General features: G+C 44.7%; 1 protein-coding gene across 1 annotated transcript; it reads left to right on the top strand.

Moving 5' to 3' along the window:
• The first annotated feature begins 210 nt into the window (after positions 1–210).
• Positions 211–57,203, top strand: PGCKA1 (PDCD10 and GCKIII kinases associated 1). The gene is made up of 4 exons (XM_082238277.1): positions 211–401; positions 45,911–45,968; positions 51,492–51,546; positions 52,449–57,203. The coding sequence occupies exons 3-4, from the start codon at positions 51,515–51,517 to the stop codon at positions 53,362–53,364; spliced, it is 948 nt and encodes a 315-aa protein (XP_082094403.1). The 5' UTR covers positions 211–401; positions 45,911–45,968; positions 51,492–51,514; the 3' UTR covers positions 53,365–57,203.
• The last annotated feature ends 3,745 nt before the right edge of the window (positions 57,204–60,948 follow it).

Genomic DNA, 60,948 nt, shown 5'->3' with positions numbered 1-60,948 from the left:
ACAAGAACCTTGCTCGGATTGCTACAGAAATAGCCATTGTGTAGTAAAGCCATCACGTGGGCTGCAGGAGGTTTGTTTGCCCTCCCCCACCCACCACCCACCCCATCCTGCAGGAGCAATGAAGTTTGGCAGGTTTCCTAGCTTGCAGGTAAAGGGTTACAGAGTCTAGGAAGTATTAAATGCAAACTTTAAAGGCTTTTATTTTCATCTTCCGTCACATGACTCCTGGGTGCCCAATGACACTCGCGACAGTGTCTCCCATTAGGAGGTCATGCAAACTCCCGCCTGCTAAAGGAGGCATTTGTTACATACTTAGCATTCAAATGCAGAAGCCGGGCTTAAGCTATGGGAGATCCTAATCAGGAGCCAGCTTCGTTTCCCCAACAGCGCAGAAGTTGCAGGTAAGAGAAGCTCTTCTCCCTTTCAAAACTTTTGCCACTTTCCCTGCGAGGCTTTGAAACTGAGACACCTGGCAGAATGTTCTGTGTCGTAGCAGAAGGACTGTGATGCTGCCTTCGGATAGAAACCTATTAAGAGTTTCACCTGTTGCTGCAAGAAGCACTGTTGGGTTCTCCTTTAAAACGAGCAAGTACATTCCTCTAGCCATCAGTGGCTCCAGACTTCCGAAAACTTCTCATTTGCGCATTTCTTCAACAGATGGGTTGAGGTTGAATGGTGCTGCGACAGGTGTTTATCGTGGGAACAGGGCTACACGTGCATGAAAGGCTTTTTGAAGCACCCACACAATGTTGAAAGCATCAGGTGCCAGCCTATATTTCCTCTCCCCAATTCCCTGGCAATTTAATCCAGATTTACCCTTGGGGTGGGATCTCGTAAAGTGGGGAGACCGTCTGTTGTCAGAGACCTCTTTGTGATACTACCGGTTTGCAAATTAAGCCCCAGATCTGGAGCTGAATATCAGGTTAATAGACTCCTGACTTTAAATTGTAACATGCATGGGGATGGGTAGCAATTGGTGGAAATTGCTTGGGGGGGAATAATATATATTTGGCACATGTCTCTCAAAAGTTTGTGATATGTTTTGTGTGAAAAGTGGCTTTGCCTATTGATTTCAAATTCCATTAAATTCAAAAGAATTCTTACAATTGGAAGAAAAGTGAATGCATTAAATGCACATTTGCAAACTTGTGTGTGATAACAGATACACACTCTCTGGTGTGTGAATGTTTGGCAGGGAACATGGGCAAAAACATCTCGCATAAGAAGCTGGTGGCTGGGGTGTAAATGGAATTGGAAGGAAGAAAAGTGTATAATTATAGAGTCTGAAAAAATAGCATGCTTCTGATTCTAAATCAGGTGGATGTACAAATGTGAACTTAGGCAATGATTGTCTTGAGTTGCTACTGTCAAGTTCTACATGTCCGATGAAAGAAGGACAATGGTGGGAGATTCTCCCACCTCCTCCACCGGTGCTTTCCATTTGATGTAACTTGGTGTCTTTTGGGAGATTGTTTTTGTTACGACCACTTTGGGAATGGAAAAAATGACACCTAACAGCACACAACCCATAGCCAAGATCTGCTGGGATGATCAAGCCTGGAACAGAGAGAGATTGCGGGCTGAGCTCAGCTGAGGCCACATTGGCAGAACTCCCTCAACCCAGCTGAACCAGGTCTATCCTGCCTCAGCCAGCTTAAGCCACTGAAACTTACAGTGGAGTAAGTCCCCCAAAAGTGTGGTTTGGGGTATAGCAGGGGCAGGATGGGCAAGGAGAGACTTACAATTACAGTCATACCTTGGTTTTTCAACAGCTTAGTTCTTGAACGTTTTGGCTCCTGAACGCCACAAACCCGGAAGTGACTGTTCTGGTTTGCAAACTATTTTTCGAACGTCCAATGGGGCTTCCGCGGCTTCCGATTGGCTGCAGGAGCTTGCTGCAGCCAGTCGGAAGCCGCGCTTCGGTTTCTGAACATTTTGGAAGTCAAACGGATTTCCGGAACGGATTCCGTTCGACTTCCAAGGTACGACTGTATTCCAAAACTCTTTTAGCTCAGTCATGTGACACGGCAACCATGAGTAGACTTCGGTAATCTTTTGTGATATGGCGCCCTGTGTGAGGCCAAAATTTGGCGCCCCCAAATGGATCTTCTCAATTATGGATCTTCTCAATTTGGTACCCTCTTGGCTCAGTGCACTTTAGGGGCGAATCACCCACAGCACCTGTCATAAATCAGACACGACTGGCAAATTAGTCGAACTTAACTGGCAAACAGAGTGCTCCTAAGTCAAGTTCTATTGTAACGGCTTGTTTTCTTTCTGCCAGACATGGGCCACCTCAGCCGTCAGTTGTCTCAATCCTGAATAGAGTGTGGAATAGAATGAATTTATGGTAGCATAAATTCCACTGGCTTCCTATACAGTACTTAGGATTGCTCTGAAACACACTTATAATGGCATAAGCTTTCACGAACTAACATTGTCCTTTAGACATAAGCCAATGAACGCATGTGGTATATACTGTACCGTATTTGTCGTCCCATAGGACACACCGGCCCATAGGACGCACCTAGTTTTTTTTGGGGAGGGAATAAAGGGGGGAAATTTCCTTTATTTCCCCCCCAAAAAAAACCAGGTCGGGGAACAGCGGGATGATGGCACTGCGCCTCCCCGCTGTCCCCCTAGCTTGTGGGGCTGCCCAATGTCTTCCCGAAGCGTGGGGCGCTCTGCTTTCAGCGCGCCCCGCACTCCGGGAAGCAGGCTGCTATCCGCAGCGAGGGAGCCCTGCGGGACCTCCCGCGGGGCTCCCTCGCTGTGGATATCTGCCCGGCGGCGAGGCGCTCTGCTTCAGGGCGCCCCGCGCGCCCGGCAGCAGTCTGCGCACCGACCCCTCTCGCTCTCCAAGCTTCAGCGAAAGCCTGCATTCGCCCCATAGGATGCACCCAGATTTCCCCTTCATTTTTGGAGGGGAAAAAGTGCGTCCTATAGGGCGAAAAATACGGTAATAAAAGTATTAGCATTTAAGATGTTGCCAGACTCTTAGTTCTGTTGCAGGAAATACAACAGTCACCTCTCCCCTTCGGGACAGTTCTACTTTGGGAGTGAGCGGCCTATAAATCTAATGCTCCGATTGTTCTAGAACACAATGGTGTTTTGCTGTACTCCACTCACTGATCTTGTTAGTTGTTGCGTCTGCGTCCTGGTATCTATTTTTCTATCCCTTATTTCCATTGGGGATTTAAAGACACTTTGTGCACTGTACAGCCTTGTATATGTTTGCATAAAAATTAGCTACAGTGTGTTACATACTGTAGCTCATGCATTTGTACTGGCTTTGGTGTGCATCTTAGAGAAGTTCGCAAAAATCTAAAAAGAAAGTGTTGCTGTCTGAGTTTAATAAACAATATGGGCATGCTGGCTGCAGACCAGTTAATGTCCTGGATCACTGATCTGAATCAGAAACCCTAGTAATACTGATTATTTTTATTTTTAAAATTAAAAATTTAAAAATTATTATTATTATTATTATTAAAGGGAGGTGTATCCAGTCATGAACCTCCTGCCATTTTTTCTAGTTATGCCCGAGATTATGGTGATTGGTGGCTTCTGATTCAGGAGTAGAGGTCTTGACCATTCTAGATGAAGTCATTCTTCTTCCAAAGGTGAGGTAACTGTACCCTGAAATGAGTTTCAGGATCCATCTTGGTACTCATGGGTCCCCTTGTGGCGGCCAAGTGAGTGTTTTACATTTTGTTAACTACATTAGGAGGGATGCGGGTGGCACTGTGGGTTAAACCACAGAACCTAGGACTTGCTGATCAGAAGGTTGGCGGTTCGAATCCCCGTGACGGAGTGAGCTCCCGTTGCTCGGTCCCTGCTCCTGCCAACCTAGCAGTTCGAAAGCATGTCAAAGTGCAAGTAGATAAATAGGTACCGCTCCGGCGGGAAGGTTAACAGCATTTCCGTGCGCTGCTCTGGTTCTCCAGAAGCGGCTTAGTCATGCTGGCCACATGACCCGGAAGCTGTACGCCCGCTCCCTCAGCCAATAAAGCAAGATGAGCGCCGCAACCCCAGAGTCGGTCATGACTGGACCTAATGGTCAGGAGTCCCTTTACCTAACTACATTAGAAATTTGCTTGGAACTTGCAGCTGTTTCAGAGTCATTAATTAATGCCAGTGTTAGTGAGCTTATTTCACTAGTGCTGAAGGAACTGAGTTTCAAAGCGCTGGTCTTGTCCGTCAAAGCCCTATATTGCCTGGGCTCTGTATATCTTGTGAGATGTCTACTCCAACCTTCAGAGGTCTACAGGGGAAGCCCCTGATGTAAAGCAGAGCCTTCTCAATGGTGACACCACTTTTTGGTACTAAGGAAAGAGAACAGGAGAGGAAGCTGGCAATCTACTCAAATCTAGGGCATGCTATGGATGAAGCCTTGACTTTGGAGTGATCTTGACTCTGCAGTTGTTGCCAGAACTGATGGTGTATCGTGGGATCAGTTTCAGCTTAGACTGGAACTATTAACCGGTATCAAATACAGTCATACCTCAGGTTACAGATGCCTCAGGTTGCGTTTTTTCGGGTTATGGACACGCAGAAACCTGGAAGTACCGGAACGGGTTATTCTGGTTTTCAGCAGTCGTGCATGTGCATAAGCGCTAAATCGCACTTTGCGCATGCACAGAAGCACCAAATCGCAACCCGCACGTGCACAGATCACGTTCACAACCCAAACGTCCACTGTATGCACTTTGAGGGAAGGTGCAGGTTGTGACAGAAGAACAGATCTATCAAAATCTGTTTTGCATGATATTGAAGTGGTATCTCTGTTTTCATAGTCTCCGAACACCAGATACAGGGAATAAATATCAAAAGTGGGTTGTTGTCTTTTCTATGGCCTATTTGTAAGGTATTTGGAACCATGTGGCTAGCCACTGAATGCCAGGCTAAATGAACTCTCAGTCAGTTCTTACGTTTAGAAACTTTAAATGTTTCCCACTGAAAAGTAAGGGACAAGAAGTGCTTAGCTGGATGTATATACAGTATATCTATTTAAGGAAATACAGACGATTGCTGCTACTGTTTGCTTGCTACGTCGCCAGTATGGGGAGGGAGTGGCCACCAAGCTCTTTTATTGTGCCTTCACTTTTATTTTAAATAACGATTGTACATAGTGGCTGGGTGGGTCCTGAACATCCAGCATTGTAAGATACTCAAAGGTAAATGTGAGAGAGATGTTTTAGTGACGTCATATGTTCCTGGAACACTTTAAAAGAGAATAGCAAATATTTGATCAGGGAGGTAAATACAACTGTTCAGTGTCTTTGGCACAACACCGATAAACCATTCCTAAACGAATCTTGTCTTAGTCTGGATTTCATACCCACATTATTCAGAGGCAGCAGACAGGGCTTAGTATAAACTGGTTTTTTATAAACCGTCTCCAACATATACTGGAATACAGTGGTACCTCGGGTTATAGACGCTTCAGGTTACAGATGCTTCAAGTTACAGACTCTGCTAACCCAGAAATAGTACCTCGGGTTAAGAACTTTGCTTCAAGATGAGAACAGATATCGTGCTCCGGCGGCTAAAGTGGTACCTCAGGTTAAGAACAGTTTCAGGTTAAGAACAGGCCTCCAGAACAAATTAAGTTCTTAACCCGAGGTACCACTGTAGTCCTTTTGGACACTATCTCTAAAGCGTTATGAAAATATTAAATGCATATTATCCAGCAGTGCTCTTCCTGTAGTTGTAACTCTCCTTTTCTCCCTGCCTGAGGGCTTCCTTGCACATTGCAGAAATCGCTTTTCTACTTCTTATGCATTTACAGTCATTTTCTCTGTACCAGCGAAACTTTTTTGAGTCCCTGCTGAAGGCATTCTTCTTTGAACATGCCTACCCAGATGTTAAGAAAGTTTGTAGGAGTTTTAATTCGTTTTAGTCTATTTTATTGCCATGTTAACCTTCTGTATGTTATCAATTATGGTTGTCAATTTTTTAGCGGTTATTTTTATTTTGTAAACTGCTCTGAGGTTTTTCTAAAAGCAAGCGGTACATAAATCTTGTGAAATTAATGAATAGCATCTCCTGCTCTGGCTTTCGGAGCAAAGTGTGTTGGTAAACTGACCATAATGGTGTGTGGGTGCTGCTTTTAACTTACCAACATTTAATAAAATGCCTAATCCCATAATGAAATTGCTTGTGCTTATTATAGCACAGGGGTGGCCAACTCCCAAGAGACTATGATCTACTCGCAGAGTTAAGAGCCAGTGATCTACCTGTGATCTACCACAGACGTCCACTGATCTACCAGTAGATCATGATCTACTTGTTGTACGTGCCTGTTATAGCACAATTGCAATTCAAACACGTTTTACTGTCTGTTGTGGAAAGTAGCCAGTGTGCTGTCTTTCTGTGGCCATTGAATGTTGTTCATTGCATTATTTATTGTGGTTCACCTGCCCTTAGGATTTTATCCTTAGAAATAAAAGGTGTGTACGCCTCCAAACCTCAGAGTAACCCTGAGTCTGCTAATACCTTCCTCCTAGAAAAAGGTGATACTGGTGACTTGGTTACACTTGCATGAGTGAAGGAATGCTTAGAACTGGAACTACAGCGAATTACAGTGATAAATTTGGCACTTTGGCGCCAACAAATGCCGGTCCAAAATCTCTTCCCTGAGGCAGCCCCTTCACACTGCCTATTTACACAGGAATTTCCTTGATCTCTCAACCTGAGCCTCCTGGTCCACTCGCTGTGTTGTTCGAAGTGGCTTGCCTTTTGATCTGTTTCACTGATGGACGTTTTTATTTTGATGTTCGCATAACTGGTTTATACTACATAGACTACTTAACAAGGCTATTTTGGCATTCAAGTGGTAAAGGGTTAAAGTAAAGGGGACCCAAGACCATTAGGTCCAGTCGTGACCGACTCTGGGGTTGTGGCACTCATCTCGCTTTATTGGCCGAGGGAGCCAGCGTACAGCTTCTGGGTCATGCGGCCAGCATGACTAAGCCGCTTCTGGCGAACCAGAGCAGCGCACGGAAACGCCGTTTACCTTCCCACCGGAGCGGTACCTGTTTATCTACTTGCACTTTGACGTGCTTTCGAACTGAGAGGTTGGCAGGAGCAAGGACCGAGCAACGGGAGCTCACCCCATCGTGGATATTCGAACCACCAACCTTCTGATCGGCAAGCCCTAGGCTCTGTGGCTTAATCCACAGCGATACCCGCATCCCTATTCAAGTGGTACATATGTACAAAAAGGGTTCCTTGGAGTTGGCTGTGCTATGAATATTTTGCAGATTGTCTAATTCAGGGGTCAGCAAACTTTTTCAGCAGGGGGCCGGTCCACTGTCCCTCAGACCTTGTGGGGGGCCGAACTACCGGTATATTTTGAAGAAATATACCTATGCCCCACAAATAACCCAGAGATGCATTTTAAATAAAAGGACACATTCTACTCATGTAAAAACACACTGATTCCCAGACCGTCCGCAGGCCAGATTTAGAAGACGATTGGGCTGGATCCAGCCCCCGGGCCTTAGTTTGCCTACCCATGATCTAATTTTCCACTTTCATCGCAACTGTGATTTTCACATTAGTCTGACTATCTTTGATTGTTATTCTCCTACAGACTGTGGTAAGCCAAGAAGCAGCCTTTTCACAGAATCATAGAGTTGGAAGGGACCACGAGGGTCATCTAGTCCAACCCCCTGCAATGCGGGTATCTTTTGGCCAGTGTCAGCCTCGAACCCACTACCCTGAGATTAAAAGGCTCATGCTCTACTGACTGAGCTCTCTCTTTTAACGAGTTAATTTTCCCACTACCATAATATATGGCAGGAGGGAAATCTAAATGATCTCTTGCTGTCATCGCTAGCAATTGTTTCCATTGTGACTCACGCATCACCCGTTCCATTTCACACGGTCATAAATTCCAGAAGCGTTCATCTGTGTGCAAAATCAAAGAAGGGTTTAAAAAGTTCTAGATAGGCCAAGTAGGTGCTACGGAAAAATTAGTGTTCGATCTTAAATACAGTCAAGGGGCAATTCTCTCTTGCCCCAGAGCACGGGACTGGATCTAATGGGCTTAAGTTACAGGAGGGTCTGTTCAGGTTGAATACGCAGAGAAAAATGCTGTTAGCAATAAAAAATTGTGTGATAGGAACCTGCTACCCAGAGGTCACACAGGTACGTGTACACAAGCAATCTTCCTTTTCAGGCTTTCTACTTTACAGTGGTGCCCCGCAAGACGAATGCCTCGCAAGATGGAAAACTCGCTAGACGAAAGAGTTTTCCGTTTTGGAGGTGCTTCGCAAAACGATTTTCCTATGGGCTTGCTTCGCAAGACGACAATATCTTGCGAGTTCCTGCTGGGTTTTTTTCCTTCCCCCCCTTTTCTAAGCCGCTAAGCCGCTTATCAGCTGATCCGATCAGCAGATAAGCCGCTAAAAGCCGCTAATAGCGCTAATCCGCTAATTCGTCAATGGGCTTGCTTCGCAAGACGAAAAAACCGCTAGACGAAGAGAATCACAGAACGGATTCTTTTCGTCTTGCGAGGCACCACTGTATATACAAAAGGTAGAGCTCAATGATGTCACCTGTATGAGGAAAGGAGGAACTTGTCACATGCTATCTTCAGTTAATTATTTCTATAAATATGAATCTACTGCCCAAAATCATTGGACTCTGGTTGACTTTTAAACAAGTTTTAATCGATTAGCCTAGCCTTTTAAACATTGCAATCTTAATGTTTCTAAGTCTGAATCATCCGAGGGTGCCTTTCATCTGCCACTGTTTTTTTTCTGGGCGAAGACTCCGTACATTTAGCACTCCTGGCAGATGTACAACAGGGGCAGCATTTTCCTATTGCTGTGTGCTGAGGGAACCCTACAACCACTGATGGCGGAAGTTATTGTGCAGTAGTTAAAGGAACGAGGCTTGGAGGAAAAATTGCATGGCCATACCCTCCAGCATTTATCTGATGAAAATTTTGTTGTCGTTTAGTCGTGTCCGACTCTTCGTGACCCCATGGACCAGAGCACACCAGGCACTCCTGTCTTCCACTGCCTCCCACAGTTTGGTCAAACTTATGCTGGTAGCTTCGAGAACACTGTCCAACCATCTTGTCCTCTGTCGTCCCCTTCTCCTTGCGCCCTCCATCTTTCCCAACACCAGGGTCTTTTCCAGGGAGTCTTCTCTTCTCATGAGGTGGCCAAAGTATTGGAGCCTCAGCTTCAGGATCTGTCCTTCCAGTGAGCACTCAGGGCTGATTTCCTTCAGAATGGATAGGTTGGATCTTCTTGCAGTCCATGGGACTCTCAAGAGTCTCCTCCAGCACCATAATTCAAAAGCATCAGTTCTTCGGCGATCAGCCTTCTTTATGGTCCAGCTCTCACTTCCATACATCACTACTGGGAAAACCATAGCTTTTACTTTGTTGGCAAGGTGATGTCTCTGCTTTTTAAGATGCTGTCTAGGTTTCTCATTGCTTTTCTCCCAAGAAGCAGGCATCTTTTAATTTCATGGCTGCTGTCACCATCTGCAGTGATCATGGAGCCCAAGAAAGTAAAATCTCTCACTGCCTCCATTTCTTCCCCTTCTATTTGCCAGGAGGTGATGGGCCCAGTGGCCATGATCTTAGTTTTTTTGATGTTGAGCTTCAGACCATATTTTGCACTCTCCTACAACAACAACAACAACTTTATTATTTATACCCCATCCATCTGACTGGGTTATCTCAGCCACTCTGGGCAGCTTCCAACATAATAAAAACATAGCAAAACATTTTAAAAAATTAAAATTAAAATCCTTCCCTATACAGAGCTGCCTTCAGATGTCTTCTAAAGGTGGTATAGTTATTTATCTCCTTGGCTCAGGGGGTCACATAACTCTATTCCCTCCAACATTTTTTTGATGAAAATAGAAACGCCCTAAGGAAAAATGAGACATTCTGGAATCAAATCAGAAACTGGGATGGCTTCTTTAAGTCCGGGACCGTCCTGGGAAAATAGGGACACTAGGAGAGTCTGCATGACAAGCTGGCTAATGGTGTAACTGGTTTTAAATGGTTGAAGCAAGTTAATACAGTCATACCTCGGGTTGAAATAGCTTCGGGTTGAGCGTTTGTGGGTTGCGCTCCACGGCGACCTGGAAGTAATGGAACATGTTACTTCCGGGTTTCGCCATTTGCGCATGCGCAGACGCTAAAAATGATGTCACACACATGTGCAGAAGTGGTGAATCGCAACCCGTAGACGTGGGTTGCGTTCGCTTCAGGATGCGAACGGGCCTCCGGAACGGATCCCATTCACATCCAGAGGTACCACTGTAAAAGGAATTAATTAAAATGAGGCAGACTCTACACACTGAGTGACTGCAGTCGTAAGCAATTAAATGGATTAGGAATGTCTGCCAAAGCCCAAAATCCCTTGGCTTAAAGAGATGTTTGTGGTACCTGTGGCTGGTAAGAAGGATTTTGTGTTCTTTTCTTGACCTGCTATATGCCCTTAGCGGTTCTTATTTCCTCCCTGCTCAGTGACATCAGCTTAATGCCCACCTAGCAATGGTTTTCTCCCGTAACACCACACACCTGTCAAATTTTAAAAGCCAAACAACAAATGTAACACCGTACACCCCTGCAAGTGAACTGCATGGTCGCAGACAATGTGATAATTAACAGAGAATAGCTTCTTACTGCCGGAATACCAAAGCAGAAAACAAAAGCTGAGCACATTACCCAGCCGTACTTTTTCCTGGTTGCAAGTTGATGATTAAGAGCAAAGCAAGCACTTTGTTTTCGTCCTGGCAGAGTTCCTTTAACAGTTTCCTGACAGGTAGAAATTCAGTAAGGCGATTCTTTACCTGTCATTGTATTCCCACGCCAGGTAAGACTGCACCTGTAGTGTGTGTCTTTTGTGTTTTGCTTGCCATTCAGCTATTCAAGGCATAGGAGTCCGGCAGGAGAAAAAGCTGGCGACCATTCAGAGCTAGCAGCATTCGAAACTCCCATTGTTCAACACAGGTTTTGTGACAGGGAATTTGATGAATGCGAGCAGTTTCTGAGCTCTGGGAGCAGTACGACGCACCTAAGATTTCAGATTAAAACTGCCACTGCTGGAACGAAAGGAAGACATTTTTCTGCCTCTCCACTTCCAGCCACTCTCTGAGGACTGGCGAAGAGACCCTCATAAGAATATTAGGGGGACGGGCAGGGGAAGTATGGCTTTGTCTTTTGCAGTCTTCAGATGAGGACTAAACCATGGAAAAAATGAATATAAGCCTTTCGCTGCAGTTCATTCATTTTCAGCTTTGTATTCTTGTTACTAAAAAGCGCGCCAAGACATTCTGTTGTTGCGCCCATAACCTAGGCTGAAGGTGCCATTTAGCTCCTAGCTTTCATATCTCAGTTTCTAACACTGAGGGCTAGTATATTTAGAGTGGTTTTACTTCCTTTTTTCCTCACCTGCTTTCGGCATTACATCTCCTATTTTAATATTAAATTAATTTAGGAAGCATTTCCATACTACTAGTTTAGCACTGTTATATGACTGTGAATCGCGTTCCTGCAAATTACAGTTCAGTTTTAGTTCCATATTCAAACTTTTGACAGGATGCTGAACCAAATGGGGCCTTCCAGCAGGCTCCTCTTACGTAATTCTACAAAAGAGTACAGTGGTACAGTGGCGTAGCGTGGGTTGTCAGCACCCGGGGCAAGGCAAGTAATTTGCGCCCCCTAACCCGTGGATTTGCGCCCCCTAACCCTAACCCCCAGATGTTGCGCCCGATGCGGCCGGCCCCCCCTGCACCCCCCACGCTACGCCACTGCAGTGGTGCCTCTAGTTAAGAACTTAATTCAAGAAGGCTACCATATTTAATCGCCCATAAAGCCATTTCCAGTTGTTGTTGTTGTTTAGTCATTTAGTTGTGTCCGACTCTTTGTGACCCCATGGACCAAAGCACGCCAGGCACTCCTGTCTTCCACTGCCTCCCACAGTTTGGTCAAATTCATGTTGGTAGCTTTGAGAACACTGTCCGACCATCTCGTTCTCTGTCATCCCCTTCTCCTTGTGCCCTCCATCTTTCCCAGCATCAGGGTCTTTTCCAGGGAGTCTTCTCTTCTCATGAGGTGGCCAAAGTATTGGAGTCTCAGCTTCAGGATCTGTCCTTCCAGTGAGCACTCAGGGCTGATTTCCTTCAGAATGGAGAGGTTTGATCTTCTTGCAGTCCATGGGACTCTCAAGACTCTCCTCCAGCGCCATAATTCAAAAGCATCAATTCTTCGGCGATCAGCCTTCTTTATGGTCCAGCTCTCACTTCCATACATCACTACATTTCCAGTTACCACCTGCTAATGTCAGGTGGTGGGAGAATCTCAGTGAGAGCATCCTTCATCCTTCTCTGGGTTTGGGCAGACAGTCATGTTTTTCTACAAGGGCGCTCTGCCTTTAAAGCAAGTGCGTAACAAGCTGAAACTGAACAGGCAAAGCTGTTGCATCCTGGGGAAGCCCTTTCCTCCATGAGACGGTAGGTCATCGTGCCATCTTTTTGCCCCTTGGTCTGCTGTACTTTTTAGGTTCCTAAGAAAACCAAAGAAGGTGTGAAGTCAATGCTGTTTCCATTTCTAGAGTTCTTTTCTGGAAAACTGGATTAGGGCCTAATCGTCCTTCATGATTATAGCACTGATTACAGAATTCAGTGCTACAATACATCTATAAAGGAGAAGCCAAATAAGGTGCCCTGGATTTCAAAGTTTTGCTGGATAAATAAACTTCACTTCTACTGTCTGAAAGAGGTTATTGTCTCTTTAAAACTTAAAAAAGATCCGTGCTATCAGCATGTATTTTTGGTTTGCCTCCTCTGGGTGGGGCATGGAAAAGACAATATTTGCCTGCCTTGTGGTTCTATTCTTTTCACGCTTGTATATAGTATTCTCTTGCCCCACACCCCCAAATTTACCAGATGGATTTATGTCAGGCTTTTGTTTCAGTTGTCAGAATACAGTGGTACGCTTCAGGTTACAACTCCGCTAACCCAGAAATAGTACCTCGGGTTAAGAACTTTGCTTCAGGATGAGAACAGAAATCGTGCTCTGGCAGCACGGCAGCAGCAGGAGGCCCCATTAGCTAAAGTGGTGCTTCAGGTTAAGAACAGTTTCAGGTTAAGAATGGACCTCTGGAACGAATTAAGTACTTAACCCGAGGTACCACTGTACATGGAACTGTATATATATACATTGTAAAGTTTTGTAATTATTAATAAATTTATGTCTATCCAAATAAATTAGCATATGCAAATTTTATGCAAAACTGGGTTCCCTCCCCCCCCCTTTTATGTTGCGTTTCCTCTCTTTTTCAGTAACGCAGAATTGGGTACCACTTTTTTTTTTCAGGCTTATCCACACAGGAGTTTGGTGTGGTTTTAAAACTGCAGGTGCCTTGTTAAGGTGGAACATTCTCCACCTGGGCATTCATCCCCATCCACAGTGGGAAATTTAAAAATATGTGCTCTTTTTCTTTTTCTCTCTCTGGGTTGCAACCCTGTTTCAACACAGGAATTATCTGAATGAATGACCATTCAACAAAATAATCATTTTTAAAAACAGAATCTATCGCCTCTTTGCGCTTGTGTCACACATTTCGGAGCAAGAAATGGCAGGCTTGTAAACCTGTAATGCATCGTGTTGTGACAAGGAAGAAACATCACAGTGAAGACTGGGTTTATTCCCTCCCCATTTGCTATAAAATAAGCTTCCAACAAAGAAACATAAAACAATATAATCCTGAGACTAAAGTTACAGTCGCTTCACTTCAAGAATGAAACCTCTTCCCAACCTTTGGCCTAGCACAGCATACCATAGATCATTTGTTTGCATGTCCTGGAAAATGTCATTAAGGCACATAATTATCATATGCACCTTAAAGTGAAATAAGTGAAGCTATTACAGACAGTGATGGAAGTGCAGAGGAGCTTCCATACCTTGGAAGTCGAACGGAATCCGTTCCGGAAGTCCATTTGACTTCCAAAACGTTCGGAAACTAAAGCATGGCTTCTGATTGGCTGCAGGAAGCTCCTGCAGCCAATCGGAAGCTGCGGAAGCCCCATCAGACTTCCAAAAATAGTTCACAAACTGGAACAGTCACTTCCAGGTTTGCGGCGTTCGGAAACCAAAACGTTTGAGAACCAAACTGTTCGCAAACCAAGGTATGACTGTATAGCTGAATGTCTTGAAAGGGTAGCGAATTCTTTGTTGCTTACTAATTGTGGTTGCCTTCTTAACAGCAGGTAGTGGGGAGAAGTATTTGAGTTATTTTTCTGCCTCAGAAGCCAAAATAACCCTGTTGACCTTGGGTAATATGCGCCTTGACTTGGCACCATTTTGTCCTTTGCCTCAGGCAGCAAAATGTCTTGAGCCAACCCTCCTCATTGTTTTGAGGCAACCTGCTGTTAAAGGCTCAGCTGGGAGAAAAACAAGAGGAGTGGAATAAAGAATAAGGAAGAGTATTTCCCTGTGTATACAAGCCACTCATGTTCATTGGCACCGTGAAGTTAAAAAACAAGATCTCATTGGAAAAGTTTACATACTACTTCTGAACATGTGGCATCACAAGCTGCTGGAGCCTCACTTTTTGCTGGTAACTTTAGGTGAACAGAGAGCCTATTCTTCTTGAGAGGGAAAAATGGATTAAATGGCTAGTTGGCCGGACTCCAGACAATGCTAAATCTCTTAAAGGAACAAATGTTTTCTTCAGCTTTTAAGCATTGTTCCACTGCAGGACTGCAAAAGACTGTAAATAACATTAAGATAAAGAAATCAAACACCTTTCCATTCAATAGCAGGATGGAAATAGAAACTGCGCTTCACAGAGGCCTCACCGTTATACTCTTTCCCCTGTATATATGGATTGCAACCCACCCCTTGGGTCAATTAAGTGGCTTGGCAATTCACTAAGACATAATTGCTTGGATTTGAACATTTTACTCCAAATGGTTGTGGCTTTATAAGAATGCAAGTCCTCCTGTCGCATCTCTCATAAATGTGTCAAGGAAATTCTTTTTGAGAGAGAAATCAATTGGGGGAAAGTATCTTAGGTGTGAGATACAGATTAAATTATATGTTCTACACAGTTGTTGAACCCTGTCTTTTTTATATAAAAAAGACAAAATTGAACATGACGTTGGACTGGGAAATAGACCAATTTGAAACAATTTTCGTGAAAAGTATTGAGAGACCACAATCTCATACCTTCCAACATTTATCCAATGAAAATTACCTCACAGGATTGTTGTAAATAAAAAATGTACATGGAAAGGGATTGTGTGCAACACCTTCCACAGATAAATGGAATGAAATAAAGTTTTTACCTGTATGCTGACTTGAGTCCCTGTCATGGAAAATGGCAGGAAATAACAACAACAACAACAACAACAACAACAACAACAACAACAACAAACAACAACAACAAACAACAGTGGAAACTGTGAGAATAATCAGGAACATATCAGAAAGTAAATCCTATTGAACTCAGTGGGACTTAGTTCTGAGGGAAAAAATGCTTAGGATTGCAATGTAAGACTGCACAGTCTTTACCCAGTTACCTGGGAGTAAGCTCCATTGAATACAGTGGGACTTACTTCTCAGTAGTCAGTGTAAGCCTCCATTTACAATAAAGGAATAAACACTCCACATGTTTCCTTAAAAATGGCTGGCAGCTGAAGCATTGCAGTGACATTTTCCTTCAAAATTATAGGAAGGGCTTTGTACGCCTTCATTTGGTGCAGGAATTTTCTTTTCAATATAAACAGAACTCAGTTTCTTGCACCTACACACACACACCACTTTTAATTGTTCTGCAAGATGTGGAAAAAGGGAAGCCGGGACGTTCCAGGATCAAATCAGAAACCAGGGTGGCTTCTGTAATTCCGGGACCGTTCCTGGAAAATAGGGACATCTGGAGGGTATGCAGTCTTTCTTTTCATGCTGAACAGTTGCTGGTGTGTAGCCGGACTGGATGCATAGGGATTGTGCCAAATGGAGAAGGAACTGGAAAGTTTTGTGTGTATCCCAAAGCACCAGTCTGTAACGTCCCCTAGGCCAGAGTGATCCTTTGTGAGCTCTTCTTGGCCTTTGTGTTAGATGGTAAGGTAAAAAGGTAAAGGACCCTGGATGGTTAAGTCCAGTCAAAGGTGACTATGGGGTTGCGGCGCTCATCTGGCTTTCAGGCCAAGAGTGTTTGTCCATAGACAGCTTTCCGGGTCATGTAGCCAGCAGGACTAAACTGCTTCTGGTGCAATGGGGCACAGTAACGGAAACCAGAGCACACAGAAATGCTGTTTACCTTCCCGCCGCAGCGGTACCTATTTATCTACTTGCACTGGCATGCTTTTGAACTGGTAGGTTGGCAGGAGCTGGGACAGAGCAATGAGAGCTCACTTCATTGCAGGGATTCGAACCGACAATCTTCCAATTGGCAAGCCCAAGAGGCTCAGTGGTTTAGATCACAGCGCCACCCACATCCCTAGATGGTAGGCTCAGTGGATCATGACCTCATCTTGGATATTCACATTGCAAAGCGCTTGTACACTGTGTAAATAGAATTTAATTGCAGAGTGTGAGCAAGAACCAGGATTTGTTAACAATGCAACACTTGGACATGTCTTCAGTGCTTGTCTTTATCTTACCTGATAGCCAATAACTCTGTGACTATTTTCCTGCTCTGCAGAGGAATGGCCTAAAGCAGCAATTTGCCTAAGGCCCTCCAACAGGAAAATAGCTAAGTCACGGATCTGAACCCAAGTTGAGGGTGAATGTTCTGTCCTCAGGGCCATTACTGGTTCCATGCCTTGTGCCCGTTAGTGGAAAGATACAGCTGAAGTTATCCTGCTGTTGTTGCCATTGTTTTAAACTATCTTGTCCATTTTTCCCTTAGCCTAAGAAGCGATAAGTTTAGTGCAGGTGGAACAAAGTGTTTGCAGTGCGTTCCAATGAACCCCAGAAATATTTTCATTTCTGTTTACCTTCCAGCTTTGAGAGTTGATAGTAAATGACAGTACTCTCTAAAGTTTTGCAATCTGTCACACTGAAAATGCAATCTCAGCTGTTATCTCTGTCTCCTTAGGAAACAACAACAAAAAGTACTGTTTTCTTCTCTAACACTCACTGCCTCCATCTATATATCCTATTTAGTTTTTAGGGAGTTAGGATTATTTCTCCCCTTTCAAAATCCTGTTTAAGTCTCTTAAAGCATGTCTCATGATGTTTGGGCCTGCAAATCATTAGTTCTGCAAACTTCATGGCAAATCCCTTCCCCCCAAATTTGTTCCAGTCTGATGTGGAGAAGATGCTGAAAAATTGAAAATACTCATTTCATGTTCCTAACACAAGTTAAAACAGAATTATTCCAAACCTTCAATTTGCAATAGGTGCAGATAATCTCCTAGCAGTTGAGAGCTAAACCAAGGACAGTGGTGCCTCTGGTTACGAACTTAATTCGTTCCGGAGGTGCGTTCTTAACCTGAAACCGTTCTTAACCTGAGGTACCACTTTGGCTAATGGGGCCTCCTGGCCGTGTGATTTCTGTTCTCATCCTGAGGTAAAGTTCTTAACCCGAGGTACTACTTCTGGGTTAGCAGAGTCTGTAACCCGAAATGTTTGTATCACTGTAAAGAGCTAGTATGGTTGCATTCTGTTCTATAAAGACCCTAGACGCATGAATCTTTGCTCTCAAAATACAATGATGTTCATCACAGAGATTTCTTTGACTAAAGCAGTTTTATTTAGTCTCTCTTTCTGTTAAGTTAAGCTTTCGTGGCATACCGCTTTGCTATAAGAGCAAAAGAGGGAATAAATAAAATTAAATGTCAATTTAACAAATTGCAACTTATCTCACTGAATTGAGTTGTTATGTATTCAGTGGTCTGTGTTTGCCTGAGCTTGAGTCTGGAGCCTCTGGACTAAGGAATCTGAGCCCCTGTGTTCAGATTTATGATATCCAATCACAGAACATTTCAGGATTTGGGCCTCTGCCATTGGCCCTTAAACTCTGACTTATGATTCGCAGCTTGGAAGTTTGGACAGCCAATCACGTTGGGAGTGGGAGTGGCCCAGGCCTTCAGAAATGTATATAAGCAGTTGCTTTGCCCCTGTTTTCCAGTTCTGTTTGTTCAATAAAGTTTCTTGCTGTTATCACTGTGTCTTGCCTTATGGGAACCCACCTACACTTCATAAATAATCAACAAAAGGAGGCCTTATTTACTCTGCTGCTGAGGGTATAAAAAAGGCCCGGTTCACTATCCTGCTGACCAAGGAACTCTCTTGAACACTGGCCCATTTTTATTCTAACAACCTAATGAGATGGGCTACATTGAGATGGATTTGATGATGTACAGCTGAATGTGTGGAACCAGCTCCACTGAAAAGCATTACTTTGGAGATGATGTGAGATGCAGGCTCTGTTCTGTGACCTTTCACCATTCGCACATGCAATCCATCGCATTAAGTCGCAGTGATCAAATAATGTATACGCACATGTGAACAAGACCTTGGTCTTATTAAGAGGTCTTTTGGTTGGCTCACCCATTGCAGATCATGTGCAGTTTTGTAATATCGGAAGAATCAGGAAACATACAATATCTGTTAACTAAATGCACCCTCTGATAGGCCTGAGGCACAGTGTGTGTTAATCAGTGTTTTACTCAAGAGCCACAGCCAAAGCAGTAATAATTATGCAGTGAAATGCGGGATTACTATCACAAATTCTTTCATTCCTAATTATTGCTATTATATTCATGAGTCGGAAACTGAGGCGACTTCTAGGGAAGCAGCACACACAAGGTTACATGGGAATCTATGCAGAGAATTAAGCTACACACTACCACCTCTCCCACAATGCACTATGTGTGCTATACTTTTCCTACTACAGTGGAACCTTGGTTCCCAAACAGCTTAGATGCCGAATAAATCGGCTCCCGAATGTAATTGTTCCGGTTTGTGAACGTTTTTCGGAAGCCAAACATCCGGCACATCTTCCGCGGCTTCCGTGCCTTGGTTCTTGAACCATTTTGGGAATCAAACAGACTCCCGGAATGGATAAAGTTCTGGAACCAAGGTTCCTCTGTAGTGGTAAATGAAGCTTGCGTTCTGCAGACATAGATATATTTCTTGCAGTCTCTAGAAGGGTCTGTTCTCCCAAAGCCAAGTCTGAAGAGGCAGCTGCATTCCAACATTCTCTTCCACTTGCAATGGATTGACTTGCTCTATATTCAAAAGACCACTTGCTGTTAGCATCAGTCTGTCTCAGAACGTGTCTTCAGAGGTAAAATCAAACCATTGTGGGGTTGCAGTGCCTGCTGTGGCTGTAGAGACTGATAACAGGAGAGACATGTTTTGTTGCAGCTGGGGCAGATGAAGACGTTTCTTCTCTCTGTGCTCCTTCCAGTTCTTCCTTCCTTCCATTCCTCCTCTGATCATTGCTGCGGATGCACAATCTGACTGTCTGTCTCCAGGTGTTGTGATCATCTGCAAGGGCTACACGGTTGATGTTGCCAGCCTTCGTGTAATGTTTGCAGACATCTTTATAACACAGAGTTGGTCTGCCAGGGGGACTAGTGCCCGTAGAGCATGTCCTTAAGCATCCTGCCATCTCCCATTCTGCAGACAGGACCAAGCTAGCATAGACATCTCTGACACAGGAGTGCGAAGCTGCTGCAAATGCAGGGGATGTTTAGACGTTTAATCGTGTCTGACTCTTCGTGACCTCCTGGACCAGAGCACGTCAGGCACTTCTGTCTTCCACTGCCTCCTGCAGTTTGGGCAAACTCATGTTGGTAGCTTTGAGAACACTGTCCAATCATCTCGTCCTCTGTCGTCCCCTTCTCCTTGTGCCCTCAATCTTTCCCAACATCAGGGTCTTTTCCAGGGAGTCTTCTCTTCTCATGAGGTGGCCAAAGTATTGGAGCCTCAGCTTCACGATCTGTCCTTCCAGGGAGCACTCAGGGCTGATTTCCTTCAGAATGGATAGGTTTGATCTTCTTGCAGTCCGTGGGACTCTCAAGAGTCTCCTCCAGCACCATAATTCAAAAGCATCAATTCTTCGGCGATCAGCCTTCTTTATGGTCCAGCTCTCACTTCCATACATCACTACTGGGAAAACCATAGCTTTTACTATACGGACCTTTGTTGGCAAGGTGATATCTCTACTTTTAAGATGCTGTCTAGGTTTGTCATTGCTTTCCTCCCAAGAAGAAGGTGTCTTTTAATTTCGGGGCTGTTGTTACCATCTGCAGTGATCATGGAGCCCAAGAAAGTAAAATCTCTCACTGCCTCCATTTCTTCCCCTTCTATTTGCCAGGAGGTGATGTTGAGCTTCAGACCATATTAATGCAAATGCAGTGCAGAGTCTCAAATCTTTGTTTGAGACTCTTCCCTTCAATGTATGTTCACCACACTACCTGTCCTTGTAAAAAGGCAGGTTGTGGCATTAACAAATCCGTATAGTAATATCCTTTTGGTTACTGTAATGTCCTCTGCTGAAGCAAACAGTAGCTTGCTAAAACTGAAATCGATTGTCCCAACAATGTGTGATAATTATAGAGGGCGAGAAAAGTTTCTAGTGTAGGTGGTTGCCACATGTCACAGCACTGACATTTCCTCCTGGTGTAGTTTCACAAACCTATTTATCACTTGCAACGTCAAATGATGGCTTGCACTTCTGAATGGGATACATCAGGTGCAGCTCACAAGATGGTGTGTCTGTGTTGCTTCACATCACCTGAAATCCAAAACTTTTGAGCAGGAACATTCCACACATACATTTTTTAAAAAAAAATGAGTCTACAGCTTTCAATCTACACTCTATGTAGAGAAACTGAGTGGTGTACCTAGATGTGTGAACCTATTTGGCTTGATTCAACTTCTTCTTTCTTCTTTGCCAATCACTCGTAGCCGAGTAAGATTGCCTTCCATAAACACGGTTTTAACAGTGAGTCCGTAAGTGACTGTGGAGGCCAATTCTGGATCCACACATCCTTCCACAGTGGGGACATAAGTTTCCGGGCGAGAGCTGATCACAGTGAGGGTTTGCCAAGCGTGTCTTTCTCTTAGCACGTTTCTCCCTTTCCTCCTCAGTTTGAGCGCCTTTAAAGCCCATGACACCTTTTGTAAAGACTGTGGTGTTTGCCTCCTAGGTGTGTCATAAGGAAAGGGTTAAAATGAGTGGGATGTGATTGGCCAGTGGAAACTGATAGGAGGAGTTAGGGTTAGAGTGGGTGTTGTTTTGGAAGTCAGTTGAAAGTTGGGAGTTGGAGAAGGAAGAGGGAGGAATAGTCTGTGGGTTGAGTGAGTTGTGTGGTGAGAGTCAGATACATAGATAGTTGGGATAATCAGTTTGAAGTTGTTAAGAAACCTTAAACTTGTTCGTGCTTATAAAAAATAAACTTGATTATTTGTTAATGTTAACAACTGTCTGGACTCCGTGTGTACCCGTGAGAAACGGGTTGGTGGCAGCGAAGAAAGCAATTACAGTGGCGGTACAGGGTCAATAGACCGTTGAACGTCTGGGGACCCTGTGTGATCGCCACAAAGGCTGTTCTCCAATTGGAGCGCTCGCAGGCCAGTGTTTCCCAGTTGTCGGTACTACATTTTTAAAGATTTGCCTTGAGAGAGTCTTTCAACTACCTTGTTCCCAGCACTAGTGCAATAGAGCTTCCATCACACACACCCTTTGACTCCTCCAGATGTGCTCAGGGGGTCAGAAGAAGCCCCAAAACAGCATGCAGGGGCAAGAGAGGGGAATTTGTTCCAATCGAGCAAGCAGAAATGCTTCTGCTGAAAGCACAATCTCCTTAGAGCTACTCTGAATTGCACCCTTAATCTCCAGAATATTCACGGAAGGTGGAGACAGGAAGTTCTTCCAACAGAGGAACTTCAAAGAGATGATACGAAACCAAATACCAAATACCTCGCCCCTGCTGAAGTATTAATTATGATTGATATGACTTTATTTAATTGTGAGCTCTTAATAATACAGGAGCAGCGACAAAACGAGAATCCGATCCAAGCACAAGTTGCCCACGCCCCAAATAACTCTCCACTTTAGGATAATGACAAGGTACAAAGAGCGACTTGAGACAAACAGGTGAGAATCACATGGAAGGAGGTTAAAGGAATGATAATTTATTCTCTGCTGTTTACACAATGAGGACACCACCTTCGTCAGTTGGGCCTGCAGCTGTTTCCTTCAGATTGCATCTCCAGGAGAGTGGAGACAGAGAGAGAGAGAGAGAGAGAGAGAGAGAGAGAGAGAGACTTCACCCTTGGAATGCAGCCGGACTTGCTAAGCAATTGAGACAATTAGAGAGGGAAAACACTTGCCTGTCATGAACAGCAGCTCTGACTCCAGTAACCACGAAACTTCAGACTAATGTACACAGCTTTTCCCAAGCCCCTATGAGCTAGCATACCATGCCCGCCAACATTTCTCCAGTGAAAAGAGGGACAGCCTATTTCATAATCCTAATCCTATTAATTTCATTATTTGTACCCCATCCGTCTGAATGGGTTACCTCAGCCACTCTGGGTGGCTTCCAACATATATAAAAACATAATAAAACACTAAACTTTAAAAAAACAAAACACCCTTCCCTATACAATGGTACCTCGGGTTACATACACTTCAGATTACATACGCTTCAGGTTACAGCCTCCGCTAACCCAGAAATAGTACCTCAGGTTAAGAACTTTGCTTCAGGATGAGACTAGAAATTGTGCCCCTGCGGCGCAGCGGCAGCGGGAGGCCCCATTAGCTAAAGTGGTGTCTCAGGTTAAGAACAGTTTCAGGTTAAGAACGGACCTCCAGTACGAATTAAGTACTTAACCTGAGGTACCACTGTACAGGGCTGCCTTCAGATGTCTTCTAAAGGCTGCATAGTTACTTATCTCCTTGGCTCAGGGGTTGCATAACTCCATGTCCTGCAATATTCCTCCAGTGAAAATAGGGATGTCATAAGGAAAGGCGGGACATTCTGGGATCAAATCAGAAACCAAGGCAGCTTCTGTAAATCCAGGACTGTCCCTGGAAAATAGGGACACTTGGAGGGTCTGGCATACTTTTCGGAGTTAAAACTTTGAAGCACACTTGTTTTGAAAGACTTGTTTTGGGGAGTATAAACACACTCAGAAGAGCTGTCCCCATGTTTCTGCAGGAATCCCTGTTCGGGGTGTGCCTGCTGACTAGGTGAAGCCTAAAACTTTCAGGTAAAGATGGGCAGGCATTCTGCTTTGACGTCGGGTCATCTCTACACTGGAAGTGATCGAATGATTCACTGTCACGTTCAGAGATGCAGCAGGGTTTCAGAGCCAGACTGGAAGGAGAGGAAGGGGTGTAGATCAGCAGCAGAGTTCAGGGTATGCCATCTCCACCAGTACATGGTCCAATAAGCAGTATAAGGCTGCTTCCTATTTTCCAAGGAAGCAAAGACAGAGAATTCATTTGTGCAAAGGTGTAGCTGACAAGTGTCTCTGTAGGTCAGTAACTTGGGCTAAGAGAAGCCCTGGCATTGTTTACCATATTTTTTGTTCTATAAGACTCACTTTTTCCCTCCTAAAAAATAAGGGGAAATGTGTGTGCGTCTTATGGAGCGATTGCAGGCTGCGCAGCTATCCCAGAAGCCAGAACAGCGAGAGGGATTGCTGCTTTCACTGCACACCGATCCCCCTTGCTGTTCTGGCTTCTGAGATTCAGGATATTTTTTTTCTTGTTCTCCTCCTCCAAAAACTAGGTGCATCTTGTGGTGGTGCGTCTTATAGAGTGAAAAATACAGTATTTATTTCCCTGACAGAGCCAGCTCAGCCATTAGGGAGACTGAGGAGGCTGTTCAGGCCCCATCGCGAATGCAGACGTGGTGCCAATATTGGCCAAAATCGCATGAGATCTTGCAAAGTGGGCAAGACCTTGCGAGATGTAATAATAATAATAATATATTTATTTATACCCCGCCCATCTGGTTGGTCTCCCCAGCAACTCTGGGCAGCTCCTCACAGAATATTAAAAATACAATAAAACATCAAACATTAAAAACTTCCCTAAACAGGGCTGCCTTCAGATTTCTTCTAAAAGTCAGGTGGTTGTTTATTTCCTTGACATCTGATGGGAGGGCGTTCCACAGGGCAGGCACCACTACCGAGAAGGCCCTCTGCCTGGTTCTCTGTCGCCTCACTTGTCACACTGAGGGAATCGCCAGAAGGCCCTCGGAGCTGGACCTCAGTGAACGATGGGGGTGGAGACGCTCCTTCAGGTATACTGCGCTGAGGCTGTTTAGGGCTTGAAAGGTCAGCACCAGCACTTTGAATTGTGCTCGGAAACGTACAGGGAGCCAATGTGGGTCTTTCACGACTGGTGTTATATGGTCTCGAGCAAGATCTCGGCCAAAATTAGCGTGCTTCTCCACCAATGGTGGAGGTGGCATGGCAGGCAGGGAAGTGGGGACAAGCAGCAGCAGGTGAGCCAGAACAGGACAAGGGACACTTACCATTTCACCTGGTGGCAAAACAGGATGCTCTGACCCTGATTCCTGATTTGACCCTGCCCCAACTTAGCATGTATAATTGAGAGTTACTATCAATGGAAAGAACCCTTTTGGTAGTTGATGACACACCTCTTTCCTTTCCTTTCCTTTCCTTTCCTTTCCTTTCCTTTCCTTTCCTTTCCTTTCCCTTCCCTTTCCCTTTCCCTTTTCCCTTTTCCCTTTTCCCTTTTCCCTTTTCCCTTTCCTTTTCCTTTTCCCTTTCCCTTTTCTTTCCTTTCTTTTTCTATATATATATATATTTGTTAAATTTTCTAAATTACATTTCAAAATATTCACTTAAACAACCTTAAATCAATGACTTCCCTTCTTTTCTTTCCATGGTTCGTTTTGCATACCATACATCCCTGCATATTTTACATGAACTAAACCATTCATTAATCCATTGTTGTTACATCCATCAAAACTTATTTACACTGCTGAATTTATCTTAATGCTGCCAGCGTTTTTAAATGAACGCAATATTCACCCATATGTTCAGTAAACATTTCCCAGTCTTCTTTAAGCATGCATTCTGTTCGCTTATTCTATAAGTTAGGTCCGCAAGCTGCGCGTATTCCATCAGTTTAAGTTTGCCACTCTTCTTTGGTTGGGACCTCACTTGTTTTCCATTTTTGAGCTAACAAAACATGGGCCACAGTTGTAGCGTACATAAATGGTCTTTTTTGACACCTGGGAATTTCCCTCTGAATTATCCCCAACGAAAAGGATTCCGGTTTCTTTGGAAAGGTACTTTTAAACATTTTTTTCCCAATTCATTATATATCATTTCCCGATACTCTTTTACCCTTTTACAAGTCCACCACATATAATAAAAGGTACCCTCAACCTTGTTACATCTCCAGCACAACACACCTCTTTCCCCTGAATTTTGATGTCTGCAGTGTATAGTTTTAAGATCCACTCTGTTTTTGTGATTGTAAGTTAGAATCATAGAATTGTAGATCATACTAGTCCAACCCTTTGGAATGCAGGAAATGTGTTTTGATTGTTGTAACCTGCCCTATGACTTTAGTGTGAAGGCTGGGTAATAAATTAAAACAGCAGCCACAACAGCTTGTAGATCCATAGCCCAGCACTTAATGCAAAGCAACTGTGCATAATTTTTTTAATAAAAATGTGAAAATGTTTATTTTAAGCTCTACTTGATAAGCCAGCGTGGGAAAAACCACATTGCCTTGGTGCCCTTTTAAGCCCTCTAAGCTAGAAGTTTTCCGGATGCTTGACAACACTAATGAGGAGAACTTTGATCAAACACTCTTAAACTAAGCAACATAGAGAAGCTTCTTTAATGGCAATATTTTGTGCGGTGGGCTTTTTTTAAAAAACAACAACAACAACAACAACCCCTGAAGTTTACACACAGCCATACTTGTTTCAGAGTGAAAGCAAACATTTAAACTTCAATAGCTTTGGTCTAGGATACCTTAGGGATTAAGGGATGTGGGTGGCGCTGTGGGTTAAACCACAGAGCCTAGGACTTGCCAATCAGAAGGTTGGTGGTTCAACTCCCCGCGACGGGGTGAGCTCCCGTTGCTCAGTCCCTGCTCCTCCCAACCTAGCAGTTCGGAAGCACGTCAAAGTGCAAGTAGATAAATAGGTACTGCTCCGGTGGGAAGGTAAACAGCGTTTCCGTGTGCTGCTCTGGTTCACCAGAAGCGGCTTAGTCATGCTGGCCACCTGACCGGGAGCTGTACGCCGGCTCCCTCGGCCAATAAAGCAAGATGAGCACCGCAACCCCAGAGTCAGCCACGACTGGACTTAACTTCAGTGGCGTAGCGTGGGTTGTCAGCACCCGGGGCAAGGCAAGTAATTTGCGCCCCCTAACCCGTGGATTTTCGCCCCCTAACCCTATCCCCCAGATGTTGCGCTCGGTGCAGCCGGCCCCCCCTGCACCCCCACGCTATGCCACTGCTTAACTGTCAGGGGTTAATGGTCAGGGGCCCCTTTACCTTCACCTTAGGGATTCCCCCACGGCCCCAATACTATCCTGTTTCCTAAGATCAGAAGGAGAAATCTGCCTCCATGTTCTTCCTAGAGTGAAAATGACTGGGTGCGCAAGAGTCTGAGACCTTTCTCTGTGACTTTACCCATGTTATAGGACCTCTTGTCACATGAAATGTGGTTGGGCCCCCCAGCTCACACTGTTTTACGCGTCACTGAAGACCTTTCCATTCCAGCAGGCTTTTACTTTATGAGGCAGATAGTATTTTACGAGCTTTATTTTAACTGTTGAACTTTATCTTTTCTGTGCAATTGTTTCATATATTTTTAAAAAGAAATGTTAATGTTTGATGTTGCAAGCTGCCCTGAGTGGTCCTTTTACACCAGCAGGGCAGGAAAGAAATGGTTCCAAAGCTGTTGCTTTAGCCACAGTGCAGAAAAAACTACCTACATGCATATATTAATTTATTCATCCACAACGGGGGGTTATTTTAAATGTATGTTGACTAATACTGAAATGGAAACATTTTTTTTGAAAGCACCTCAAATAGTAAAACAAAGAGCAACATTTGTCCACACTATGCTGGTGGTTTGTTTGTTTGTTTAACAAAATCAGTAATTATTATTATTATTATTATTATTATTATTATTATTATTATTATTACAGTGGCGTAGCATGGGGGGTGCCAGGGGGGCCGGCCGCACCGGGCGCAACATCTGGGGGGGGCGCGCTCGCTGCCTCCGGAGTCGCCGAAGAGCCTCCGGCACAGGCTGTAGCAGAGCCCCATGTCTCGGGGAACCGACGAGCTGTGCGCGCGCCCGGGCTGAAGGCGTCCAGCAGGCAGCGGCTCTCAGCCCCGCGCGTCAGGGCCGCGGAGGACACGCCAGGCAGCCCCTCCTCACAGCCCCGCCTCCGCCGCTGCTGCTGCAGCTGCTGGGCCATGTTGCATTTTCCTCGCCTCTCTGCCCCCTCCTCCTCCGGGCAAGCGGCATGGTTTGGGCGGCAGCACCAGCGGCAACTCGCCTCAGATCGGCAGGTTAGGGGTTGGGGGGGCGCAAATTACTTGCCTTGCCCCGGGTGCTGACAACTCACGCTACGCCGCTGTATTATTATTATTATTTAAAGTTTCTGCAAACAATGCAGAAAAAGCATGGAATTCCCATGCAGAAACGAGGAACTTGTTTTTTATTATAATAAAAAGCCAGTGTGATATCTTTGCAAAGGAATGCTAAAGCTCCAAGTCTCCAATCAGTCACCCTGGCAATGATATTTTTTAAGAGAACAGAAATTAGACTTTTTGTCCTTCCCTGTATGTTGCTCTATTCAAACCCATGGTGCTTCCTCCTTTTATAACTGGGCCAATTCATTTTTTCACACACAGGAAAAAATTTCACTATAGGGGGGACGATTATATATTTAGAGGGCTGCTGCAAGAATTACTAAATCAATTGACGTAAAGCACTTCAGGATTTGAAGATTGCTACATAAAATCTGAGCATTTTATGATCAGTGTTAAAACATACCTAGCAAGTATTCAAGACCATGAGACAACACAGTGTATTAACAGTCATTTGTCTTTTTTAGTTAGAATCTGTTATGGGAGTGGGAGATAGCGGCTTCTTCAGCAGAGGAATTCAAAACTATTATATTTTTTCTGCATTGCACTTCCAAAAGAAATAACTATCCCCACAGCTGCGAGATGTATTGTGGATTGTTTAATAAAATCTCCATGGAACACATGTGCAAGCTCCGATCTTGCAACATCTTGGTGCCCAAAATAAATTTCCTTACCATGGCAAGCAAACTTTCAACACTTATGTATGCTGGTGTTTTGTTTTGTTTTGTTTTTCCTTTTGAAATGCAGCTGCAATAGAAACTACCAAAGGAGACATTATGCCTTTCTACTAGTCAGCATAGTGCACCCTCCCCCAAAAATTCATTGCAAAATTCTGACCTTACATTCTGAAAGGTGAACTGTTCCCATGCTGAACCAAAATAGAGTACCGTATTTTTCACTCTATAAGACACACCAGACCACAAGATGCGCCTAGTTTTTGGAGGAGGAGAACAAGAAAAAATATATTCTGAAACTCAGAAGCCAGAACAGCAAGAGGGATCGCTAAGCAGTGAAAGCAGCAATCCCTCTTGCTGTTGTGGCTTCTGGGATAGCTGCGCAGCCTGCATTCACTCCATAAGACGCACACACATTTCCCCTTACTTTTTAGGAGGGAAAAAGTGAGTCTCATAGAGCAAAAAATACGGTACATCTTAGGGTCCTTCATTAATACAGTTTCCTCACCCACAGAAGCAAACCAATTTGATTATGCTTTCTTGTAATTTCTTGGGAATTACATAAATATCAGCAGAACCTCATTTACAACTCGCCCTGCTGCTGTCAGAAACTAATATGACCTTATCTCAAAAAGGAGACACATAAAAGGTAGACAGATGGTACTATAATGGTAAAGACTTTGAGCCCCACTTTGGGTGAAAGATGCCTGCGTTTTAGGGGGTTGGACTAGATGACTCATGTGGTCCCTTCCAACTCTACAATTCTGTGATCCTGTACATGGAGGAGCTAATCCATAGCATGTAGCAATTATTGCATTCTATTGTCTTATACAGTCAAACCTTGGTTGTTGAACGTAATCCATTCCAGAAGCCTGTCCGGCTTCCGAAATGTTCAGCAACCGAAGCATGGCTTCTGATTGGCTTCAGGAACTTCCTGCACTCAAGCGGAAGTCGCGTTGGATGTTCGGCTTCCAAAAAATGTTTAAAAAGCGGAACACCTACTTTCGGGTTTTTGGTGTTCGGGAGCCAAGCCGAAACATTCCAAAATGGAGGCGTTTGGGAACTGAGGTTTGACTGTACCTGGTTCATGACAAAGTAGACTTTTGAACCAAGGACACTAATATGTAGCTTAGACACAACTGGTGGCACTTGTCACCTCAAGTGATATCTCATTGTTTCAGTGCTTAGGAAATTCAGGAATGGCAATCGTAGATGGGCGATCCATCACTTTCTAGATCCAAACTGGAATTTATTGAACTGATTCAACAGGGAGAATTCTACACTGCTATCAACCACAAGTCACTCAGTTGGAGGTGCTCTACACTATGTTATTAGGAGTGGAGTTGTCCTTCCTCCTGTACTTTGCTCATGTAAACCTGCATGCATGCAACCTGTCCACATCTTTAGAGAATGCCTTTGCCGAAGTCATATGCCTTTTCACAACTTATGCAGAACACATATACGGAGCAGGAATAAGAACAGGTATATCTGAACAATTCAAAGTGTTGGTGCTGACCTTTAAAGCCCTAAATGGCCTCAGCCCAGTATACCTGAAGGAGTGTCTCCACCCCTATCATTCTACCCAGACACTGAGGTCCAGCTCTGAGGGCCTTCTGTCGGTTCCCTCGCTGTGAGAAGTGAGGTTACAGGGAACCAGGCAGAGGGCCTTCTCGGTAGTGGCGCCCGCCCTGTGGAACGCCCTCCCACCAGATGTCAAGGAAATAAACAAATAGCCGACTTTTAGAAGACATCTGAAGGCAGCCCTGTTTAGGGAAGTTTTTAATGTTTGAAGTTTTATTCTGTTTTCAGTCCTCTGTTGGGAGCCACCCAGAGTGGCTGGAGAAACACCCCAGCCAGGTGGGCGGGGTATAAATAATAAAGTAGTAGTAGTATTAGTAGTATAATTCCATTCCTATGAATACGTGTGAAGTTGCCTCTGGCTGCTTTGCTGGAAAAGGGAATTTCATCTGCTGTAATGAGGCATTTCCTGCCAACCTAGCAGTTCGAAAGCACGTCAAAGTGCAAGTAGATAAATAGGTACCGCTCCAGCGGGAAGGTAAACGGCGTTTCCATGCACTGCTCTGGTTCGCCAGAAGCGGTTTAGTCATGCTGGCCACATGACCCGGAAGCTGTACGCCAGCTCCCTCTGCCAATAAAGCAAGATGAGCGTCGCAACCCCAGAGTCGGTCACGACTGGACCTAATGGTCAGGGGTCCCTTTACCTAATGAGGCATTAGTCTCCTGTTCTTTCCAACATTGAAACATAAATTATCAACGCTGCAATGTGATTTAGATACCCAAGATTGTCCTCTGGTCACACTAAGCCCCTCGAAGACAAATATTCTCTCCTCGATTCTCTAAATGCTGCTCTTATTTCTGTGCCACTATTACACAGACTGTTTCCGCAACTAGCTGTGGGGTTCTTTTCCTCACCAACAGCAGTAGAGACTGATCGCTGAGGAGAAAAGTGGAGCAAAGACCAAGTGTAACGTCCTGTTCCTTGCAATCCGCAGGAGTACAGCCTAGTCTCTGTGACCTGCTCTCTGCCTGCATCTTCAGCAACTATCAGGAGGCCCCTGTCTGTGTCCACAGCTATTATAGCTGCTTTGCGAGAGACAAGTATTCATCCAGTTCTGAAAGGGGATGGAACTGGGCCAGGCAGCAACTATCCCTGTCAGGCAGGAGGAGCCAAATGGTGAAAGCAGTCTGACCAGCTTGGCGTTCTTTTTTTTGCTTTTAGCTCCGGGGGATAAGTTCCAACTGCGCCTGTTCCTGCCTCTATCTGGATGTCACATGTGGGGACAAGATGCATTCTGGAGGTCCGTTCTTAACCTGAAACTGTTCTTAACCTGAGGTTCCACTTTAGCTAATGGGGCCTCCCGCTGCCACCGCACGATTTCTGTTCTCATCCTGAAGCAAAGTTCTTAACCCGAGGTACTATTTCTGGGTTAGAGGAGTCTGTAACCTGAAGCGTCTGTAACGCGAGGTACCACTGTACAGCAGGCTTGGGTTAATAGTCCTTGGCTGCAAATTGGTCTGGCATATTCTTCTCACAGTCTTGTCGTTAATCTTCAGGAAATACTCTGTGTGTTTTATGACAAAGCAATTCCTGTCCTGCTGCCCCCCTCATCTCCAGTTCTTCAGCTCCAGCTTTTCTGGTTTGATGAGAGCTATCTGGGAGAGCTTTTTAAAAATGTTAACAAACTAAAGAGAGGACTCTGTTTCTGAAATATACTCGGAGTCGAGAGTGGATTTCATGCTCTTTATTCAGCTCATAGTTGTGAGGAGGAATGGAAGTTCCCCCAGAATGTCTGCTTTATATACATGATTTACACAACAAGCCCCACGTGATTGGCTAATTCCAGGATTCTCCTGTAGGCCAATCAGGTTGCGGATTCACTACCATCTGGAGCTGGATTGGGTGGTTCCTGTGGACCAATCAGACTGCTGCATTCTGGGTCCTATTGTTCTAGGACCAATCAGATTGCTGTATTCTGAATCCTATTGTTCTAGGACCAACCAGACTGCTGCATTTTGGATCCTATTCAACTCAGTACATAACAGTTTCTCATTTATTTACCTCAGGAGACACCAGCAGTATGGTTCACATGTGTCTCCAGAGGTCTTCTCCAGAAACCACAAACCTTCCTTTCCCTGATGAAATTAGGCAACAAATGCTTGTTGTAGCCATTTAACATGATATTTTAAGATAATATGCAATAATGACAGTGTTACAAATACGTATTATATGCAGATATGCTGATCAGAGGGCTAGTTTGGTTCTGGCTGACTGTCAGGTGTTTACCTAGTGGCATACCTGGGATGCAGGTGGCGCTGTGGTCTAAACCACTGAGCCTCTTGGGCTTGCCAATCAGAAGGTTGGCGGTTCGAATCTCCGATTTGGGGTGAGCTCCCATTGCTCTGCCCCAGCTTCTGCCAACCTAGCAGTTCAAAAGCACACCAGTGCAAGTAGATAAATAGGTACCACTCTGGCAGGAAGGTAAATGGCATTTCCGAACGCTCTGGCTTCCATCACGTGTTCCGTTGCGCCATAAGCGGTTTAGTCATGCTGGCCACATGACCCAGAAAGCTGTCTGCGGATAAACACCGGCTCCCTTTGCCTGAAAGTGAGATGAGCGCCACAACCCCATAGTCGCCTTTGACTGGACTTAACCGTCCAGGGGTCCTTTACCTTTACCTTTTACCTGTGCCTGGGGTTCCTACCACGTTATGTGTGAAACGTATTTGGAGGAATCAGAGAATTGTAGACCCATGAGGGCATTTATTGCAACCCCCAGCAACGCAGTAATCTTTTACCCTTTGAACCCATGACCCTGACATTGAGTTCCTTGCTCTCAGGACTGAGCTATAAAAGCTGATGTATAACTAACCCTCCCACAATGTGAGCAATTAAAATGCAATACTGCAAGCAAAGTGTAAATAGAAAATGGATCGTTGCCACAATTGGTTAAAGTACAGCCCCTCTGCTTTTATGCAGAATTGTTTTATTCATGCTTTTGGTTTCAATGTATGATGCTGATATTAGATAGGGATGCGGGTGGCGCTGTGGCCTAAACCACTGAGCCTCTTGGGCTTGCTGATCAGAAGGTTGGCGGTTCGAATCCCCGTAACAGAGTGAGCTCCCGTTGCTCTGTCCCAGCTTCTGCCAACCTAGCAGTTCGAAAGCACACCAGTACAAGTAGATAAATAGGTACCACTACAGCGGGAAGGTAAACGGTGTTTCCGTGCACTCTGGTTTCTGTCACGGTGCCCCATTGCGCCAGAAACGGTTTAGTCATGCTGGTCACATGACACGGAAAGCTGTCTGCGGACAAACGCTGGCTCCCTTGGCCTGAAAGCGAGATGAGTGCCACAACCCCATAGTCGCCTTTGACTGGACTTAACCGTCCAGGGGTCCTTGACCTTTCCTTTACCTTTTTACCTTATGATGCTGATTTTAGTAATTTGAATGGTACTTGCTATATTTTATTTCTTTTTGTAAGCTGCTTTGAGTTTTATTTTAAAAGTGGGGTATAAATTTTTGAAGCGCGCGCGCAAACACACATAACATAGGGATGAAAAGGTTAAGCTCTGTATTATTATTCCTCCTTGATCCTTACCTCAAAGGGATTCTGGTATGTTACTTGGTTGCAGAAAAGCGCAAGCTGGTTTCATGTAACTGTGCAGAACAAAGGAGCCCCAGTTTGGGGTCAGACTTCCTTAAGAAAAGCATTCCTTTAGGAAAGCAGGGAAATCGTTCTATAGCCTGCAAGAGAAGAGAGACCAACTTGAGCAATCCAAAACACTGGGATTTGATCCCAGGTGAAAATTGAACACATCAGTGTACATCCAAGTCTTCGCTGCCCCAGAGACTGCAAAAGGTCAAACGTCAAGTCAACTGCGGCTTGGATGACAACAATTTTAGTTCATTCCTATGCTTTGAGGGGAGGCTGGGACATGAGCTTTAGTGCAGTGCAGCTCAGGAAAGTGCCAAAGCTGGCTTAGCATTTTTCATTGAGATTTTAACCATGTGACATAGAGAGAACATATTATTCAGGAACAAAATGGAAGATTATAGCAAGTGCTAGGAACTGCCATCAACTAGAATTCCGTTTTTTTTTTTTTTTTTAATATATATAATCCTCATGGAAAGGTGCAGAGAAATCTCGGCAGTTTACAACACACACGCCATACATCTTCTCAAACCATTGACAGTTCCCACCAATGATCTAGAGCAGGGTTTCTTCAGCTGTTTTGGGACTACACTTCTCATCATCCCTGACCACTGGTCCTGCTAGCTGGGGGTAATGGGAGTTGTAGTCCGAAAACAGCTGGAGTCCCAAGTTTAAGAAACCCTGATCTAGAGCATGTGCTCATAATACATAGTATACCATATTTTTTGCTCCAAAAGACGCACTTTTTCCCTCCTATAAAGTAAGGGGAAATGTGAGTGCGTCTTATGGAATGGATGGCGCTACGCAGCACCCCTTCAGCAAAGCGGGAGGAGGAACGGAGCCCCTTCTGTTCCTCCTCCCGCTTCGCAGGAGAGGCGCTGCGCAGAGAGGGAGAACTGTGCAGCGCCCCTTCAGCGAGGCGCCTGTCCTGGAAGCCGGAGGAGGAACAGAAGGATCTCTTTTTGTTCATTCTCCAGCTTCGCTTGAAGGGGTGCTGCACAGTTCTCCCTCTCTGCGCAGCGCCCCTTCAGCGATGTGCCTGTCCTGGCTTCTGCGCATCCTCTTCGGGCAGGGGGAGCCTTCATCCCACTGCCCGAGAGAGGCTGCATGCGGCTATCCTATAAGCCAGGACAGCAAGAGGGATTGCTACGCAGTGATCCTGCTTGCTGTCCTGGCTTCTGCCTTAGCCCCGCACAGCCTCTTCCGGGCAGGGGGAGCCTTCATCCCGCTGCTCTGAAGAGGCTTGGCGCAGTTATCCCAGAAGCCAGAACAGCCACACAGTATCCCAGAAGCCAGATCCCTCTTGCTGTTCTGGCTTCTGGGATTCAAAATATTTTTTTTTCTTGTTTTCCTCCCCCCAAAACTAGGTGCGTCTTATCGTCTGGTGCGTCCTATAGAGTGAAAAATACAGTAATCTACCTGCCCATCACACACCACATGCTCCCTAGGCCCTTCTCCACACGGCTTTGCATGCACAATTTTTTTTCTCCCAGGAACTCTGTAAACCTTAGGTTTTCTGCCTGTCACTTCCAGAGCATGTGTCTGGCATGCTGTTTGCTGGGTCAACACATTGCACAGGCCTGCCTTGCAGCATTCTAGCAAGGTAAATCAGGATCATCATTGCTTCAATGCAGATATGAGGCTGAGATAATAGTGGCTGGTGCAAGGCTACCTGGTCCAATATGGCTGAATTGAGATCTGAGCAGGGGTGTATTTGGGTAATATTTTGTCATATGGTGCCCTGTGTGAGGCCAAAATCTGGCGTCCCCAAATGGATCTTCTCAGTGCTATTTTTTTAGAAAAAGAGGTGCTGGAACTCGCCATGAATGCCTCCCTTGTTCTCTTATAATGGAAATGGTGCCCACCTGAGAGGTGAGTTCCACTGTGTTCCAGCTGGAGGAAAAATCTGGATCTTCTCAATTATTGATCTTCTCAATTTTGCATCTCCTTGGCTTGGCACACTGTGCAGGGGAACGGCCCACACTGCCTGAAATCCAACGCTGATCTGAACTTTAAATTTCCCTGGTCACGTGCTCTTAACATCAAGTCAGCAGCAGCACTACTGATTTCGGCCAAGACAATGGACATCAAACATCTGTCAAAGGTCTTGGGCCTCTGCATGTCGGCCGCTCATGTCACGCCTTGGTCAAGACGCCGTACCAGAGTTCTTCAGTGGTTTCTGCTGCCCCACCAGTAGGCAATTACTCACAACCAGCGAAGACTGCTCAAAATACATTGTGAGTGTCTCTGGGACTTTTGCCATTCGCAGTGGTTGTAGGAAAAATAATCCCACCCATGCAGTGATCAAATGATGGAAAAGGCTTTCGACATGGTAACATAGGCAGATCCATGGTCCATGCAGCAGCAGCCAACATGGTGCTCGTCTAGGGCTTGTTGAACGCCCATAATTCCTGGTCGCTGGCTATGCAGAGTGGGGAGATGTAGTCCACAAACAACTGGAGGAGCCCATGTCGGCTACTCCATAGTCCTCAGACTCTTCAGAGTTGTAAAAAGTGAAGATGGAAAGGGTCTGTTCTGCATAAAGTCAGCTGGCCTCTATTCTGAAAGTCATTCCATTTTAAACCTAAGCATGAGGGGGTCTAGTGACTATTAAACGATGATGCTTGAAAGGCTTGCCTGCATTACTCAGATAAAAAATGTTCTGTTATTACTTTATATATTGCAGATATAGATCTTTACATTCATGCCAGGAGTAAGCTATGGTTCAAATTAAGCTGCAGTGAAACCTGTCAACATATAATCTAAAGAACAAGCAGTGAGAGAGAAGGGGCAGAAATTTCCTCAAATGTGAACTTGAGGCCAATGTGACCCCCCCCCCCAAAAAAAGGATGCATAATTTCTGAGCATGTTTATTCTACTCAAATGTTTGTTGTCCCAACTCTGCCCTGTTGTCTAGCACCAGCGCTTTTGCCAGTCAGCAAATGATCTGGTGAGCTTCCTGTTTTTCAGACGTGTAACTTCCACATAGTGCAATATTTAGGACAAGCGATCGTGACTCAACAATTTTCAGTGGCTGGCGTATAGTATTTGCTGTGACTCTGTGTCATTTGCCAACAAGTGATGAATGGAAAGTCTTCTGTTGTGTAGCACCAGCTACGAAAGAACATTTCTGCCAATGAAAATGATTCACCTTAAGGCAGAGATGGAGGGCAATCCTGTTACCTTCCAGATGTTGCAGAACTCCAACTCCCATCACCTATAGGCCATACTGACTAAGAGTAATGGGAGTTGGAGTCGAACAACACCTACATTTTCCCATTCTTTCTATAAGGAAAAGTCTTCTAGGAAGCTGTTATGTACTGAGTTAAATAGGATCCAAAATGCAGCAGCCTGATTGGTCCTAGAACAATAGGACCCAGAATGCAGCAATCTAATTGGTCCACAGGAGCCACCCAATCCAGCTCCAGGTGGAAGTGAATCCACAACCTGATTGGCCTACAGGAGAATCCTGGAATTAACCAATCACATGCAGCCCATTGTGTAAATAATGTATATAAAGCAGACATTCTGGGGGAACTTCCTTTCCTCCTCACCACTATGAGCTGAATAAAGAGCATGAAATCTACTCTCGACTCCGAGTATATTTCAGAGGCTTTCAGACTTATAAATATTTTTCTCTTTCATTGACAATGTGGGGCGGGTTTTATGTATTATAATGTGTTGTGCCTCACCTTTCTGGCTCATACAGGGCCTCCAGGGCTCATAAGCATGTCAGAATAAAATAATGAGGATCGGATGGTGGAAACAAATTTCCAACACAGTATCACAACAAGGCAACACACCTACACATTCTCAGGACACCTGTTTAATTGAGAGATTGATCAACACTGTTTCCCCGTTACCTGAAGATTATTCTTTACACCCTGAGTAATCCTAAATGTTCTTATATCTGTAGGGGGCAGAGAACTCTTGTGTTAGGCCTTCAGCAGACTCTCCAAGTTTCCCTCTTTTCCAGGGACAGTCCCGGATTTACAGAAGCCATCCCAGTTTCTGATTTGATCCTGGAATATCCCGCTTTTCATTAGGACGTCCCTATTTTCATCGGAAAAATGTTGGAGGATATGAAGCTAATCTGACCCCCCAGCCACCTGAAGGCAGCCTTGTATAGGAAAGCTTTTTTAATGTTTAATGTTTTATTATTTTTTTTATATGTTGGAAGCTGCCCAGAGTGGCTGAGGCAACCCAGTCAGATGGGTGGGATGTAAATAATAATAATAATATGTCCTTTTTCATCAGAGAAAAGTTGGAGGGGATGCTTCAGTTCTCTGACATGAACAATTGAGTTCCCGGTCAGTCACTTGTCTGTGGAATATTTGCTTGAAGGAAGGAAGAGCACTGGGCTGTAATGAAACTGAAAGAACATATTTCATATTTTATCTTTTATTTTATCAGCAGGGAAAGTTTGTGTCTATAACTTGCAGGAAGCAATATTCAACATAATGGGTATGCCTTAAGACAACAATAGCTTTTCTAGATAACTCTGAACTTCTCAAAATGGCCCAGGGCTATTCTTATCAGCTTCCTGGAAGAACTTCAAGGAGTACTGGCAAGATTAGGACTTTGGGAGATATTGTAGATAGTCGCCTTTTAATCAAAACTGGTTGTGCAGTTGCATATTACGGACCTAGCTTAGTTATAATCTTTTAAAGCTCTTAGAACCATCTCCTCCATATGATCCTACCAGGCCCCATCACACATAATTGATCACAAGATGTGGTGCACACAAACCATTTGAATGGCAATGCCCATCAACTTTGGGGGGACCTGGCACCCTCAGATATTTGGGGGCTGAAGGGACCTCAGCCCCTAGGAGCTCGCTTCAATCCACACTGCCCAGGCTTGTGCGTGAGGTGGCAGTTATGAGTTAATCGGGTCCTCCTTAAAAAGGGCATGTGTTGTGGTGAGACCTGGCAACCTAACCCTGTGTTGTGGGTGGGCACGTTTGGATAGCCACAACGCCCGATTGGTAGGTCCCTTGATGCTGGGCTTAATCAGGCCAATGGGATGGATCAAGAGACCTATATATACCCATGCATGTGACCCAGAGCTTCCTCTTTCGGTGTGTGCATCGGAACACCCGCCTACCTCTCCCTGCTTTTAGGGCTTGTTGCACTTGACCTTGCCATGCCGTCGTGTGTCATCTGTCGTTGGGACAGGGGCATGGCAGGAATTTTCCCCACTTGGTTGATTGGCTGGTGCCATTTGGGTTTCGCCTGCCGCGTAGCAAATCATCACAACTTGTAAGGTTGCGGATAGGCTCTGGTTCAGGTGATAGGGATGGGAGAACGCTCTCGCCATCCCTATGTGAAGGGTATTCCATTAGAGGAATCCAGGGACTCGATAGTTTGGTCAACTCCTGTGAGGGGGTTGTGCCCGTTCCTAAGTCCAGGGGGACATTTGGGTGGCGGAGATAGCCCATTCCTGGCTTCCCGCTTATCCAGGTGTTCACCCTAGGCTGACCTATGCTGGTGCCCTGGGTCAGCGCTACCTGTATGGCAGGGAGCTAGTCGAACCAGAGCCTATGCAACCAGTCACTTTCTGTAATCAATGAAGTTGTGGCCTAAATTCTACCAAAAACCAAAACCAAAATTTGAGTCTTGTGTGAATTTACCGTATTTTTTGCACCATAACACTCACTTTTTTCCTCCTAAAAAGTAAGGGGAAATGTCTGTGCGTGTTATGGAGGGAATGCCTACGGGTGGCATGCCTACGGATTTTCCTCCTCTAAAAACTATGTGCGTGTTATGGTCGGGTGTGTGTTATAGAGCAAAAAATACGGTATTTAGGGGGGAGGTTTCTGGGTCTAAACACGCCAAAAAAAAAAGATTTATTTTTTAAAACCAGCGAACCAAAATATTTACAATGTCGGCAAACTGGTATTAGCTTCCAAGGTGTAGCGCGGGTTGTTTTTGTTTTTAACTCAAAACCACCACCAGATAACAGAGCCTTGAAAGCCCTCCTGGTGTCCTCTAGTTGATTATACTACAACTCCTATAAGACCAAGCCGACATGTGATGGCAGAAGGCAGTTCAGAACATCTACATTTCCGCCATGACTTACACCAAACTCCTGTGCTGGGACACTTGTTCTTTGATGGATTTTCTGCCACATTTCCAGTACTGGAGCTCCCATTTGGCTGCCATCTGAAAGCACCACGGCTTTGTACCAAAGGCCAATCACTGTCAGGATTTCCAAGCAACAACTCTCACCACACACAAACACACAGGAAGCATTGTTCTGAACCTGTTGGGTCAGCCTCACTACTTCTGGCTTCATATCGTCCTTTAAAAAGAATAATTCAGGATAAAGGTAGCAAAATAATCAGATGATTATTACGCTTGTCGCCTTCTGACAACATAATTTCAGACGTAAGGAATCTCAGTGATGCCTACACAAGAAGATCCTTGTGTGACAAAGGATTGGTTGTTGTTATTGTTGGCATGAGTCTGTCTCCAAAGACAATGGAGTGTGCCTCTGGGGGTGAAGTCAAACCTCTGGAAAATCACAGCACCTGCTGTAGCTGCAGAGACCGTTTGCGTGTTGAGACCTTTAAACCTAGCATCATTCTGGGGCATTATGGGAAATTAAGAGATCAGCTAGACCTGAGTACCAAACATTGCTTGGTACACTGTCACTGCAAGCTAATTTATCCTGCCGGGGCCCACTAACAGCAGGGGCCCGTCACTGGGTCCTTCGTATCTGCCGTTTCCTCCATTGAAACAGTTCAAAAGCACGTAAAGTGCAAGTAGATAAACAGGTACCACTGTGGTGGGAAGGGAAACAGCATTTCCGTGTGCTCTGGTTTCCATCACAGTGTCCCGTTGCTCCAGAAGTGGTTTAGCTTTGCTGGCCACATGACCTGGAAAGCTATCTGTGGACAAATGCTGGCTCCCTCAGCCTGAAAGCGAAATGAGTGCTACAACCCCATAGTCGCCTTTGACTGGACTTCACCATCCAGGGGTCCTTTTTTTTTACCTTTACATTGTCAGGGGGGTTGATTCAGCCTGCCAAGGGAAAATATAATAATTAAGCCATCTAATAAGCTGCCCAGCCAGGGGACCAATATTGTGGGGAAGCGTCAATTAATCTCACACGGTCCAAGAGGTGTGCCCCAGGAACCCTTGGGGTTAAGCGGAGGTTGCTGAACCCTAATTTCCAGGGTAACTGTTTGCAACTGTTGGACTAGATCTGAATATGCCTGTCATTTCCTGTAACTCTGTAGTTGCTGGAAGAAGCACCCTAAGTAGTCAGCAGTACAAAATCCTCTCATTAGTTGATGAAGATGGTTGTTGTGTGCTTATGAGTCCAGGAAGTGGAATACGTGATTATATATATTTCCCACCACTGGAACCTCAGACTAATTATTTGTCTGAGTGGGAGAGAACAATAGCACCTGAAGGTCAATTCTCTCCTTCTGCTGGAAAAAAAAAATCCATTCCTGACACCCTTCTATTTCTAAACAAAATCAGATACTGTGGCTGAGCAGAAGGTTGGCGGTTCGAATTCCCACAACGGGGTGAACTCCCGTTGCTCGGTCCCTGCTCCTGCCAACCTAGCAGTTCAAAAGCATGTCACAGTGCAAGTAGATAAATAGGTACCACTTTGGCGGGAAGGTAAACGGCATTTCCGTGTGCTGCTCTGGTTCGCCAGAAGCGGTTTAGTCATGCTGGCCACATGACCTGGAAGCTGTACGCCAGCTCCCTCGGGCAATAAAGCGAGATGAGCGCCGCAACCCCAGAGTCGGTCACGACTGGACCTAGTGGTCAGGGGTCCCTTTACCTTATATTAATTCTTTATCCATGAGCTAAAAACTGACCCTGTTGCATGCTGAACATCACGCTGCATTTGCTTCTGTTCAGTAACCTCTAGGACAGTCTGTATTTCTCTGTTACAGTTCCATGGTGCTTCAAAAATGCAAATAAAGACAGTGTTCTGTTGATAATACAAACAGCAGAGTCCAAATAGAATCCATCTCATTTGCCTATTTACAGCAGGATTAGAAAGCTGGAAAGAGCAGGGGTACCTCAGACCAGAGCCTTTAGCAGGGAGGCTGTGTAGTGTAGCCAAGGAAGTCTGAGCTACGAAACCTGGGTTCAAATCCTGCTCCATTATGAACTTCACTGAGATCATCTCTCAGGATTGTTGTGGGATACATAGGGGTTTTATCCCCATTTACACTGGCCTGAGGAGGTTGGAGGAGAAATGGGATGTATATGTAATAAATAAAACAGTTGCTAGAACTGGAGGGTGAAGAATCAAGGCATATTTTATTCATCTAAGACGGTGGGATGGAAAATTGGATGGGCCAGACCATCCACCACTGCTGAAATAAGAACCATGTCCTATTTCATGCTGTTGAGCCTAGTATGGCCATAGCCACACACCATCTAATATCTGAGATACTATGGCCACCTCTGTCATACAAAGAGCTGGTATTAACATTCATATTTTTTATTTTTTGAAGTCATGTTGTTAGTGGAACCATTCTTTGCAAGAATAATTACAGTGGTACCTCAGGTTAAGTACTTAATTCGTTCCGGAGGTCTGTACTTAACCTGAAACTGTTCTTAACCTGAAGCACCACTTTAGCTAATGGGGCCTCCTGCTGCCACCGCGCCGCCGGAGCACGATTTCTGTTCTCATCCTGAAGCAAAGTTCTTAAACTGAAGCACTATTTCTGGTTTAGCGGAGTCTGTAACCTGAAGCGTATGTAACCTGAGGTACCACTGTATTATTATTTCAGAACCTACAGTGAAATCCTAACCATGTCTACTCAGATGTAAATCCTACTGAATTCAGTGGGGCTTACTCCCAGGTTAAGTGGGGTTAGGAGTGTCGCTGTAGCCGTTTAAAGGAAAACACCAACAGTAGTAAGCAACACTAGTTCCCAAAGTGGGGTGGGGAGACAGGCATAGGCAAACTCGGCCCTTCAGATGTTTTGGGACTACAATTCCCATCATCCCTGACCACTGGTCCTGTTAGCTAGGGATGATGGGAGTTGTAGTCCCAAAACGTCTGGAGGGCCACGTTTGCCTATACCTGATATAGGGATATAAACTTATAAGGAGTAGCAGAAGTAGCTTATTTTGGTTTCCTCTGTCACTTAAAGTTGCGGGGTGGTATGTGTCTGTGTGTTGATGTTCCCATGTTCTTATTTTTTTTAGCTACCCTGGGCAACCTTTCTCAAGTGTTCTGTGTATGTGTGTGTATGTGTTAAATTTTCTCTTTTACAATTTAAAATACTCATTTTATATCCTTAAGATATCAGTGACTTCCCTTCTTTTCTTTCCATGGTTCATTTTACATATCATAAATCCCTGCATATTTTACAAAAACGATACCATCCAGTATTCCATTATTGCATCCATCAAAACTTGTTTACACTGTTGACTTTATCTTAATGCTACCAGCGTTTTCTGCTGTACACAATTATTTCCCATATATTCAATAAACGTTTTCCAATCTTCTTTAAACTATGTTCTTCTTGCTCTCTTATTCTATATGTTAAGTCTGAAAGTTGTGTATGTAAGTTGCCATTCTTCTTTAGTTGGGACCTTGCTCTTTTTCCATTTCTGGGCTAACAAAACGTGGGCCGCAGAAGTAGCATACATAAATAACCTTTTCTGACACTCTGGGAATTTCAGTCTGAAGTGTTTAAAGCTAGGGTTGCAGCTTTAAAGTGATAAGACTTCCTCAAGCTGAATGTTGAACTGCCCTGTATGGGAATCCTGTGCAAATCAAGCAGATCACGAAATCTATGTTCTTTCCTGCACCTTTGAGAGATTCCTTCTGCTGCATATTTCTGCAAGAGATGGAGCGTTCGCTACCCGGAGGCGGGAAAGTCACCAATCAGCTGCTAACACTCAGGTTGCAACATGGCAGCCCAATGCTCTATTGCCCTGCCACTGGCTTCAGATGGCGTCAAGCTGAGCTAGCAGAGGAAGAAGTTATTCATATAGACAGGTTGTCCTGAACCCTTAACCAAGCTGTCATTCTCATGGACCCAAGTCATCTGACAGCCTGTTCTAGGACCTCCTGAATATTGCAAAGGCTTTTGAACGAGGAGAGGAAATGCAGAAAAGGCTTTAAGACTGTACTCCAGTTACCTGGGAGTAAGCCCAACTGGACTGCTTAGTCGAACTACACAAGATTGCACTGCAAGCGTTCTGGGCAGTATTGACCGTGTTAACCATATTAACAGCATGAGGTGCATGCATTTTTTATTTCGGGATCTGTGATTATTTGAGGCCGAGTAGTTATTGAAGCCATCATCAGGCTTCTTGTGTAGGATGGCTGTTTGTGAGAAGCATCACTAAATGTGTTGCCCCTATGTGCTTTGCTGAGGGGGTTGGGGCACCTGTAAGTAGGCTGTCCACGTTGTAATGGCAAATGCAGTTGATAATAGTGCATTAATGGAGTTGCTAGTTCTCACAGCCGCCCTTTGGCCATATATACTGTAATGTGGATATTTTTGCACTTTTACCCAAGCCACACCATTGCCCCAAACACCATGGTTAAAAACACACATATTAAAAACGCTGTGAAAAGGGCTTGCCGATCAGAAGGTCAGCCGTTCGAATCCCCGCGACGGGGTGAGCTCCCGTTGCTCAGTCCCTGCTCCTGCCAACCTAGCAGTTCAAAAGCACGTCAAAAGTGCAAGTAGATAAATAGGTACCACTCCAGCGGGAAGGTAAACGGCGTTTCCGTGCACTGCTCTGGTTCGCCAGAAGTGGCTTAGTCATGCTGGCCACATGACCCGGAAGCTGTACGCCGGCTCCCTTGGCCAGTAAAGCAAGATGAGCGCCGCAACCCCAGAGTTGGCCACGACTGGACCTAATGGTCAGGGGTCCTTTTACCTTTTACAGTCATACCTCAGAAGTTAAACAGAATCCGTTCCGGAAGTCCGTTCGACTTCTGAAACGTTTGAAAACCAAAGTGCGGTTTCCGACTGACTGCAGGATACTCCTGCAGCCAATCGGAAGCCATGGAAGCCCTGTCAGACGTTTGGCTTCCGAAAGAACGTGCGAAAACCAGAACACTCACTTCTGGTTTTCCATCGCTCGGGAGCTGGAACGTTTGACTCCCAAGGCGTTCAGGAGCCCGAGGTATTTATTCAGAAAAACGCCACCCTTACTCTGATAAATGCTCATAAGGCCTGCAAGTGCTCCCATTTTTATTTCGCAGTTCCTGAGATGAGGCTCTCCAATGAACAAAATAGCGATGAAAAACAGGTTAGCTGAACAAAAAAGCAGCGCATGAGTCCATTAGCACTTGCAGTTCTGAGGTGAAACGATACGACAGCAGTATATTGGTGCTGTCAGCCCCTAGGAATGCTAGTCAAACCGGCTGTGCTGCTGGCACAGCTATGGTTCACCTCCAAACTGGCTCTGTGTTGCACGGTCCGGTCATATATTTTTGGAGCTTTGATGCAATGTTGATGACCACCCTTGGTCTACATAGACCACATGCCTGAGCTTCCAGCAGTCACAGTGACTTTTGAGTGACTACTGTTGTTTTTTCCAAACTGCGTTTGAGGCGACCCTGAGGCCCATAGGAGCTCATCGCTGAGAAGATTGTTCATGGCAGAAAAAGCTTCCTCTCCAAAGACCAGTAGAAAAAAGACAGTCACGGAACCGGGAAATTGCACAAAACAAATGAAATACCGTGAAAATCCCTGAAACGAGAAGTAATCAACTAGAACTATTATCTTATGAAAATAAACTAAATAATAAAAATCAAAGAGTTTAAGGGAAAAGTAAGAGAACAAAGCCTTAACGGGATGCCGGCTACAAACCTCGTTTCACTGAACTATTCAGTTTCCCCAGAAGGAAATAGGAAAATCATAAACCTTAAATGACCAAAATTCACAAGAAGGGGATAGAACTCCCAGAAATTCTGAAGTATTTATAATCCTAGATCGACCTAGGTGAAGCAAAGCGCAGCAATAAAGGATTGAGGGCTCAAAGGTAGAATTTCTAATACTGAATTTACAAACCTTTTTGTTGACCCAGGATTATAAATGCTTCAGAATTTTTGGGAGTTCTACTCCCTTCTTGTATGATTTTTCTATTTCCTTCTGAGGAAACTGAATAGTTCAGTGAAACGAGGTTTGTAGCCAGCATCCCGTTAAGGGATATTAAGCTAATATTTTTATCTGAAGGTTTATAGGAGGGAGATCTCCATTAAGATGGTTTTATTTTGCACTAACTATCCAAAGGCCTACGACCAGCACTATGTGGAAGGGAAGGAGATGCTTAGAATTTTATTTATTTATTTTTTAACCCTGGTGTTCCTTTGAGACTTCAATAGACATAGAATAACTTCGTTTTTGTGACTTGCTACTGTGCCCTGGCACGTAGTTTGGGATCTTGCATGAGGGTGACCGTATGCCTACAGCAGATGGGTATCTACTAATCAAATCACATCACTGTCATTTCAGATGCCTCTGCTCAGCCAGAAGTTAAAATCATGGTCCTTCAACTCTCACTGATTTATTGGTAAGTAGGATATTAAATTACATCTCCCGGTGGCCCTGCACAAAGTGTGTGTTTTGTGTACAATTCCAGCTGTCCCTCTGGTTTGATGCCTTGCTGAAATAATATTTGTCCCCTCTTCTGAGGCACTAGTCTTGAGCTCTTCCCAAATTCCTGCTATTTTGGAGGCGGAGGGAGAGAATTAAATCACATACCAGGAAATTGAAGTGGTGCAGCTACAGCTGTTTCTGTCTGATGCTGTTGTGCAGCAAACCTACTTCCCCTAAAAATCAGGGCAATGTGGCAGGAAAATGCAGAGGAAAGTGATGAATAGCAATTGTCCGATGTAACGGTGTCTAACCTCTATGCAAACTAATCAGAATGAATGCTCAAAAAAGAGCTGCCGTCATCTAACCTTCCCGCAACGTTTTGTGCAAACAAATTGGGGTGAATGCTCAATAAAGGGGTTGTCTTAAAAGTGAACTATGTCTGGTTGAAGGAGATCCCTTACAAGGAAACTGTAAAGGAACTGGCCTCTAAGACCCTCAGATTAGAGCGATTGTTGTTGAGCGTTTTTTAGGGCAGCCGCTGATTTCAGGGAGAAAAATTTGAGAAGTACAGTGGTGCCCCGCAAGACGAATACCTCGCAAGACGGAAAACTCGCTAGACGAAAGAGTTTTCCGTTTTGGAGGTGCTTCGCAAAACGAATCTCCTATGGGCTTGCTTTGCAAGACGAAAATGTCTTGCGAGTTCCTGCGGGTTTTTTCCCCTCCCCCCTTTTTCTAAGCCGCTAAGCCGCTTATCAGCTGATCCGATAAGCCGCTAAAAGCCGCTAATAGCGCTAATCCGCTAATCCGTCAATGGGCTTGCTTCGTAAGACGAAAAAACCGCTAGACGAAGAGAATCACAGAACGGATTCTTTTCGTCTTGCGAGGCACCACTGTAACAGGAAAAGTCAAAACCAGGCACTTCCTCAAAGCCCAAAGCTAGCTGACTAAAGAGAAAATGTATGAAGATTTCCCCAGAAAGCAGTTCTGTGGATCAAAAACCACTTCTCAACCTACCTAGGTGCAGAGAAAAGTAGACTCCAGGGCGGTGAAAACTCTCTACCTTTCACATTCTTTCCCTCAAAAAAACCCCCAAGTGCCATGGTTTACCTCTCACCGAGTTAAAATTCTCAGCGACAGTGTCCAGAATGCTTTGAGGGCAAGAATGTGCCTCCGAGGCATAGTGTGTATATAGCTGAAGTGTAAAATAATAACGATAGCTTCTTCCCTGAGCAGAGGAAATAGCTATTAAGTCTGTGGTGTAAATATGTCCATAGATTTTCAGTCTCCATGGTAGACACTGTAGCCCCACTGGCTAGAGACAGGTCACCTCTCCCCAAATGAGTGGAATGAGGAATAAAGCAAATGTATGTTTGGGAACAACACAGAGCTTATCTGGGATTTTTTTGGTCAGTCAAAGGGTCGAAGCAGTAGGCCAAAGGTGGTCCAGGGATGGCCATGTCACCTAGACACATCTTTGATGCAAAGATGATCTGGCCTTTGTTAGCTTTACGGTGGGAATAAAAGTGGGTCAACCAGCCGCTCTGTGAAAGATTAACTTATATGCAAACATGGTGTTGGTTACTCAGAAGTCCGAGTATTCAAGGAAAAGGCTTACGAAAATATAAAAAAGAAAAATCTAGCTCCTTTAAAAAATCCAAAAAAAAATAAACCCTTAGTTCTGAACACCTGACAGAATTACATGTTTTCAAAATGTTCTCGGGGAAATTTGAAGAGCTTTCCAAGTTTGGAGGGTTATTTCATTTCCGACAAAAAGCCACGAAGTGCAAAGAAGCGGTTCATACCAGTATTTCAGATTTGAATTCTGCTCTTTCGTACCAACCTGGGTTAAAATTTGAACCAGTTCCCATACCTGCATTTGCCGTGCTCCCTCTCTGATTTCTATCTTAAAACCACAGGTTGTGTTGTGCGTCTAAACAGGCCTTCGCCACGTAAAGCGAAGAGCAGCTTTTTAATGAGAGTGGGCGAATGTTCCTAATGGTTGCTGCAGTGATGTAATTAGCATGCATGTAATTACAGAAGTCTGAATGTGCATCTCCCTACTCCCACCTCGCTTTTCAGGAAGGACTTCTATTTAATTTGAACTCCAGCTTCAGGGCTTGTTTGCAAGGTGGCGCTGGTTAATATTTAACAAAGGAAATACTCTCCATTTTCAGTTTTCTCCCACTGCACAACAAGGAAACACCTTTGCTTTTCATCTCCTACTTGACCCTTGCAATATTCCAGGAATCAGCGTGTTTTTACATGAGTAGAATGTGTCCTTTTATTTAAAATACATCTCTGGGTTATTTGTGGGGCCTGCCTGGTGTTTTTACATGAGTAGAATGTGTGCCTTTATTTAAAATGCATCTCTGGGTTATTTATGGGGCATAGGAATTCGTTCTTTCTTTCTTTTTTTCAAAATATAGTCCGGCCCCCTACAAGGTCTGGGGGACAGAGGACCGGCCCCCCACTGAAAACGTTTGCTGACCCCTGGACCAGCCGGTCAAGGGATTTCCTGATTGTGTTCACATATTGTTGCTTCCCTAGATTTTTATTTCAGAAATCTTTGAAACCCACTGTGGGACTATGTTATCCTATTTCCCACCTTCATCAACACCCTTCTTATATACCGTATTTTTCGCTCTATAAGACGCACCAGACCACAAGACGCACCTAGTTTTTGGAGGAGGAAAACAAGAAAAAAATATATTCTGAATCTCAGAAGCCAGAACAGCAGGAGGGATCGCTGCACAGTGAAAGCAGCAATCCCTCTTGCTGTTCTGGCTTCTGGGATAGCTGCGCAGCCTGCATTCGCTCCATAAGACGCACACACATTTCCCCTTACTTTTTAGGAGGGAAAAAGTGAGTCTTATAGAGCAAAAAATACGGTATATATATACCGTATTTTTCGCTCTATAACACGCACCCAACCATAACACGCACATAGTTTTTAGAGGGGGAAAACAAGAAAAAAAATATTCTATTCTAAACGAAACAGCGGATGTATGATTTTTGTGGTTCATGCTGTGGCCACAGACATGTGTTCTGACAGTGAGTTTGGGGTAGCCCAATGCAAAAATCCTGAGGATCCATGTGGATCCATGCTTTGTAACCACATTTTGGCACCACTGCGGCCCCAGGCAATAGTGGGTGCATGATTTTTTTGGTGCAAGCTGTAGCCATGGACATGCTATGTGATCTGATGGTGAATTTGGGGTGACCCAGTGCAAAAATCCTGAGGATCCATGTGGATCCGTGCTTTGTAACCACGTTTTAAGTGGGGAGGAAAGGAAAAGCACTCAAGGGACAAGGAACACGCGCGGGGTGGGTGGAGAAGGATGCTGTTAATAATGCAGAAGAGGGGTATAAGAGGAGAAGGCTCCTCTCCTCTCCCGCTTTGCTCCTTTAAAGCAAGCAGGCTCTCTGGCCCTCTCTCCTCCCCACTCAGCGGCTCTTCTCCCGCTTTGCTGTTGCAAAGCAAGCCACGGAGGAGGGAAGGAAGGGGAACCATGGATCCTCTGCTCATGACTGCAGCAGATCCCCCCGCCATCCGTAGACATTCCCTCCATAACACGCACAGACATTTCCCCTTACTTTCTAGGAGGAAAAAAGTGAGTGTTATGGTGCAAAAAATACGGTATATATTTATTATTTTCTTGCATTTCTAGTCCGCCTTTCTTCCATCATGGAACCCATTGGGGCATCCATGTAGTTTTAGAAGACATCTGAAGGCAGCCCTGTTTAGGGAAGCTTTTAATGTTTAATAGGTTATTGTATTTTAATATTCTGTTGGAAGCTGCCCAGAGTGACTGGGGAAACCCAGCCAGATGGGTGGGGTATAAATAATAAATTATTATTATTAAAGTTTCCAGAAGGTCTCCCATCCAAACACTGAGCAGACCCTTGCACTGCTTAGCTTCAGCAATGTGGTGGCCTCGTGCCTTCTGACCAACTATAAGCGCAACGTACACATGCAAACTACATTTTCAACAGTTTCGAGCCTTTTTTAAAGCTGTGGCCCTAGCTGTCTTGCCAAAGGCAAGGTGGTTCTTTTAAAATACACAAGCGAGTGAGAAGATTAAAGATTTTATTCTAAAACAGCAAGCGATGTATACATACAGTCCTCAAGAAGCAGCGCAGTGACTCCCCCAGGTAGCCTCAGTTTGCAGGGCCCTGCGGCCGATCAGTCTGAGCACGAACTTCCAAGAAATTCTGCCCAAACCGTCTGGTTTTATAGATATGCCTCACTTTCTCAAAACAACGTCCAACATCAAAGAAGGTGCCCAGCATTATCCTCCCAAGTGATTAAGGCAGCTGTGTGTGGGACTTCCCTTCCCCTCAACTGTTCTCAGGACATTAAAGACTGTTTTCACACCATCAAAAAACTTAACAAGAGGGAAGGAGGGGGAAGGAACAGAGGCTAGGAAGGGCTCCCTGTCAGATCACTAGCTCCTCAGTACATTTTCTCTTCCGGATGCATTTCCCATAACCTAGCCAGTTTAACCATCGTGCCTTGTCAATGGGACAAGTTGAAATCAATGGGACTTCGCTTGAGTGCTGTTGATTGACCTGGGACTGTCCCATTGATTTCAACTGGACTTCAATTCAGCTCATTGGTCCAATGAGATTGCCAGCATGGAAATCATTCCCCAAATATGTCCATATTCAACTGCCATTGCAAGGAGTGGGGCAGATACGTTATGTAAAAATAGCAGTAGTTCCCTGTTTGTGGAATGCTCTCCCCAGGGAGGTTTGCCTACCACGTTTATTGTGCACTTTTAGGCACCAGGCAAAAATGTTCCTCTTCAACCAGGCCTTTGGTTGATTAACATCTGGTACGCGGGTGGCGCTGTGGTCTAAACCACAGAGCCTAGGGCTTGCTGATCAGAAGGTCGGCGGTTCAAATCCCCACGACGGGGTGAGCTCCCGTTGCTCTGTCCCAGCTCCTGCCAACCTAGCAGTTCGAAAGCACGTCAAAGTGCAAGTAGATAAATAGGTACCACTCCGGCGGGAAGGTAAACGGCGTTTCCGTGCGCTGCTCTGGTTCTCCAGAAGCGGCTTAGTCATGCTGGCCACATGACCTGGAAGCTGTACGCCGGCTCCCTCGGCCAATAAAGCGAGATGAGCGCCGCAACCCCAGAGTTTGTCACGACTGGACCTAATGGTCAGGGGTCCCTTTACCCTTTTAAATGTGCTTTGGGAGTAGGTAGGAAGAGGGGGATATTGGCTTTTTTTCATTCTTGTTTTTAGCCTGTATTTTGTTTTGTTTTTAACTTGTATTTTTGTGTTGTGAGCCGCCCTGAGGTCTGTGGATAGAGGGCAGTATACAGACTTAATAAATAACAATAAATTATTATTACTATTTTATAATCCATAATCCAACAATCCCATTCAAAAATAAGGAGTCAGCTATTGCTGCTTCTTTTTGCAACATTTCACATCATGCATGCAATACCTGATTTCTCATGTCCACTCTGCCTGTTTTCTGTCTTTTCAGATAATTAACAAAGAAGAATCCAGATGGGGTGCAGGTGCTGTAAAATGATACAAAGGTACAGGCAGACTGAGGCTGGATCTATACAGATATAAAAAATGCTATGGGGAGAAAACATTGTGGGGGGGGGAGCTCCCAAGGCAATACTATATGCCAGGCATCTCCACACTTGGCCCTCCAGCTGTTTTGGGACTACAACTCCCATCATCCCTAGCTAACAGGACCAGTGGTCAAGGATGATGGGAACTGCAGTCCTAAAATATCTGGAGGGACAAGCTTGCCTGCTGTATGCCATTGACTTTGGATTCCTCTCTACAGTGCCATCTAGTGTCACATTTTTATAATGCATTTTTAATGTTATAAATTGACCTGTGCAGCTGAGTCCTGAGTATCGTTTGGGGTAGGGCGAAAATGATAATACTTATATATCTGTAAGGATATCTCTGAAGCTGTACCAATGTTGCTGCACTCCGGATCCCACCAGCCCCAGCCAGCATGGCCAATGGTGAGAGGTGAATAGAGATGTGGAACAACAGCATCTAGAGGGCCTGAGATTCTATAGCGTTATTTTAAGCTACCCGTATTTTTTGCTCTATAAGACGCACCAGACCACAAGACGCACTTAGTTTTTGGAGGAGGAAAACAAGAAAAAAATATATTCTGAATCTCAGAAGCCAGAACAGCAGGAGGGATCGCTGCGCAGTGAAAGCAGCAATCCCTCTTGCTGTTCTGGCTTCAGCGATAGCTGCGCAGCCTGCATTCGCTCCATAAGACGCACACACATTTCCCCTTACTTTTTAGGAGGGGAAAAGTGAGTCTTATAGAGCAAAAAATACGGTAAAAATTGGTGGCATTTCTGAAACTTGCAACAAAGCCTGCATGTTTGAAGCATGAAACTGACCCTTTTTTTTATCTATCACGAAAAGAAAATGCTAACTGTTGCTCTTAACCTTTTTCTAGTTACATCTTTGAACCCCAAGACGTGCCAACATCCGGGTACATCAATGAAATAAACAACTTCAAGTCCGACGAGCAAGACGGAGGCAAATTCAAATGTAAGCAGAACAACGACATCCAAGTACACAAAAACGAGCTGCAGACCGGGGAATTACAAACAGCAGCAAACAGGCACAAATTAAACAACAATAAAGAGGCCGTTCTGAACCACCGAAGCAGCGCTCTTCGTGAGGAAGGACTTGGGAATCTTGCCGAAAAGTGCCGTTTCAATGTAAATGGGATCCATTCCCACTCTGGTGCGAACCTTCATCCCAATCCCAGCGTAAACCGAAACAGAGAGATCAGCACGCACACCTGCTCTGCTCAGCGAGCCGGTTTTTCTGTCCAAGGGTTGCCTCAGGAAAGCACATGCAATAACCATGAGATTCTGGAAACGGAAGTTCTCGCAAAGGCATCTTCAGAAAAAAGAAGTGCCCTATATGAGGAATCTCAGAGTGCTCCAGGCAGTGACACGCACCTGCCTGGACCCACTGATCCCCCCAAAGGCGGCTATGCTGGAAAACAGAGAGCTGCGGGAAAGGAAAGTCCATCAAATAACCACACACATACAGGCCAAAGCACAGAACACACCACGTTAAGCAGTCAGCAGGACCTGCCATTAGGTGAGTCTAAAAGCTGGGATTCAACAGACACAGCCTGTAGGACAGGCCTGCCAAATGTGTGTTTCAAGGACAATGTATCCGACGGCATCCCGTCTCCAAGGGCCAAGGCGGATGCGGTGCGAGAAGCTAGATTTGATTGCCATAATGACATTAATGGAGAACTGGAGGAGGAGGTTGATGCCGAAGTAGCAGAGGCTCTCGCAGCCCTGGCGGCTGCTACGGCAGGAGAAGATTTTGAGGAGGAAGAGGACTATTAGGTGACAACCCAGACGCCAGTAATAAGCCTCGCTTCTGGGGCTGCATGAAATGCTGTGTTTCCAAGGCCTGCCACTGCGGGTGTAAGCCTTTGCCCAGGACTCCCACAAATAGCAGAGCGGGATATATCACTAGGCCAGGTGAGATAACAAGAGCAGCCAGTGTTGTGCCTGGTGCATTGCACCCAAGCTGATATATCACAATTAACATCAGCCGGTCTAATGCTTACGTACCAGCCCACCTCCACCGTGAGGTACCTGCTACTGCCAGCCAAAGCAGTCTCTCTTGTTTGCCAACATGACCACTCTGGGCTGCTATGAATGCTGCCAAGAATAGTTACCAAATATGTCCCACTCTAGGGAGAATACTGCCCTCTGGGTCAAGTTTGCTTCCAACTGGAGGAAAAGGAGGAAATATTTGGTTAAGGAAAGCCCCAAGCTTCCCTGTAGTCCAGTCACCAAGGAGTAATATTGATCTCTCAAAGAAGCCAGTATGCTGAAGGTTTGTCCTTTTCTTGATCTACCAGGGCTTACACGCTAGGCTGTGCAAAATGTCTCAAAGCAAACCTGGAAAGTGGCACTTTTAAACAGAGCTCACTCAAAACTGCTGCTCTTTGTGAGATTTTTCAGCAGTGCCAAACGTGCCTCGCCTTTCGGACATTCTTCTCGCGCTCCAGGGGAAAATGTTTGTTTGCTTGTTTACCAGGACCCAAGTGACATCACCAGACAGACAAACCTAACTGAATGCGCCGGTTTATGGTGTCATCACACTCGCTGCTCAGTCACTAATGATTAACTCATGAAAGCTGGAAGCAGCCGCAAACAGTGTGCTCAAAAGCATCAGGTATATAAATGGATATTTGCACGGTCTAAGGCTGTCTTCACATGATAGTTTATTCCACTGCCCTGACATTTCCCTAACTGTTAATTTACACATTATATTTGAGCTTCCGCGTGATGTAAAAGCCACTTCTGGAGAACCAACAGAATATGGTCCATGTTTAGTGCCCATTTCTGTGTTACTTGATTCCAGAAAAAAATATGTTTGAGGCCCCTTAACCTGGAAAATTGCAAGAGTAAAGTGATGGCATACAGTTTTTTCCAGCTGTTGTCAAAGAGGCATCGTGGGGGAACAAAAGCACACATATGGAAAGGCTGAGGGGAGTGGTGACAATGTCCAAAAATATTCATTGTTGTACCACAGTATGTTCACTGGTGTGAATGAAATTTAGCGTGACAGTCGAAGAGTCCCAGTTCCATAGCATAACAGGTACTCCAGTGTGAAAGGAACATTTGAAAATAGGACACAAGTGCTAGTAGTATAATCAGGAAAACTAATACAATATTCCCCACATCTGAATGCAAAGCATGCTTTGGGGAAACTTCTGCCACAGTGAAATAGTAGATGCGGAGCTGTTTGCCGCACAAAAATCAGGGCTAGAGACATTTAACTCTGCTCTAGTGCCATGTATTTTCCCCCTATAAAAGTATTTTTTTAAAGGAAAATCTTGATTAAACATTTATCTTGAACCACTGCCTAAACATTCCCAGTTGGTATCAAAGTATCAATCCAGGCTAATTATGCGCTACAGAAGTTCCACCCAATTGCATCCTCCTTTCTGCTGATTTCTAATGGCGCTTCCCATGCTGTTGGGAATGTGTCTTCGTGCGGCAGCAAGTGCCATTGAGCCACTGAAGTTCCTTAGGGCTAATGATGACAAGTGTTAATTCTCGGCAGTGCCAGAAACGAGCATTCCAGCAAGCTCACGAGATCCGCCCTGTGGAATGAAACAGCACGAGACCGAGGTATTTTCATGTGGCGGTCTGAAGTGCAATTAAGTGCAAATTAACACGAAACTCAAAATATCAGATGGTTGCGAGCACAGGGCAGGTTTGTGCATGCATTTTGATTTCCGGTGTCCTTATCACTCAGTGCGCTCATGGTGGAATGCCTCAAAGGACTCCATTCGAGAGCATCATTTGGGACAATTTGAAATCTTCCTCTGGTGTGTGTTTGATCATTCGCACATGCAACTGTACCGATACCAGCAAGCTACAGAATCACAGTGCCTGTCAACCACAGGTGCTGCTAAGTAATTAAAAGTCTTGGGATGTAGCTGTATGACACAGCTCCTCAAAGAATTTGTATATGCTAATTTATATGTATAGATGACTGGGGGATTAAATGGCAGGTGACTGGAATATCACCTAGCCACCTTATAAGCAAATGTTTTAAATTGAGTTTTAAGGGGGGGGTGGAAGGGATAGATGATCTGGGGCCCACCACAAAAGACCCGTTCCTCAGACCACCCTGGGCCACCCCCTATCAGAGTCCCTGTTGTCAACTGCAGAAACATTCCCAGAAAAGCATTTTTAGACACTTGCTTTTATTGAAATTTAAATATAACACGGCAAACAGAAACAAACATTTCAGTAAAGCAAGAATCAATGGAGGACAAGAATCTGGCACTTGTACACATTTTATTGTAATTGACACATCTCAGGATATTTTCCGCTGGGCAATCCTTAGAATGCTTTCCTGTGCCTTCCCAATCTGAAATAGTCCTGTTTAGGGCCAACTAAAATACATTATTTTTAACAACAACAATAAGAATTTATTATTTATACCCCGCCCATCTGGCTGGGTTTCCCCAGCCACTCTGGGCGGCTCCCAACAGAATATTAAAAGCATGATAAAAGATTAAACATTAAAAGCTTCCCTAAACAGGGCTGCCTTCCGATGTCTTCTAAAGGTCAGATGGTTGTTTATTTCCTTGAGATCTGACGGGAGGGTGTTCCACAGGGAGGGCGCCACTACTGAGAAGGCCCTCTGCCTGGTTCCCTGTAACCTCACTTCTCGCAGTGAGGGAACCACCAGAAGGCCCTCAGTGTCTGGGCTCAACGATGGGGGTGGCCGAGGCCATTTAGAGCTCTAAAAGTCAGCGCCAACCAATTGTTCTCGGAAACGTACTGGGAGCCAATGTAGATCTTTTAGGACCAGTGTTATATGGTCCTGGCAGCTGCTCCCAGTCACCAATTTGGCAGCTGCATTCTGGATTAGTTGTAGTTTCCAAGTCACCTTCAAAGGTAGCCCCACATAGAGCGCATTGCAGTAGTCCAAGCAGAAGATAACTAGAGCATGCAGCTACGCATCCTTTAGATGCACATTTTTCCTGTTCAGAACCAGGAAATATCCCTATCCCCCGGAAACATTATTTCTGTCTTGTCGGGGTTCAATCTCAACCTGTTGACCACCACCCAGTTTTTAAAACTTCCAGAGGTTTAGGCATGTTATTCTCTGTGTAGCAACAATCCTATAGAAAGGGTCTGGGGGCCATTTTGAAGATGAACCAATTTATTGTGGCACCAGCTTGTGTCTGGGCTAAGGGAAGAATGGTAAGCAATAAGGTTAGAAGCCGAGAGACAAAGATAAAGCCGATTTGTCTGAACTCTCTTGCACCCTGATTTGCCCAGTTTCTCTCTCTCCATGATTTCTGCATCAAAATGGGGACTGCTGACTAGCAAATTAAGCAAGTAGGCAAGGACAAGAGGGGTGTCCCAATGAAAGCAGCCTCCAAAACAGTACAATGAGGATTCATGAGGACATGAACCAGTTTTCCTATGACAGTTAGAGTAGAGCCATAGGAACCTGGTCCCAAATTTAATTTACTGATATTTGAGAAACACTTGGCATACCGGAAAATATTTCTTCTTTAACTATTGGCCAGATATTCCCTGGAATTTCAAACTGCTGTATTTAACCTCATTTCGTTAGCTCTGATTTTGTATTTGTCAAGAAAATCTACTGTAAACTGTTAATAAATTGTTTTAAATATAAATAAGATATCCCAGTTGACTTTGATCTTAAAGCCTCTCTTTTTTCCCTAAAATGTCCTTGTGTGTGTGTTTCACCCCATCCTCCCCCAATCGATTTTATTGATTGAGAATGTGCAGCAGCCCAGTCACTTTCATGACTGAACAAGGATTTGAACACAGATCTCTCACCTACTTTGATGGTGCAGTATCATACAATGTAGTTGTTTTACCAGCAGCAATGATTTCACAAACGACTGCCTTTTCTCTGCTCTCATTTCTCCTTGCACCCCATCTTCCCCATACGTGAAAAGGGGGAGCAGACAATAAATGCAGAGGGTGGTGTAAGAAAGGAGAGGAGGAAGGCCAAGATTACTACTAAAACAGCCCAGTCATCCAGAATTCCTTCAAAGCGCTCTCCTATACGCTAGGAAAAAGCAATGTAGGAAAATGTTTTTGCGGTTCAATGCTACGAAAAAGGGAAATGGGAAAAAACACCTGGTATTTTTGCATGCTCCACACAAGTTAACAGAATTGCCCAAACTCCGGATCATTTTTCTCCCGGCAGGTGTACAGCAGAGCCATCTGCAGGACCGAATAATTACTGCAGCTATGATCACATCTGGAATAATTCTATTGTGGTAGCAGTGAATCATTTATTAAAGCAAGAGCCAGGGCTACCAGCTGGGATTAATTACTTTTAAAAGGTTCATTAAAAAGCAAACGGTAGCTGTGCTGGTTCACAGAGGGGAAAAAAACCCCTCCAAAATCCAACCAAAATGTCACAAAAGTGCATCCATAGCTGTCATGCATGAACGACACTTGCTTTGGCTATATAAAGATCCACGTTGAACTCTGGAAATAGAATTAATGAGGTATTATTGTGAAAATGGGACTTTTAACCTGAAGGTGGAAGCAGCAACTGGAACAGGTTTTTTTTTAATGATTACCAAAGTTTATTGATTGCTATTAAATATAACTACAGTCGTACCTTGGAAGTCGAACGGAATCTGTTCCGGAAGTCCGTTCGAATTCCAAAACATTCAGAAACCAAAGCGCAGTTTCTGATAGGCTGCAGGAAGCTCCTGCAGCCAATCAGAAGCCATAGAAGCCCTGTCAGACATTCGGCTTCCAAAAAGAGTTCAAAAACCAGAACACACACTTCCGGGTTTCGATCGTTCATGAGCCGAAACGTTTGAGTACCAAGGTGTTCGACAACCAAGGTATGACTGTACATTTAAAGCACATTTGAAGCACTTTCTTCCCTTCAATAGAATCCTGGGTACTGAAATTTCCACTCACAGGGTTACCATTCCCAGCCACCCTTTAAAAACTACAGTGCCCAGAATTCTTGGGGCGAGAGAAGAATGTGGTTTGAAAGTTCTTTGTAGTGTGTACACAGCCTCAGGCTTCCAATTTAATATGAGATCCAGGAACCAAATGTAAAAAAGTTTGCAAATAATAAGGAATAGTGTTTATTCAGGACCAGGTATGTGTCAGTTGTGGTATTATTTCTTTGAATGTTGATTTCAGGGTTTTTTTTTTTAATTTTTACTGATCTTTTTGCTAAAGCAGACTGTATCTGTGGCATGGGCCAATTTCGAAGAGGAAAGGTTAAACAGGTCAGCGTAGGGTCTCTCTATGTAATAGAGGGAGACAGAAGAGACGTTAAAAATGGATCACAAAGAAAGTAGCAGCAGAACATTTCAATCCTGCGAGACTTTCCAACGTTAAGATCACTGTATTTAAAATAGAAAGTGACCTTAAGGTCAGAGAGAGAGAGAGAGAGAAATTCAGTCCCACAGGACTGAAGTGTTCCTTTGCTATTTCTCTTATTTTAAATGCCTGGTCTAAATCTATCTATTACACAGCATAGGGACTCCAGCTTGGCCCATGCAACATTTTGTCTTCCAAATTGCGTCATGACAAAATATGCAGCCTGCTTCAGCCAAAAGACTGCATTCGGGAAGAGAAGCTGGTGGTAATCGTCATTTCCCAGAATTAGCCTTCTTCATGTGCACCCTAGGATAGGAAGTTGTATGGTTGGAGTTCATCAGCAGTTTTAATTGAACTTGCATGGTTTCCTGCGAATGCAACCCATTTGAAAGGTGACTCTAATCTGGTGTGGACGTAACATTTGTTCTCCTTCACTCTCAAGCATGCCATGGCAGCGACAGTTGTCACTTCTTCTTTTATATATATATATATTTATTAAATTTTCTGTTTTAGAATTTAAAATACTCATTTTACATCCTTAAGATATCAATCAATCAATCAATTTCTTTATTCGACCGATAGTCAGAGTTAAAACATTACACAATAATTAAAAACTATAACATCATAGGGGGTACATAAGTAAGGTAGGGACACAGTACTAGACCTCTCACAGATAACCCACATCAAAGCATTCAGTTATACGTTTCCGACACTTGAGTGCCAGGAAAAGAAATTTAGCCACTGACAAGGTTGTTTTCCCAGAAGACTTATTTAGCAGATATGCTGTCTGCATTCCTCTTTGTCGGGAACTGAGCTGGGGTAAGTATGGAGTTATAAGATACTGTCTTAAATCGTTGTAGAAGGGACAGCTCAATAAAATGTGCTCTGTGGATTCTACCTCACCCAATGCACAGTGGCATAATCTCTGGTCATACGGGACTCCTCCATATCTTCCCTTCAGGACCGCCGAGTCAAGAACATTCAGCCTAGCCGCAGTAAATAGTCTGCGGTATTCCACGTAGTGGATATCCGCCAGGTAGCGAGCTGGAGCAGCCCGATACAACTGCTCCCCCAGAAACAACCCAGGTTTCACACGGGCTGTGTCCTCCTGTCTGGCAATATCCCTTAATCTTTGCGCAATCACCGCCTTTGCGTGGCTATACGTCATGGACTCTATATAAAGGGAGGACAACCCGCACTTCTGCACTTCCTCCACTATCTCCTCTTCCCATGGAGATTTAAAGTTATCCCTCAGAATCAAGGGGGCCAAACCCACCGGTCTGAAACAGAGCTTGAGCCATAGCCATAACTTCGCTTTCAGGGCCACATACCTAAAGGCTTGGCAACCGGTTTCCAGTCTCATGATCGCGCCTGCCACGGAGGGGGGGATCCTGAGTATGGCCCTGAGGAATTGGGTTTGGATAGATTCCAATTTTTCAAAGTCCCTACGTGAGCCCAAGGCAATGCCCACCAGCAGAAGAGGGAGGACTTTCATTTTAAAGAGTCGTAAGGCAACATTGACAGTTTGTGCCTGTTTCTTGGAGTACAGGGTTGCTTTGGATGCGTTCGAGGCTATGTATTCTCTGTGCGCCAGGAAGGACCTATTTGATCTTACAACCTGACCCAGGTACTTGAAGCAACTGACCTGCTCTAAAGGAATACCATTGATTGACCATAAATTAGGTTTTGGTCGAGCAGCAAAGACCATTATTTTGGTCTTGGCATAATTTAATTGGAGCTCGTGTTGGGTCTCATATTCATGAAGAGCTCGAAGCATCCTCCTTAATCCGATGGGGGAGGTAGCTAATATGGCGGCATCGTCCGCATACAGTAGGACATTTAAGGCTCGTCCTGCCAGTTTTGGTGGATGGAAATCAGCATTTGCCATATGCACCACTAGCGAATTAATATAGAAATTAAACAGAGCAGGGGCAAGCAAACAGCCCTGTCTTACGCCCCTAGTGGTGGCAACCGGATTGGAGACTAGCCCCTTACTATCTATCCTAATCCTCAAGAGGGTATTTGTATGCAAATTAATAATCAGCAAGAGAAGGCGGC

This window comes from Podarcis vaucheri (genome assembly GCF_965113315.1).
Source record: "Podarcis vaucheri genome assembly, chromosome: 9".
Classification (NCBI taxonomy): Eukaryota; Metazoa; Chordata; class Lepidosauria; order Squamata; family Lacertidae; genus Podarcis; species Podarcis vaucheri.
The sequence above is the reverse complement of the archived record's forward strand: the minus strand, read 5'-3'. Positions and strand labels throughout refer to the sequence as shown.

Coding starts and splice junctions, on each gene's coding strand:
- PGCKA1 (XM_082238277.1), top strand. CDS start 51,515: ATGGGGTGCAGGTGCTGTAAAATGATACAAAG. Junction 51,547..52,448: donor TGCTGTAAAATGATACAAAG/GTACAGGCAGAC, acceptor ACCTTTTTCTAG/TTACATCTTTGAACCCCAAG.